This window comes from Ranitomeya imitator, chromosome 2 (assembly GCF_032444005.1).
Source record: "Ranitomeya imitator isolate aRanImi1 chromosome 2, aRanImi1.pri, whole genome shotgun sequence".
NCBI classification, from domain to species: domain Eukaryota; kingdom Metazoa; phylum Chordata; class Amphibia; order Anura; family Dendrobatidae; genus Ranitomeya; species Ranitomeya imitator.
In genome coordinates this window covers 612,598,953-612,671,041 of record NC_091283.1, presented here as the reverse complement: position 1 = coordinate 612,671,041, position 72,089 = coordinate 612,598,953, and the positions used below count along the sequence as shown (strand labels likewise).

The 72,089-nt window shown below is 45.0% G+C and overlaps 1 pseudogene; it reads left to right on the top strand.

The window, feature by feature from the left end:
- Positions 1-15,271: 15,271 nt before the first annotated feature.
- On the top strand, positions 15,272-58,772 carry LOC138665199 (L-xylulose reductase-like; annotated as a pseudogene).
- The last annotated feature ends 13,317 nt before the right edge of the window (positions 58,773-72,089 follow it).

The following is a 72,089-nucleotide window of genomic DNA, read 5'->3' as shown; positions in this document are numbered from 1 at the left end:
CGCCCCCCCACCACATTACCACACATAATCCCGCCCCCACCACATCACCACACATAATCCCACCCCCCACCACATTGCCACTCAATCCCACCCCCACCACATCACCACACATAATCCCGCCCCCCACCACATTACCACACATAATCCCGCCCCCACCACATCACCACACATAATCCCACCCCCACCACGTTACCACACATAATCCCACCCCACCACAACATCACCACACATAATCCCGCTCCCCCACCACATTACAACAGATAATCTTGCCCCCCCACTACATTACCACACATAATCCCGCCCCCCACCACATTACCACACATAATCCCCCCACCACATCAGCACACATAATCCCACCCCCCACCACATTGCCACACATAATCCCACCCCCCCACCACATCACCACACATAATCCCGCCCTCCCACCGCATTGCCACAGATACTCCCGCCCCCCCACCACATTATACTGCATTCTCTAGTAGAGTAACAAGTTGTAAAGGTCTTTCATTTCAAATTGTACCTGGTAAAAGTCAAGGAAAGTTCTTTGAAAATGACGAAAATGACTATAAATGTAATTGTGTTTACAGAGAAATTTTAACTTAATTTATGTTTCGTTATGAAATTTGTTTACATGCAGGAATGAATAAAAAACGCACATCTTACTGAATCCAGTTCGTTTTTGATTTTACACTGTGAATAAAATGTATTATTAGTATTTTTGTTGTCATTATTTTCTTTAGTTTAATCACTGGCAGCATTAATTTGATAGCAATGAGCGTGCCGAGCGTTATCTGGCTGGAAACAGCTAGTAGACAAATAAGCTCACTGTCCATTGCACTTCAGACAGTGATCTTTGTTTCCATCATTCCGATACTGCAATATCGTGTATCGGCCGATATTCGCTGTATCGGAGTTCCGATACTGAGTTCCGATACTTTTACAATATCGAATACCGGAATCGGAAGTTCCCATAATGCAATGAGCCAGTTTTATTCTATTCAGCCAATGAGGATCCTAAGAAGTGTGGGCACATCCTGTTAGGCATGTTAGCCATGTTAACTAATGGCATGGCTGTGATTGGCTGCTCAAATGATGTTATGATGCACTATAATGGAGTGTGGGCGGTGCGTGGGTGGAGACTGCGTGTCTGTGTGTGCGGGCGGGGCCTGTGCGTGACCGTCGGGGGTATGTGCGGGCCTGCCGGGGGTCTGTACTGGCCTCTTGGGGGTCTGTGCGGGCCTCTTGGGGGTCTGTGCGGGCCTGCCGGGGGTCTGTACGGGCCTTTCAGGGGTCTGTGCGGGCCTTTCGGGGGTCTGTGCGGGCCTCTTGGGGGTCTGTGCGGGCCTGCCGGGCTCTTTGTGTCTGTGTGCAGCCATCGTCCGATGGTACTAAAAGTCCCATCTGCTATGCCTGCTACAATGACAGTGATTGACACATTAGCCAATGATGGGACAGTATTAGTCCCATCATCCGGCTAATGTGTGGATTGTAAAAAAAAAACACAAACATACATACTACATACATACATACAACATACTACATACATACTACATACATACAACATACTACATACATACAACAAATCACATACATACAACAACATACTACATACATACAACAAACCACATACATACTACATCCAGCATACTATATACTACAAACATACTACATACATACATACAACATACTACATACATACTACATACAACATACTACATACATACAACATACCACATACATACAACATACATACTAGTTGTGTCAAGGTGAAAAGATATATTTTCATACACTTTTTGTACTTTTATATTCTTATGCTGTGAAACAATAAGTTTTCCCATTTACTTGTTGATGCAAATGTAACTGTATTTAAGATGGCTGCCAGTATTCACCTTTGCCCTAGTTTTGTTTCTGTTGAGAAGCTAGTTTAGTTTCTGAAGCTAAAGTATCATTTCTGCTGAAATGGAAACCTGAGTGACGTGAAGAGAGGAAGATCCACCAGATGACGTCAGAACCAACCAGAAAGACTGAATACTAGATACATATTGCTTAACCCCGCCTAACCCCGCCCATTGCACACCTTCCCCCAATGGACCATATAATGTTGTGTATCAGGAAATAAAGTCAGTTGCTGTGACGTTGCCACTACGTGTGGAAGCACGAGCATGCACTGAGATTGAACCAGCATTTTGTCTGACTCATTCTTATCCGGTACCAATGCTCTTAATCTAATTTGGAATGACTGGTGAAGGAAGGGTATTGTCGTGACGACCCCGACAATTTGGCACCCAACAACGTGGGGCGTGGCCGGCGATCCGAGACCCCCTGGACCCATGTCTGGACGTCTGTGGATGACACCCGTAGTGGCTGACCTCGAGAACTGATCACCCTCTAAACACGGTAAGTGGAGATCACATACTATGTATGTGTCACACTTGCTAGTGTTTCAGCCATTATTGGTTTGTCTGTGGTCTTCTTGGGTCCGAGGGGTGACCGGTCGAGTGGTGAGACCAAGCGCAATCCGGTGCCACGCTTCGAACCAGCAACTGAGAGACGTCGCATTCTGCGCGTCCTCGTGTACACCACACCTCCTCCACCGGTTATCGTACTCCATTCAACCACCCCACCCGTGACTATTGTCTAGTAGCGAAATAGAGTGAAAGATTGAGAAAGTTGTAGATTGGGGTGCGGCTTAGAGAAAGGGATAGGAGACGCAGCCTCTGTGATATTGTGCAAATAGGTAATTAAGACGTCCCAAGAGGGGGACCACCAGAATCTCAGTGGAGGGGCCTCACTAGGAGACCGCCTCCCAATGGTTTAGAATATCGTGACAGGACAGACTGTAATCACTGGTGTTCAGGTTAGGGACAGGATATCGAGCGCGAGGCTCTTTATTCATAGCACGTCGAACGAGAGGTTCCGTGTTTAGGACACAGTGTTGTTGTCGCTGTCAGCGGCCTGCTGCAGAAGGGCGTAGTATTCTGTGAGTCATGTTGCGTCTCTTAAAGCAGAAGAAGTCCGTGCCCCACAAGTTAAGTGAGGATGCTGTGGAAGTCAAGACAATAGTAGAGTCACGGGAGGGCAAGAAGGCAGTCAAGAATGTTGAGAGAACATCACACTTACTTCAGCCTGGGCTCTCTTTGGTCATATTACAGATAGTGATGTCCATATACCATATCATGGTAAAAAATTCCTTTTTATTATCTCAGCTGCAGCTCGTAAAACAGTTCTGCAAAACTGGTTGGCGCCTAAAGTGCCCACATTGCGACTTTTCCTAGAGAAACTTGCTTTTTTGTTTAGAATGGACTGGATAGAGGCTTCCCTCCAGAAAGAGAGAAGGACTCAGACATTCTTTGACACATGGGAACCATTTATAGCGATTCTTCCGGCTCACACTAAGCAAGGAATCAGAGATTGTTTTAAGATGACTACTTGGTTCTTGGAACAAACAATAGCAGGTCGTCCGCCTCTGTGAGGATGATTCGCGGATTGAGACATATAAACCTGAGGATGTAGGAGTGGAAGCCGTGTGCTCTTCCCCCTTCCCCCTTCCTTCATTTCCCTCATGTGTTCTTCTCCCCCTCCCCCCCCCCTTTTTTTTTTTTTTTTTTATTTCTTTGTTATGTTTAGGCAAATTATTTTATTTACTTACTGATTGATACAAGAATGTGCAAATTGTATTCCCCTTTTTTTTTTTTTTTTTTTTTGTGTGTGTTTTATCTAAATTTTATATCTGTATTGTCAAAAAAGTTTAATAAAAGCATTATTGGAAAAAAAAAAGAATGTTGAGAGGTTGTACAAGCATGTAGGATTGCCCTCGTCAGGGAGATTGCAGCTGTCTGCATGGCACAATCTCATAGAGAACAAAAGGGGCATGTTGAAAGATAAAGGATTGTTAGAACAAGCGCAAGCTCATCTGCGAGTTGCGTGAGGTTTAAAGAACGAGGGATGGAAAGAGGTTGATGGAGAGGGAGGATCAGAGGATGCAGAGCCCGTGTTTGGTTATAAAATGCCTCAATCATTGGTTTTTCTAAGGTGTTCTGGCATATGAATTGTGTGAAGGTTTGGTAGAAATTAATTAAGTCTGAGAACTGCTGTATTCCGTTACTGTGTGTAGATTTCCAAGACACCCGATGGGAGGGGGGAGTCAAACAGCTGCGCTATTGTTTTTTTTCTTTCTGTGTTGAGGAATGCTGTGATGTTCTTATCTGTTCCATGTCTCTGGTATGGAGGGGGCGAGTCGCTGTGTTCTCTCGGAATTTTCTATCCTTGTGTAGTATGTGCTGGGAGATCTCTGTTTTGTTTAAAGCAATAGTACAATATTGTATTGAATTAGAAAGAATTATTGTAAGTTTAAAGTAAAAAATGGCACCTTGTTTTAGAAGGAAACTTGTAAGTGATAGTTTGGTTATCAGTGTGATTGAAAGATTGGTAAAAGATTCACCGGCTTCAAGTTGAGTGGTTGATATATAGCAAATTAAGGATTAACAGAGAAAGTGAATTCGGATTTGTTTTTGTTACGTTGAAAAAGGAAAGTTGTCTATTACTATGACAAAAACTGGATGTTTGTGGTGCAAGAAGGAATTGAGAAAGTGATTGAGGGTAATGTGTTAGAAAGACAAATAATTAAAAATAATAATCTGAAACAGGGGGGCTCCCTGTTAGGTAATATGGTCCCTCCCCAGGAAATTAAGTCTCTTCTCCCGACTGTAAGCTCTATGCCCCTTAACCCCAAGGCACCAATATATCCTGGACTGCCGAGAAGTTCTATGGGCGTCTTATGGTAGTGTTTAAAGATCTGGGATTTTCACTGTATAATAAAGCCCATTCACACCTTTTTGCAGTAGCTTTGACGTCCGGCCTTAAATCTGAATTGAAAGAGGCAATAATGTCAGTCAGATCCGATATTGAGACTTCCATTCTGGACGATGCATTAAAAGTAGTACAAAGTTTTCAGAAGAACTTAACCCGCTCTGTATCAGCAGTGAAATTAGAGGTTAAATCAGCAGCCGCAGCGATTCTTACTCGCTCTCTAGCCCCCGCAGCTTCAAGGACACAGCTCCCTTCCTTATCAGTGGCCCAGGCTCCAGCTCCAGCCCCCCTCCCTTACACAAATCCAGTCTCATACTCCAATATCCATTTTAACCCTATGTCTGGAAATCTTCCTCCCAAGCCCTGCCATGTTAATTCTCAGACCAAGAGCTTGTTTTAACTAGAGTAGATGGCAGACCCAATAAACATACTCTCACAAAACCCATCCCTGTGGGACCTTTCCCTGAAGTTACTGCTCAGTTCGTAATCTCTCCCTCATGTCCGGTAAATTTACTGAGGGCAGATTTATTATTACAGTTCTGCTCCAGAATATAATTCCAAGATGATGGTCAGATGGTATTTATGTTATATAACCCCTATGCAGATGAACATAATGAGATGTGTATCTTACACGCCCTTTCCTAATCAGTTTGCAAAAAATATGGGCGAGTGTTTTTAACCCTGGCAGTTGGAATATCCTTATGTCACGCTGCTTCAGTATGTGGATAATCTTTTGTTGTGTGCACAGACAGAGCAGGAAGCCATTGTTGCCACTGTTAGCCTTCTCAAGTATCTGGCAGATCTGAACTGTCGGGTTTCGGCCTCGAAACTTCGGTTCTGCCTTGGTCAAGTGATATTTTTGGGTCACTGTCTCCTTCAGGGTGCCAGACACCTCACAGAAGAAAGACAAATAGCCGTCAGCTCCCTTCCTTTCCCAAAAGATGACACTGAACTCCAGCGTTTTCTTGGACTATGTACTTATTGTTGTCAGTGGATACCGGACGCATCCCGCATAATGCAACCTCTCTACAATGCCCTGAAAGACTGTTCAAGATATGGTGATGATTTTGGCAGATTCCACACCGGATACGCTGTTACTACAGAAGATACTGTATTGCCCAGAGCTGCACTCCCTCCCTCACTGCCAGCACAAGAAGTAGAACTTCAGGCTCTGTCTACTGCATGTGTTCTGGCCAAAGACAGGCGGACTAATATATACACAGACTCACAGTATGCATTTGGTATTGCTCATGATTTCGGAGCCCTATGGGCCAATTGCGGATTTATTACTACCGCCGGAACTCAGTGAAGAATGCTGAAGCTGTTAAAACCCTCATGGACTCAATCGAATTACCTACCCAGTTGGCCATTATCAAAGTTAAGGAGCACGGTCCTAGGAACAGTCCACAGACTGTTGGTAACACCTTTGCGGATATGCAAGCAAAAGCTGCTGTTCTTCTACCCGTTGAACTGGCCATACCAACTATGGTGACCACACGCTCTGAGCGTAAACAGTTACAAGAAACACTGACTCTACAGGAACCTGATGATCTATGCCAGACTGAGGTTTTCTACCGGACCCCGCGAGACCGCTTAATGACGATGCAGAGAATGTCTCCAAAGGAAGAAGTGAAGCAGTGGAAAGCTGATGGAGCATGTATGGACAATGGTATCAGGAAAAAGGACCAACTTGTGTGTCTCCCTAAGCGGATGTACCCTGCTATTGCCACGTGGGCACATGGGCCCACACATCAAGGAAAAAAAACAGGCTCTTGCCCTGGTACAAAAATTCTACTGGGCTCCAGGTATTTCTACAGTCCTGACAGTACTCAACCGTGCATGTAACATCTGTCAGACCTGCAATCCCGGTCAACTTCAACGTGTACCCCCGAAGCATCTTGCTAAGCCCGACTATTCTTTCTAAAAGCTCCAGGTGGACCATATCACGTTGCCTAAGTCTGGAAGGTATGAATATTGTCTGGTGGTTGTCGACATGTTCTCCAGTTGGCCAGAAGTATTCCCCGTTACCAACATGACTGCAAAGACCACAGCGAAGAAACTGGTGATGGAAGTTATATGCAGATATGGTGTTCCAGAAGTTGTTGAAAGTGACCAAGGCCCGGCCTTTTCTTCTCATGTGTATCAGAAGGTTCGGACAATGCTTGGATCCACTGTAGCCCTCCATACTCCGTACCATCCACAATCCAGTGGGAAAGTTGAGAGGCTGAACGGCACACTGAAGGGACAATTGACCAAAATGATGCAGGAGACTACGGCTCCATGGCCAGGGCTCTTACACATTCGTACTACCCCTATTGCAAAACATGGCCTGTCCCCATATGAGATATTGTTTGGTGCTAGGTTCTCAGTTGCAAATTTTCAGTCTCAGTAGTTGTCAGAAGAAACGGACCGTGCTGTTCAATATGTTATTCAACTTAGTAAAAATGTTGCTAACACCCATGTTTTAGTTTCTTCTTCCCTTCCAGATTCAGCCGAGACCGACACTTGTCACAATTTGAAGTCTGGTGGTCTTATGGTCATGAAAAGCTATGTCAGAAAATATGGACTAGAACCCTTGTATGACGGTCCCTACCAAGTCCTCCTCATTACTCCTATGTCAGTAAAGCTGGAAGGAAGGCCGATGTGGATCAACGTATCACACTGCAAGCTGGTCAAACAGACTAGTAGCAAATAAGGAGACATAATGTTTTGGTTTTTCGTATTGCTATATAATAATATTGGTAACCGCATGGGACAGCCTAAATTCTCCAATATCCTTGAATAATAAGTGTGTACAATATCATGAAAGATTAGTAGTACAGATGGGTATAGCCAATAAAATTGTCAGTTATACAAATGTGGGATAAATCGGTTAGGGCCACAGACTATCTAGATTATCAAATTTGAGATATATTGGATATACTTAATACTACTGTCGCTGTCCAAAACCAACTTATCATAGTCACTAATCAATACACTGTAGTACTGGACTACTTAACAGCAGCACAGGGTGGTATGTGTCAGGTTATTGGACCCACTAGAGTATGATGGCACTGATCCAGGGGAGATCCCTAAGTACGTTCCCCTACTCTCAGATGAAACTAAGAGATTTAGTCTAGGGACAGCGGGAGAACTTTATGTGAAGCTAGTGAAGGGTTCAGCTGCCTGGAGGCCTCTCGCAAGGGGAGAGCTTCTGAGGTGTCTGGATGAAGAAATCCACCTCCCCTTTCCCCATCACATGGACAGTCTCGAAGGTTCTTTCTTTTTAAGGGAAAAACTTAGTGTTTAGGAGGGATTGTCAAGGTGAAAAGATATATTTTCATACACTTTTTGTACTTTTATATTCTTATGCTGTGAAACAATAAGTTTCCCCCTTTACTTGTTGATGCAAATGTAACTGTATTTAAGATGGCTGCCAGTATTCACCTTTGCCCTAGTTTTGTTTCTGTTGAGAAGCTAGTTTCGTTTCTGAAGCTAAAGTATCATTTCTGCTGAAATGGAAACCTGAGTGACGTGAAGAGAGGAAGATCCACCAGATGACGTCAGAACCAACCAGAAAGACTGAATACTAGATACATATTGCTTAACCCCGCCTAATCCCGCCCATTGCACACCTTCCCCCAATGGACCATATAATGTTGTGTATCAGGAAATAAAGTCAGTTGCTGTGACGTTGCCACTACGTGTGGAAGCACGAGCATGCACTGAGATTGAACCAGCATTTTGTCTGACTCATTCTTATTCGGTACCAATGCTCTTAATCTAATTTGGAATGACTGGTGAAGGAAGGGTATTGTCGTGACGACCCCGACAGTTGCATACTACATACATACAATACATTCATACATTACATACATATAGACATACAGTACATATAACATAGAGTACATACTCACCATGACTTGTCACTTTGTTCCCCGAAGCCAGTGACATCTGTAAAAAAATATTAAAATAACTAACTATATACTCCCTATCCACAGAAATCCACGAGTGTCCCACGACGATCTCCCGTGGAGAGCAGCAGCATCAGCTGATGAGACCGCTCTCTAGGGGCTCCAGGAATACAATGACGGGAGGAAGGTATCCTTCCGCACTTTATTCCTCCGCCACTGTAAAATATAGTCACTTTTGGCATTGCTGTGAGAAAGTTCCCACGCAGCTTTTGCCATAAAGTGAGACCAGTGAACTACAGTAACCTCTCAGTGATCCACTGCAGGAGCCATTGTCTCCTGTCAGTGTGTCACTGGAGGTCCTCTAGAGCAGTGACATCACCAGATGTCACTGTTCTATGGGGGAGATCATTGTGGGACACTCGTTACTAATTGGACTGCGTCGGACAGGGAGTATACGGTTTATTATTTTACGTTTATGCAGGCGCTGAAGTATGGTTAAATTAATAATAATAAAATACTTTTTTCTCGCTGTGTCTTTATTTTGTTTTTAACTCTTTCACTACTCTAGGATTAATAATGGATAGGCGTCTTATTGACGCCTCGCCATTATTTACCCGACTTAATGTCACCTTACAATAGCAAGGTGACATTAACCCTTTATTACCCCATATGCCACTGCTAAAGGGGAGTGGGAAGAGAGAGGCTAAGTGCCAGAATAGGCACATCTTACAGATGTGCCATTTCTGGGGTGGCTGGGGGCAGATTTTTTAGCCGGGGGGGGGGGGCAATTACCATGGTCCCTCTCTAGGCTATTAATATCTGTCCTCAGTCACTGGCTTTACCACTCTGGCGGAGAAAGTTGCGCGGGAGCCCATGCCAGTTTTTTCCTTGATTCAACCCTTTATTTTAACAGCTAGAGCCCCCAAATTTTGCACACAGACGCCTCTAACATTAGTAGTGAGGGATATGTAAAAAAAGAAGGGATATGATATGGTTTACTGTATGTAATCATGTCTCATATCCTGTTGGGTTTGGGAAGGAAATAGCAAAAGCCGGCAAATGAATTACCGACTTTTCTGCTATCTAGCACTATATGAAATATATATATATGTATATATATATATATAGATATATGTGTGTGTCTCAATTATGTGCACACGGTGCGGATTTGGCCGCGGATCCGCAGCGGATTGGCCGCGGATCCCCAGTGGATTGGCCGCTGCGAATTCATAGCAGTTTTCCATCAGGTTTAGAGTACCATGTAAACCTATGGAAAACCAAATCCTCTGTGCCCATGGTGCGGAAAATACCGTGCGGAAACGCTGCGTTGTATTTTCCGCAGCATGTCAATTTTGCGCGGATTCCGCAGCGTTTTACACCTGTTCCTCAATAGGAATCCGCAGGTGAAATCCGCACCAAAAAACACTGGAAATCCGTTGTAAATCCACAGGTAAAACGCAGTGTCTTTTAGCTGCGGATTTTTCAAAAATCATGCGGAAAAATCTCACACGAATTCGCAATGTGGGCACATAGCCTTAGGGTTAGGGTTGGAATTAGAGTTAGGTTTGGAATTAGGGCAAGGGTTGGAAATAGGGTTAAGATTAGGCTTGTGGTTAGGGTTACGGATATGGTTAGGGGTGTGTTGGGGTTACAGTTGTGGTTAGGGTTGGGATTAGGGTTAGGTTTGGGATTAGGGTTACGGGTGTGTTGGGGTGAGGGTTGTGGTTAGGGGTGTGTTGGGGTTAGGGTTGTGATTAGGGTTACGGCTACAGTTGGGATTAGGGTTAGGGGTGTGTTTAGGTTAGTGTTGGAGTTAGAATTGAGGTGTTTCCACTGTTTAGGCACATCAGGGGTCTCCAAATGCAACATGGCGCCACCATTGATTCCAGCCAATCTTGCGTTCAAAAAGTCAAATGGTGCTCCCTTCCTTCGGAGCCCCGACGTGTGCCCAAACAGTGGTTTACCCTCACATATGGGGTACCAGCGTACTCAGGACAAACTGGGCAACAACTATTGGGGTCCAATTTCTCCTGTTACCCTTGTGAAAATAAAAAATTGCTTGCTAAAACAATTTTTGAGGAAAGAACAATTATTTTTGATTTTCACGGCTCTGCGTTATAAACTTCTGTGAAGCACTTGGGGGTTCAAAGTGCTCACCACACATCTAGATAAGTTCCTTGGGGGGTCTAGTTTCCAAAATGGGGTCACTTGTGGGGGGTTTCTACTGTTTAGGCACATCAGGGGCTCTGCAAATGCAACGTGACGCCCGCAGACCATTCCATCAAAGTCTGCATTTCAAATGTCACTACTTCCCTTCCGAGCCCTGGCGTGCGCCCAAACAGTGGTTTACCTCCACATATGGGGTATCAGCATACTCAGGACAACTTGGCAACAAATATTGGTCCAATTTCTCCTGTTACCCTTGTGAAAATAAAAAATTGCTTGCTAAAACATCATTTTTGAGGAAAGAAAAATAATTTTTTTTTTTCAAGGCTCTGCGTTGTAAACTTCTGTAAAGCACTTGGGGGTTGAACGTGCTCACCACACATCTAGATAAGTTCCTTGGGGGGTCTAGTTTCCAAAATGGGGTCACTTGTGGGGGGTTTCTACTGTTTAGGCACATCAGGGACTCTGCAAATGCAACGTGACGCCCGCAGACCATTCCATCAAAGTCTGCATTTCAAATGTCACTACTTCCCTTCCGAGCCCTGGCGTGCGCCCAAACAGTGGTTTACTTCCACATATGGGGTATCAGCGTACTCAGGACAACTTGGCAACAAATATTGGTCCAATTTCTCCTGTTACCCTTGTGAAAATAAAAAATTGTTTGCTAAAACATCATTTTTGAGGAAAGAAAAATAATTTTTTTTTGTCAAGGCTCTGCGTTGTAAACTTCTGTAAAGCACTTGGGGGTTGAACGTGCTCACCACACATCTAGATAAGTTCCTTGGGGGGTCTAGTTTCCAAAATGGGGTCACTTGTGGGGGAGCTCCAATGTTTAGGCACAAAGGGGCTCTCCAAATGCGACATGGTGTCCGCTAACGATTGGAGCTAATTTTTCATTCAAAAAGTCAAATGGCACTCCTTCCCTTCTGAGCCCTGCCGCGTGCCCAAACAGTGGTTTACCCCCACATGTGAGGTATCAGTGTACTCAGGAGAAATTGCCTAATTAATTTTAGGATCCATTTTATCCTGTTGCCCATGTGGAAATGAACAAATTGAGGCTAAATGAAATTTTTTGTGAAAAAAAAGTAATTTTTCATTTTTTAGGATCAATTTGTGAAGCACCTGGGGGTTCAAATAATTCACTATGCATCTAGATAAGTTCCTTGGGGGGTCTAGTTTCGAAAATGGGGTCACATGTGGGGGAGCTCCAATGTTTAGGCACACAGGGGCTCTCCAAACGCTACTTGGTGTCCGCTAACGATTGGAGCCAATTTTTCATTCAAAAGTCAAATGGCGCTCCTTCCCTTCCGAGCCTTGCCGTGTGCACAAATAGTAGTTTGTGACCACATATGACATATCGGTGTACTCAGGAGAAATTGTCCAACACATTTTAGGATCCATTTTATCCTGTTGCCCATGTGAAAATGAAAAAATTGAGGCTAAAATAATTTTTTTGAGAAAAAAATTACTTTTTCATTCTTACGGATCAATTTGTGAAGCACCGGGGGGTTCAAAGTGCTCACTATGCATCTAGATAAGCTCCTTGGGGGGTCTAGTTTCCAAAATGGGGTCACTTGTGGGGAAGCTCCAATGTTTAGGCACACAGGGGCTCTCCAAACAAGACATGGTGTCCGCTAAAGATTGGAGCCAATTTTTCATTGAAAAAGTCAAATGGCGCTCCTTCCCTTCAGTGCCCTGTCGTGCGCCCAGACAGTGGTTCCCCCCACATATGAGGTATCGGCGTACTCCGTACAAATTGTACAATAACGTTTGGGGTCCAGTTTCTCTTTTTACCCTTGGGAAAATTAAAAAATTGTTGCTAAAACATCATTTTTGTGACTAAAAAGTTAAATGTTCATTTTTTCCTTTCATGTTGCTTCTGCTGCTGTGAAGTACCTGAAGGGTTAACAAACTTCTTGAATGTGGTTTTGAGCACCTTGAGGGGGGCAGTTTTTAGAATGGTGTCACTTTTGGGTATTTTCAGCCATGCAGACCCCTCAAACTGACTTTAAATGTGAGGTGGTCCCTAAAAAAAATGGTTTTGTAAATTTTGTTCTAAAAATGAGAAATCGCTGGTCAAATTTTAACCCTTATAACTTCCTAGCAAAAATAATTTTGTTTCCAAAATTGTGCTGATGTAAAGTAGACATGTGGGAAATGTTATTTATTAACTATTTTGTGTCACATAACTCTCTGGTTTAAAGTGAACCTGTCACCTGAATTTGGCGGGACTGGTTTAGGGTCATATGGGCGGAGTTTTCGGGTGTTTGATTCACCCTTTCCTTACTTGCTGGCTGCATGCTGGCTGCAATATTGGATTGAAGTTCATTCTCTGTCCTCCGTATTACACGCCTGCGCAAGGCAAGATTGCCCTGCGCAGGCGTGTACTACGGAAGACAGAGAATGAACTTCAATCCAATATTGCAGCCAGCATGCAAGGAAAGGGTGAATCAAACACCCGAAAACTCCGCCCATATGACCCAAAACCAGTCCCGCCAAATTCAGGTGACAGGTTCCCTTTAAGAGAATAAAAATTCAAAATTTGAAAATTGCGAAATTTTCAACATTTTCGCCAAATTTCCATTTTTTCCACAAATAAACGAAAAAATTATCGACCTCAATTTACCACTAACATGAAGCCCAATATGTCACGAAAAAACAGTCTCAGAACCGCAATGATCCGTTGAAGCGTTCCTGAGCTATTACCTCATAATAGGGACACTGGTCAGAATTGCAAAACATAACCAGGTTATTAAGGTCAAAATAGGCAGGGTCATGAAGGGGTTAAGGACATTTTACCATGTTTATTTTCACACATGGAAATAAGTGATTTTTCCTTTTCGCTTCTGCACTATACAGAGTTCTGATATTTTATTTCAGATTATGTGCAGAACTTGAACTTGTTTCATTTGACTACTTGTGGTTCAAGGTAAGCTGAATCTGTGAATAATTAGGCCATGTTCACACAGTGCGTTTTTTACCGCGGAAACGCAGCGGTTTTGCCGCTGCGGTTCCGCAGCTGTTTTCCATGCAGGGTACAGTACAATGTACCCTATGGAAAACAGGACCCACTGTGCACATGATCCTGAATTTAAAAAAAAAAAAACGCACTGATTAGCTGCGGTAAAAAAAGAAGTACCATGTCACTTCTTTTTGTAAAACAGCAGCGGTTCTGCACCCATTGACCTCCATTGTGAGGTGAAAGCCGCAGTAAAACCCGCAGATGAAAAAAATATCTGCGGGTTTTACTGCGGTTTGTGGTGCAGAACCGCTGCAGTGTGGCTGCCCCCCCATGCCCCAATCCCACCCCCCCATGCTCCGATGCCACCCCCCCGTGCTCCGACGCCCCCCCCCATCTCCCCCCTCTTATACTTACCCGGTCCCGTTGTCCGTCCGGCCGTCTTCTCCCTGGGCGCCGCCATCTTGCAAAATGGCGGGCGCATGCGCAGTGCGCCCACCGAATCTGCCGGCCGGCAGATTCGTTCCAAAGTGCATTTTGATCACTGAGATATAACCTATCTCAGTGATCAAAATAATAAAAAAAAATAGTAAATGACCCCCCCCCCCTTTGTCACCCCCATAGGTAGGGACAATAAAAAAATAAAGAATTTTTTTTTTTTTCCACGAAGGTTAGAATAGGGTTAGGGTTAGGGGTAGGGTTTAGGGGTAGGGTTAGGGTTAGGGGTAGGGTTAGGGGTAGGGGTAGGGTTAGGGTATTTTCAGCCATTTTAACCCTAAAAAACTTCCTAGAAAACACAGACTCTGGCTAGAAAACTGCATAAAAAAAACGCATCAAAAAACGCATCAAAAAAGCACCAAAAAAAGGACCTGCGTTTTCTGCCAAGAGCTGCGGTTTCAGTCCTGAAAAAAAAGGATGGAAATCAGGAACGTGTGAACATACCCTTAATGTCTTACTGGATGTAGTTGACAACATTCTGGCCATGAAGTACATTTTGATGATTGTCCTAGCAAGTTACTGGTGAAACTCTTCCAAGTTTCCGTTAACATACAAAAATTAGCGATTTACGTGAATAACTTCTGAACTACACATAGAGTTGATATTTTTTTGGCAAATATTATTCAGGACATTGATATGTTCATTTTGAGTACTAGTGGTCCAGGGTACCTCTTTTCAAATTAAACTTATGTACGATTGAGTGCGTTTGATTATGTGCGACATAAGCGATTTATGTGAATAACCCACGACCACAAGTAGTCAAAATAAACATCTCAAAGTGCTGATCAAAATTTTACCCAAACAATATCCACTCTATGTATAATTCACCATGCATGGAAAATCGAATAGCTAACTAATAACTAATAGCTAACTGCCATAGATGAAAATTTAATAACTAACTAATATCTAATAGCTAACTGCAGACTAACTTGAATCCGGTTGTCCTCGGCGCCCGCCGCCTCCTCATTCCCACCAGTATGGACATCAGCTTCACAGGACACCGAGCCCTGGTCACCGGCGCGGGAAAGGGTGAGTACAGGGGCGGAATGCGCTGACAGTGCCGTCACTGCAGAGAATGACTGCGGCTTCTCCCTGCAGGGATTGGACGGGCCGCAGTGAAAGCGCTGAGGGCTGCAGGAGCAGAAGTGATCGCCCTGAGCAGAAGCTTGGAAGACCTGGAGAGCCTGACCAGTGAGGTAATCACTATATTATACTGCCCTCTAGAGGGCCGGAGCGGTAATCTCTGTATTATACTGCCCTCTACAGGTTTTGGGAGGTAATCATAATATACTGCCCTCTAGAGGGCCAGGGCGGTAATCACTGTATTATACAGCCCTCTAAAGGTTTTGAGAGGTAATTATTATAATATACTGCCCTCTAGAGAACCTGGGAGGTAATCGCTATATTACGGTGCCGTCTAGAGGTTTTGGAGGGTAATCACTATATTATACTGCTCCCTAGAGGGTGTGGGAGGTAATCACTATGTTATGCTACCTTCTAGAGGGCCAGGGATGTAATCACTACATTATACTGCCCTCAAGAGGGTGTGGGAGGTAATTACTATATTATACTGCCCTCTAGAGGGCCAGGGAGGTAATCACTATATTATACTGCCCTCTAGAGGGCCAGGGAGGTAATCACTATATTATACTGCCCTCTAGAGGGCCTGAGAGGTAATCACTGCATTAAACAGCCTTCTAGAGGACCTGGATAGAAATCACTATATTATACTGCCCCCCCAGAGCATAGATGTCAAACTAAGTCCCGCGGCCAAATCTGGCCAACAGTGTAAGGCTATGTGCACACGTCAGGATTTTATGCGGATATTTCCTGAGCAAAATCGGAGATTTTCTACATAAAATCCGCACGCATTTTTCTCTGACAATTGCAGCATGCTGCCGAAGCGGCATGAGAAAATAATGGCGTATGTGAGCTGCCCTGGGCCGAGGGCTATAGGATGTTTTATCGCATAGCGCTCGGCCGTCTTATACGGCAGTGTGACTCCGGCCTTAGTGTATTTTGCACTCCCGTATGCAATTTAGTCCATCTTTACACATTTTATGAGGGGACACATCTGAATTCTCACCTACATGTTTTTAACAAACAGCACACTCGTGCAACACAGATGTCCGTTCACTTCACGCACCCTTCATTGACAAGGGATCATACTCGGGCAAGTCTTCTTTTCGTTTTGAGGGCAATCTGCCAAAAACCATGTCCATACGGTATAATGTGCACGTGCATCATCGGCTCTGATGCCATCCATTTGAGTAGGTTGTACTTGGCTTTGGAGACTACTTTAACATTGATGGCTATCCTTAGGATAGGTCAGCAGTGTCTGATCAGTGCGTGAGCGACACCCGTTCCCCTCACCGGTCTGCTGTTCTAGGTGCCGGCAGCGGATGGAACTGCTCAGTTACGGAACTGCTCCATCTACTGCTAGTGGCTGCGGCCAGGTACTGCACATTCGAGATGAGCAAAAGCTGCTCTAGGAATCAGGACCTCTATCTATAGGTGTTTTTCTCATAGTGCCCAGGAGTGGAGACCGTGTGCATGGACCTAACTGGTCAGCGACAGAGGCTGCCCTGACTAGTCTACAAGCGGTGGACCTGCTGGTGAATAATGCAGGGGTTGCTTTGCTGCAGCCCTTTCTGGAAATTACCCCAGAAGCAATTGACAGGTATTTGGGGTACTCTGTATATCCCCACTTATAGACAATGACTCCATGTGGATTTATCTCCCGTCTACACTCTTATTTTCTAGGAGCTTTGACGTGAATGTGAGAGCTGCCATCTTGGTATCACAGGTGAGGCGTGGAATCAGTGTAGCACAGTAGACAGCAGATCACATCTCTATCCTAAATGCCCCCTCTATGTCCCACCAGACTGTTGCCCGTCAGATGATTAAGCGTGGCATGGGGGGCGCTATTGTCAATGTGTCTAGTCAAGCATCACAAGTGGCCTTACAGAACCACTCCGTCTATTGTAAGTATAGCACCGCCCTCTAGGTATAGAAGGGTATTACATGCTCCTGTAATGGATAAATTGTGTAATACTCTTACTGCTGAAATCCTGTCCCCGATCGCCAGCCCAATGTACCGAGTAGTCACCATTGACGTCTAAAGGAACGGCTAATAGGAGCCATTATGTAGGTAGATAAAAAAACAGAATTCAAGACGCTCGACACTATCACAGTCTGATGGGTGCAACTACACTGTGTTCCAAATTATTATGCACAAAGAGTTTAGGAGTGATAAGGTTAGAATTTTTTTGTTTGTCATTTAAACTCATTGATGGGGTTGTGTGTCAGGGCTCTTTATATAATTGAAAGCAATTGCAGATACCTTTGCAAATTAGTTTGGCCGGTGTGTCCAAATAAAGGCAAGACTACTTAAAAAGGATGTTCCACATTATTAAGCAGCCTACATTTTTTGCCAAAATGGGAAAGAAAAAGGACGTGTCGGCTGCTGAGAAGCAACAAATTGTGGAGTATTTAGGTCAAGGCATGACTACAATCAACATTGCCAAGACACTTCATCGTGATCATCGCACAATCAAGAAGTATGTAGCTGATTCCCAGCACACACACACTTGTGCGTGCTGATAAGGAAAAATTGAGGACTCTTTCCAACAGGCAATTGCGTAAGGTTAAAAGAGCAGCTGCAAAAATGCCTTGTCATAGCAGCAGACAAGTTTTTGAAGCTGCTGGTGCCTCCAACGTCCCCAGAACAACAAGATGCAGGGTCCTTCAGAGGTTTGCAGCTGTGCGTAAGCCATCCTGTCGACCACCTCTATCCACTGCACACAAGCAGAAACGGCTCCAGTGGGCCAAACGATACATGAAGACTGACTTCCAAACTGTTTTGTTCACCGATGAGTGCCGTGCAACGCTCGATGGTCCAGATGGATGGACTGCAGGATGGCTGGTTTATGGACACCCCATGAAAACACGGCTAAGGCGCCAACAAGGAGGAGGTGGAGTAATGTTTTGGGCTAGAATCATGAGGAGAGAGATTGTCAGCCCCTTTATGATCCCTGAAGGGGTAAAGATGAACTCCATAATCTATGTTGAGTTTCTAAAACAACACTTCCTGCCATGGTTCAAGAGGAAGAACCGTGCTTTCCGCAGCAAGATCATTTTCATGCATGATAATGCACCGTCTCATGCTGCAAAAAACACATCTGCATCTCTGGCTGCTATGGGCATAAAACTGGACAAACTTATGGGGTTGTCACCATCTTCCCCTGACCCCAACACCATTGAGAACCTCTGGAGCATCATCAAAAGGAGTGTCTATGATGGCGGGAGGCAGTTCACATCTAAGCAACAGCTCTGGGAGGGTATTCTGTCCACATGCAAAACAATTGAAGCAGAAACCATCCAAAAACTGACAAATTCAATGGACGAGAGAGTTCAGAAGCTTCTTTCGAACAAGGGGTCCTATGTACAAATGTAACCATCACCAAGAATAAAGTTTTCACTTGAAAACTGTTTGATTTCATTTTGTAATAAGCTGATAATGCTTATAACTTCACAATTGACCATTTTTTTATTCAAAATTAAATAAAAAAGGTTGAAAACTCTGCTGTGCATAATAATTTGGAACATGCATTTTGAGTGTTTATTTTTTTTTTTAAAGATACTGTTTTCATAGGCAGTTTGTTCCAAAACATTGCAATTATACTAGAATAGTAGATGACTGGAAAATAACAATGACTGCAATTCAGATAGGTAATTTAGAGAAAATATGAGGAAATATTATTTGCATAATAATTTGGAACACAATGTAAAAACTCACAGACCGCCTGCTCCCAGTCTCTGTTATTGTCTGCAGCGCTCACCTCATGTCAACAGCGCTGCAGCCAATTACTGAGCTCAGCAGCTCTGCCCAAGTTGATGGCACAAGCCGCTCAGATCTGTTGACCTCACTGATTGGCTGCAGTGCTGTCGACACAACGTGAGCACTGCAGAAAATAACAGACCCAGGAGCAGCGGCAGAGGACAGGGGTTTTCTGAAACATCAAAGCCCTTCGATGATTCCCTATTTTTTAGAAGTGATAAATCTGCACCCACTCTTTAAGCCCTCTTGGCCAATAAGAAGCCCTGAGATGGTTCATCTATATACATTCCTGTATCTCAAACAAGTCCGAAGCAGGGGCATCCTCATACCAGTCATAGGAGCATGGCCCTTGAGCACTACAAAGATTACAATATTGGCTCATCTCTACCAGGGGATCCTGTAGACGTCTTTACTTAAACCTGGCAGTCCTTTTAAGTCATGTTCCTTTAATATTTATAGACGTTACTCTCCATAAAATGTGATGGTATATCACCAGAAATGTCATCAATGTCTAACCTGTGAGGGTCTCACTGTCCAGCCCCCACAGATCCTCAGAATAAGCTAGATGCAGCAATATCATAGACTTTCAATTGGAAATGAAGCTTTGGGAAATAACGTTTCGCGTTGTGAGTCCTCAGGTGCCACTAAAGGAGCTCTGGACATGTTAACTAAGGTGATGGCTCTTGAACTGGGACCAAAAAAGGTGACTATTAATTTGTAGTATTGAACTAATGTGATGACACATGACATATGCATATTATTGTTATATCCCTCCAGACCTTTGCATGATTACAAGTGATCTCAGGTTTCCATAGGAGATTCCGTATTGTCACCCACGATGGATGTTTTTCAACCACTGACTGCTTAAAGTGGGCACAAAAAAAACATGAAAAATAATGATCTGGCTTTTCTTGGAATGAAAAAAATCCCCGTCACTATTATTTTCTGGCTTGCTCTCTCTCTGTGTCTCTAGACTACATTTCCCAGGAGGCAGTGCATGTTGGGTTCTCTGTCAGAGCTGTATCCACCTCACACACACTCACCCTCCGTGGCCGCTCCACTTTAAAATCACCATCCTGAGACTACTATACAGTCTCAAGACGGATAAGTAACTGTCTACACGGTTATTCTGTCATCGTGCTTCCCCTAGTTGGTGCTATCCTGAGACAGTGCTGTAGGCAGTAATGTTCCTTGACACTGGCTCCACACATGCTCAGTGTGCTGTAGGGGACCAATGAGTCAGATCATGTAGATTATCTAATATATAATTGCCTAGAATACTACTTCCTGCAATTTGTGCCAACTTCCGTGGCTTTGTCCGGAGCTAATGTCCGGAGCTAATGTCCGGAGCTAATGTCCGGAGATAAGTGACGTCAACAGTGTCCAGTGTCTGATTGGTTGCCGCCTGCTGCGAGCGACCAATCAGAAACGTGCCGTACTGTGACACACTCCGCCCGCCATTTTGGTGTGATTTTTGAATTTTTACCTCACAGCAAGTTTCTACTGCGTGGAGGCGGGCCCAGTGACGTTGCTCTTCAAGCTCCTGCCGAATTTCGTCAAAAAAATGATAATACCATTTACCAAAACTATATATATTTAGTTGTGAAGTGGTTCAGTGACATTTTCACACCAATTTTGAACTTTTGTTTGGTGTTTTCTCCATATACTGCCTATTATTTTTGTTCTTTCTTACTATTATTTATTAATTGTATTATTCTTACATTTGAATAAATAAAGTATATATGGATTCTAGACTCCCGATTCTTTAGAATCGGGCTGCCATCTTGTCTAATATATAAAGCTGAATGTGTGTGTGTGTGTGTGTGTGTGTATGTGTGTATGTCCGGGATTGGCATCTGCACCGTCGCAGCTACAGCCACAAAATTTTGCACAGTCACACGTCTGGACCCCGAGAGCGTCATAGGCTATGTTGTGAGGTGAAATTTTAACCCCGTGCTTTCCAATTCACCAAACAATTTTGCCCCTATCTACATAATGGGGAAAAAGTGAAAGGAAAAGTGATGGAGGCGTCGCAGCTACAGCCACAAAACTTTGCACAGTCACACGTCTGGACCCCAAGAGCGTCATAGGCTATGTTGTGAGGTGAAATTTTAACCCCGCGTGTTCCAATTCACCAAACAATTTTGCCCCTATCTACATAATGGGGGAAAAAGTGAAAGGAAAAGTGTTGGAGGCGTCGCAGCTACAGCCACAAAATTTTGCACAGTCACACGTCTGGACCCTGAGAGCGTCATAGGCTATGTTGTGAGGTGAAATTTTAACCCCGTGCTTTCCAATTCACCAAACAATTTTGCCCCTATCTACATAATGGGGAAAAAGTGAAAGGAAAAGTGATGGAGGCGTCGCAGCTACAGCCACAAAACTTTGCACAGTCACACGTCTGGACCCCAAGAGCGTCATAGGCTATGTTGTGAGGTGAAATTTTAACCCCGCGCTTTCCAATTCACCAAACAATTTTGCCCCTATCTACATAATGGGAAAAAATTAAAGGAAAAGTGTAGGAGGCAAATTGACAGCTGCCAGATGTGAACAAGGGGGACTTAAAGAATGAGAGCGATGGCGCCAAAGAGTATATACCGTACAGTTGCTAAGGTGGGGCCCCGACATGGGATACTCACCACACACGGGGATATGAACACACATACAAAATGCGCCACACACTACCACGTGCTTGAACACATATTACCCTCAGCACACATTTCACCACAAATACACCAACCTCGCCACATAAAAGTCGAAACACAAAAGTCGCCGCTCAAAACTCGCCACGCGCAGAACTCGCCACATGCAAAAACTAGGCTCTTGCAAAACTCGCCACAAGTTCAAAACTGACCTCATGGAAAACTCGCCACACGCAAAACTTGCACACGCGGAAAAATTGCCACATGCACAAAAGTTGCAACACATGCAAAAGTTGCCTCACACAAAACTTGCACATACTCAAAAGGCACCACACATAAAACTCGCCACGCGCAAAACTTGCTGCACACAACTTGCTACACTAACCTGTCACATGCAACTCGACACACAAAAAGTTGCTACACGCATGTTGCCACACAAAACTCATCTCACAAAAGTCGCTACATGCATGTCGCCACACGCAACTCAACACACACAACTTGACAAACGAAACTCGCCCTAAAACACACACAAGTCTGGTATTATCCTTCAAAAATAAAAATCTGATTAATAAGCAGACAAACTACAACAAATGTACCATATAGGAAATACGGCAGCTGTCAGTCACATGAACTGTCTATTATGTGTATGTGTGAGCTAATATATACTGCCAGGGGGAGGGCTTCCTGTTGGCTGGGGATTTATCAGGCTGCCAATTTAGCTTACAAATACTGAGGTAAAAATACTGAGCAAATAATGTGTGAACAAGGTCTAATACAGGAGGAGATGACACACAGGTATATACTATATACAGGGGAGATGACACACAGATATATACTATATACAGGAGAGATGACACACAGGTATATACTATATAGAGGAGGAGATGACATACAGGTACATATATATACAGGAGGAGATGACATACAGGTATATACTATATACAGGAGGAGATGACACACAGGTATATACTATATAGAGGAGGAGATGACATACAAGTACATATATATACAGGAGGAGATGACATACAGGTATATACTATATACAGGAGGAGATGACACACAGTTATATACTATATACAGGAGCAGATGACCTACAGGTATATACTATATAGAGGAGGAGATGACATACAGGTATATGCTATATATAGAAGATGACATGCAGGTATATACTATATAAAGGAGGAGATGACACACAGATATATACTATATACAGGGGAGATGACACACAGGTATATACTATATACAGGAGGAGATGACATACAGGTATATACTATATATAGAAGGAGATGACATTCAGGTATATACTATATATAGGGGAGATGACACACAGCAGGTATATACTATATACAGGGGAGATGACATACAGGTATATACTATATACAGGAGATGAAATACAGATGTATACTATATATAAGGGAGATGACAAACATGTATATACTGAGGTGATGAGGTTAAAATGAGAGGTGTGAGGTGAAAATGAAAAGGTGTGAGTGCAAAATGAGAGGAGTGAGGAAAAATAGTGGAGTGATCAGAAAATGACAGATGTGAGGTTGAAGTGACAAGTGTTAGGGGGGAATGAGACGAGTGAGGGAGAAAATGAGAGGTGTGAGGGGGAAAATGAAAGATGTGATTGGGAAAATGAGAGGCGTGATGGGAAAATAAGACAAGTGAGGTGCTATAACTAACCACAGATATTTACTATGCCCAGGCAACGCCGGGCTCTTCAGCTAGTATTATAATATAATCCATACCTTTGAAGACCCAGCACCATCCCCTCTGTAAACTAGTTAATAGCTTTACTAATCTTCTCTGGATAGGTTGTCAACAGCTGTTCCTGTCAATGATGGGAGCCGGTAGCCCAGTGAAATCCACTTCTAGGCCAGGGACACACACACAACGTATAAAAAAAGGTCCGTTTTTCACGGACGAGAATCGCACAAATGTTACCAAAACAATGATCCGTGTGCAGTGCGAGGATGAGATTTTCTCGCAACAAATGATCCGTATGACATCCGTGTGACATCCGTATGGCATCCGTATGGCGAGATTTTCTCACACACTTGCAAAATGAGCAAATAATGGCTGAGCCTTTCCTGTCACCTGCCCAATGCCTGAGAATTTCTCTCAAGTCACACTGATGGTCCGTGTGCTGTGCTATTTTTTCTCACCCCCATAGACTTTCATTGGCGATTCTCGGCCGAGATACGCGGACAATCGCAGCATGCTGCGATTTAACTCGGATCAAGAATATGGCCGAGAAAATATCGGATGATGGGAGCTGCCCCATAGATTAACATTGGGACGAGTGCTGTGCGTTTTTTTATCGCATTGCACTCGTCCGTATTACGGTCTAGTGTGACCCCGGCCATAGTCTCTGAATGGCTCTCACTGGGGATAAAATGAAGGCGGTCAGTCACCGAAACCCCCCGGGTGTGTAAGGTTTTGGTTGTGGTGATCTTAAATATGTATTCACCTGTGGTTAGCTCAATAGGGATCTGTTTGGGATCCATAAGAGCCAGCTCTGTTTGGTAACTGGAGTCAAATGATCCCGAAAACCAAAAAGAGCCGATCTACCCAGCACTAGTCTTAGGGGCCTAAAAAGCCTGAAAAGCCTCCCTGACTTCTGCTCCTCTTGCCTGTACACATCCCCACCTTGCTGTGGTTTACAGGCAGCGTTCCCCCATGGCTGTTCTTTACGGACAGGTTAGGTTCCATTCAAAGAAAAGACCGGACATTTTTGTACTCTGCGACTGCTAGAGGTCACATTACCACATGTAATGGCTGAGGAACGGAATTTTATCGGCAGGTAAATTAGAAAGATTCTTCATGTCACTTAGGCATTACTGTTTTAATAATCTGCCTGGAAATCCTCTGTGCCAAACACTGGAAATGCAAAATGTATTTATTGTGGCGCCTGACACTTTGTATTGAATAATAAAATAGGAACCTTCAGAATTCTATCCTTTTAACCACTTAAAGGGACTCCGTCAGCCCAGAATTACTGTTCAGACCAAGTACTGGTGCTCAGTGCATCATGGCAGGGCCAATCATTTACATGCACCTTCCCGCCTGCTCATTTTCCATCTATTTCCACCTTTCCCTGCCCTGTGAAGCCAGAGCGGTGAATCAAAGAAGAGGGGGTGGGGTGGAGCTGGTGGAATCTGACAGCAATTTTTTGCTAGGTAATCTCACATCGTATAGTGAAAGAAAGATGCTAATCAGTGATGGAGGAGGAGTTGGACTACCCTGCATATGCCAAGTAGTCTTGTAATGATAATCTTTTGTTGATAAAATGCTGATTGTATTGGAAGTACAGCAAGTGACGCGTCACTGGAATCAGTGTGTCTGCCCCTACGTCATGCTGCTCTCAGATTAAATAGTAAATCCTGCTGACAGATTACCTTTAAATGTTTGGCCATGATGCACTGGGCGCCTGTACTTGGTTTGAACAGTCACTCTGTGCTGTTAGACTCTTTTTAAAAGTACGGTAACGTGACAGCTCCAATAACACTATTAGCCTACCGGTATGGGGTTAATCTCCAGGTTAATAGTGTTATGAAGGTGTTTTCAGAAAATCCATCCATTTTCTCATCTCACCCTCCACAGGTCCAACACAGTATTTCTGCCACTGCTCCTGGTGTATATTATTATTTACAGTACTGACATCCAGTGCTGCCGCCAATCAGCGAGCTGAGCGGCTTGTGCCATCTGCATGGGCAGAGCTGCTGCACTCACTGATTGGCTGCAACATTGCAGACAATAACAGACACCAGAACAGTGTTTCTCAACTCCAGTCCTCAAGACCCCACAACAAGGTCATGTTTTCAGGATTTCCTAAGTATTGCATAAGCGATGGAATTAATGCTTGAGCAGGTGATGGAATTATCACCTGTGCAATACTAAGGAAATCCTGAAAACTTGACCTGTTGTGGGGTCTTGAGGACCGGAGTTGAGAAACACTGCACCAGAAGAAGCAGCAAAGACTCAACTTGGGCAGGGTGAGGAAAGCAGAGTTTGTTCTTGTCAAACAATTTGCAACATTTCTTGTTTTGCAGATCCGGGTAAACTGTGTGAACCCCACCGTGATAATGACTGACAGGGGACGCGCTAACTGGAGTGACCCTCAGAAAGCTGCTCCAATGCTGAATCGGATCCCATTAGGTCGCTTTGCTGGTAATGAGGAATCAGATTCCAAAAATTCTACAGAGACCTTGTAAATGAGAGTCAGCATAACATATATATTGCCTACAGGAGGGCATCCCGTGGGTATACTTCTTAGCTTACCATTAGTTGGACATGTATAAGAGCATTTGTGACCCATTTTCTTTAAAGGGGTTTTATAGCCCTTTTTGCTGATGGCTTTGTAAGGAGAGGACATATTACCCACGTTCCCCTTGAAGACACGCGTATTGTTGTAATGTGTATTGTGACGTATGATTAGAGATAGTATGATGTTCTGCCCAACAGTAAAGACAGTTAGGGTTAATGTTTGGGACTAGCCTAGAGTGTGAGGGGCTAAAGTACAGGGACAAAGACAGTTACCTTTCAGGAAGAGAGAGAGAGGGCCTATAAGAGCAACCTGGGCTGTTATGACCTGGTGGTTAGGAGCACCCGGAATGACCTGATAGTTAAACCTCATACAGGACGAGCTCTGGGATGTGGGAGCTCTGCTGACCGCAAGCCCTAATCCTATCACACACACTAGAAATAGCCGTGGAGCGCTCCTGACCAGACCTAGGCGCCTCGTCACAGCCTAAGAACTATCTAGCCCTAGAGATAGAAAATATAGCCTACCTTGCCTCAGAGAAATTCCCCAAAGGTAAAGGAAGCCCCCCACATATATTGACTGTGAGTAAAGATGAAAGCCACAAACACAGAAATGAAACAGGTTTCAGCAAAAGGAGGCCAGACTTACTAAATAGACAGAGGATAGGAAAGGTAACTTTGCGATCAGCACAAAAACCTACAAAAGACCACGCAGAGTGTGCAAAAAAGACCTCCGCACCGACTCACGGTGCGGAGTGGCCACTCTGCATCCCAGAGCTTCCAGCAAGCAAGACAAAATCATGAAAACTAGCTGGACAAGAAAACAGTGAACAAATAATGACTATCAGGAACTTAGCTTCTGCAGGAGAAGGCAGGTCACCAGAGAGATCCAGGAGCGAACTGAACCAATGCAAAAACATTGACAGCTGGCATGGAGTAACGATCTGAGAGGAGTTAAATAGAACAGCCAACCAAAGGATAAACCACGTCACCTGTGTAAGGAACCTCAGAAGCAGCAGCTTCACTCACAGCCATCAGAGGGAGCCCATAGACAGAACTCGCCGAAGTACCATTCACGACCACAGGAGGGAGTTCGACAACAGAATTCACAACAGTACCCCCCCCTTGAGGAGGGGTCACCGAACCCTCACCAGAGCCCCCATGCCGATCAGGATGAGCCAAATGAAAGGCACGAACAAGATCGACAGCATGAACATCAGAGGCAAAAACCCAGGAATTATCTTCCTGACCATAACTGTTATGTAGGCAATCCAGTGACACAGTGTGCCAGTAATCAGAGCACATACAGTGATCTGACAATAACCCAAAAACAACAGAACGAGCTCTGAGACGTGGAATCTCTGTAGACCGCAATACCTGAACCTATCCTAAACACAACTAAAGGCAGCTGTGGATTGCGCCTGACACTACCTATGCAACTCGGCACAGCCTGAGGAACTGACTAGCCTGAAGATAGAAATACAAGCCTGACTTGCCTCAGAGAAATACCCCAAAGGAAAAGGCAGCCCCCCACATATAATGACTGTTAGCAAGATGAAAAGACAAAACGTAGGGATGAAATAGATTCAGCAAAGTGAGGCCCGATATTCTAGATAGAGCGAGGAAAGGGGGCAAAAAGACCCACCGTGCTGAACTAACGGCACGGCGGTACACCCTTTGCGTCCCAGAGCTTCCAGCAAAACGAATAGACAAGCTGGACAGAAAAAATAGCAACAAAAGCAAAGAAGCACTTATCTAAGCAGAGCAGCAGGCCACAGGAGAGATCCAAAGCTCAGATCCAACACTGGAACATTGACAAGGAGCAAGGAAGACAGAATCAGGTGGAGTTAAATAACAAGTCAGCCAACGAGCTCACCAGAACACCTGAGGGAGGAAGCCCAGAAGCCGCAGTACCACTTGTGACCACAGGAGTGAATTCAGCCACAGAATTCACAACAGTACCCCCCCCTTGAGGAGGGGTCACCGAACCCTCACCAGAGCCCCCAGGCCGACCAGGATGAGCCACAAGAAAGGCACGAACAAGATCTGGAGCATGGACATCAGAGGCAAAAACCCAGGAATTATCTTCCTGAGCATAACCCTTCCATTTAACCAGATACTGGAGTTTCCGTCTAGAGACACGAGAATCCAAAATTTTCTCCACAATATACTCCAATTCCCCCTCCACCAAAACAGGGGCAGGAGGCTCAACAGATGGAACCATAGGTGCCACGTATCTCCGCAACAACGACCTATGGAATACATTATGTATGGAAAAGGAGTCCGGGAGGGTCAGACGAAAGGACACAGGATTGAGAATCTCAGAAATCCTATACGGACCAATAAAACGAGGTTTAAATTTAGGAGAGGAAACCTTCATAGGAATATGACGAGAAGATAACCAAACCAGATCCCCAACACGAAGTCGGGGACCCACACGGCGTCTGCGATTAGCGAAAAGTTGAGCCTTCTCCTGGGACAAGGTCAAATTGTCCACTACCTGAGTCCAGATCTGCTGCAACCTGTCCACCACAGAATCCACACCAGGACAGTCCGAAGACTCAACCTGTCCTGAAGAGAAACGAGGATGGAACCCAGAATTGCAGAAAAATGGAGAGACCAAGGTAGCCGAGCTGGCCCGATTATTAAGGGCGAACTCAGCCAACGGCAAAAAGGACACCCAATCATCCTGGTCTGCAGAAACAAAACATCTCAGATATGTTTCCAAGGTCTGATTGGTTCGTTCGGTCTGGCCATTAGTCTGAGGATGGAAAGCCGAGGAAAAAGATAGGTCAATGCCCATCCTACCACAAAAGGCTCGCCAGAACCTTGAAACAAACTGGGAACCTCTGTCAGAAACAATATTCTCAGGAATGCCATGCAAACGAACCACATGCTGGAAGAACAAAGGCACCAAATCAGAGGAGGAAGGCAATTTAACCAAGGGCACCAGATGGACCATTTTAGAAAAGCGATCACAGACCACCCAAATGACTGACATCTTTTGAGAAACGGGAAGGTCAGAAATGAAATCCATCGAAATATGTGTCCAAGGCCTCTTCGGGACCGGCAAGGGCAAAAGCAAACCACTGGCACGTGAACAGCAGGGCTTAGCCCTAGCACAAATCCCACAGGACTGCACAAAAGTACGTACATCCCGTGACAGAGATGGCCACCAGAAGGATCTAGCCACTAACTCTCTGGTACCAAAGATTCCTGGATGACCAGCCAACACCGAACAATGAAGTTCAGAGATAACTTTACTAGTCCACCTATCAGGGACGAACAGTTTCTCGGCCGGACAACGATCAGGTTTATTAGCCTGAAATTTTTGCAACCCTCGCCGCAAATCAGGGGAGATGGCAGACACAATGACTCCTTCCTTGAGGATACTCGCCGGCTCAGATAAACCCGGAGAGTCGGGCACAAAACTCCTAGACAGAGCATCCGCCTTCACATTTTTAGAGCCCGGAAGGTACGAAATCACAAAATCGAAGCGAGCAAAAAATAACGACCAACGGGCCTGTCTAGGATTCAAGCGCTTGGCAGACTCGAGATAAGTAAGGTTCTTATGATCAGTCAATTCCACCACGCGATGCTTAGCTCCTTCAAGCCAATGACGCCACTCCTCGAATGCCCACTTCATGGCCAGCAACTCTCGGTTGCCCACATCATAATTACGCTCAGCAGCAGAAAACTTCCTGGAAAAGAAAGCATATGGTTTCAACACTGAGCAACCAGAACCTCTCTGTGACAAAACCGCCCCTGCTCCAATCTCAGAAGCATCAACCTCGACCTGGAACGGAAGAGAAACATCTGGTTGACACAACACAGGGGCAGAACAAAAACGACGCTTCAAGTCCTGAAAAGCTTCCACGGCAGCAGAAGACCAATTAACCAAATCAGCACCCTTCTTGGTCAAATCGGTCAATGGTTTGGCAATGCTAGAAAAATTACAGATGAAGCGACGATAAAAATTAGCAAAGCCCAGGAACTTTTGCAGACTTTTCAGAGATGTCGGCTGAGTCCAATCCTGGATGGCTTGGACCTTAACCGGATCCATCTCGATAGTAGAAGGGGAAAAGATGAACCCCAAAAATGAAACTTTCTGCACACCGAAGAGACACTTTGATCCCTTCACAAACAAAGAATTAGCACGCAGGACCTGGAAAACCATTCTGACCTGCTTCACATGAGACTCCCAATCATCTGAGAAGATCAAAATGTCATCTAAGTAAACAATCAGGAATTTATCCAGATACTCACGGAAGATGTCATGCATAAAAGACTGAAAAACAGATGGAGCATTGGCAAGTCCGAACGGCATCACAAGATACTCAAAATGACCCTCGGGCGTATTAAATGCCGTTTTCCATTCATCTCCTTGCCTGATTCTCACCAGATTATACGCACCACGAAGATCTATCTTAGTGAACCAACTAGCCCCCTTAATCCGAGCAAACAAGTCAGATAACAATGGCAAGGGATACTGAAATTTAACAGTGATCTTATTAAGAAGGCGGTAATCAATACACGGTCTCAGCGAACCATCCTTCTTGGCTACAAAAAAGAACCCTGCTCCCAGTGGTGATGACGATGGGCGAATATGTCCCTTCTCCAGGGATTCCTTCACATAACTGCGCATAGCGGTGTGTTCAGGCACGGATAAATTAAATAAACGACCTTTAGGGAATTTACTACCAGGAATCAAATTGATAGCACAATCACAATCCCTATGCGGAGGTAGGGCATCGGACTTGGGCTCTTCAAATACATCCTGATAATCAGACAAGAACTCTGGGACCTCAGAAGGAGTGGATGACGAAATAGACAAAAATGGAACATCACCATGTACCCCCTGACAACCCCAGCTGGATACCGACATAGAGTTCCAATCCAATACTGGATTATGGGTTTGTAGCCATGGCAACCCCAACACGACCACATCATGCAGATTATGTAGCACCAGAAAGCGAATAACCTCCTGATGTGCAGGAGCCATGCACATGGTCAGCTGGGCCCAGTACTGAGGTTTATTCTTGGCCAAAGGTGTAGCATCAATTCCTCTCAACGGAATAGGACACCGCAAAGGCTCCAAGAAAAACCCACAACGTTTAGCATAATCCAAATCCATCAGATTCAGGGCAGCGCCTGAATCCACAAACGCCATGACAGAATACGATGACAAAGAACATATCAAGGTAATGGACAGAAGGAATTTGGACTGTACAGTACCAATGACGGCAGACCTATCGAACCGCTTAGTGCGCTTAGGACAATCAGAAATAGCATGAGTGGAATCACCACAGTAGAAACACAGCCCATTCAGACGTCTGTGTTCTTGCCGTTCAACTCTGGTCATAGTCCTATCGCACTGCATAGGCTCAGGTTTAATCTCAGGCAATACCGCCAGATGGTGCACAGATTTACGCTCGCGCAAGCGACGACCGATCTGAATGGCCAAAGACATAGACTCATTCAAACCAGCAGTCATAGGAAAACCCACCATGACATCCTTAAGAGCCTAAGAGAGACCCTTTCTGAACAAAGCTGCCAGCGCAGATTCATTCCACAGAGTGAGTACTGACCCCTTCTTAAATTTCTGACAATATACTTCTATATCATCCTGACCCTGGCACAAAGCCAGCAAATTTTTCTCAGCGTGATCCACTGAATTAGGCTCATCGTACAGCAATCCGAGCGCCAGGAAAAACGCATCGACACCACTCAATGCAGGGTCTCCTGGCGCAAGAGAAAATGCCCAGTCCTGAGGGTCGCCGCGCAAAAAAGAAATAATAATCAAAACCTGTTGAACTGAATTACCAGAAGAATGAGGTTTCAAGGCCAGAAATAGCTTACAATTATTTTTGAAGCTCAGAAACTTAGTTCTATCACCAAAAAACAAATCAGGAATAGGAATTCTTGGTTCTAGCATAGATTTCTGATCAATAGTATCTTGAATCTTTTGTACATTTATAACGAGATTATCCATTGAAGAGCACAGAGCCTGAATATCCATGTCCACAGCTGTGTCCTGAAGCACCCTAATGTCTAGGGGAAAAAAAAGACTGAACACAGAGCTGAGAAAAAAAAATGATATCAGAACTTCTTTTTTCCCTCTATTGACAATCATTAGTTTGGCTCCTTGTACTGTTATGTAGGCAATCCAGTGACACAGTGTGCCAGTAATCAGAGCACATACAGTGATCTGACAATAACCCAAAAACAATAGAACGAGCTCTGAGACGTGGAATCTCTGTAGACCGCAATACCTGAACCTATCCTAAACACAACAAAAGGCAGCTGTGGATTGCGCCTGACACTACCTATGCAACTCGGCACAGCCTGAGGAACTGACTAGCCTGAAGATAGAAATACAAGCCTGACTTGCCTCAGAGAAATACCCCAAAGGAAAAGGCAGCCCCCCACATATAATGACTGTTAGCAAGATGAAAAGACAAAACGTAGGGATGAAATAGATTCAGCAAAGTGAGGCCCGATATTCTAGATAGAGCGAGGATAGCAAAGAGAACTTTGCAGTCTACAAAAAACCCTAAAACAAAAACCACGCAAAGGGGGCAAAAAGACCCACCGTGCTGAACTAACGGCACGGCGGTACACCCTTTGCGTCCCAGAGCTTCCAGCAAAACGAATAGACAAGCTGGACAGAAAAAATAGCAACAAAAGCAAAGAAGCACTTATCTAAGCAGAGCAGCAGGCCACAGGAGAGATCCAAAGCTCAGATCCAACACTGGAACATTGACAAGGAGCAAGGAAGACAGAATCAGGTGGAGTTAAATAACAAGTCAGCCAACGAGCTCACCAGAACACCTGAGGGAGGAAGCCCAGAAGCCGCAGTACCACTTGTGACCACAGGAGTGAATTCAGCCACAGAATTCACAACAGTACCCCCCCCTTGAGGAGGGGTCACCGAACCCTCACCAGAGCCCCCAGGCCGACCAGGATGAGCCACATGAAAGGCACGAACAAGATCTGGAGCATGGACATCAGAGGCAAAAACCCAGGAATTATCTTCCTGAGCATAACCCTTCCATTTAACCAGATACTGGAGTTTCCGTCTAGAGACACGAGAATCCAAAATTTTCTCCACAATATACTCCAATTCCCCCTCCACCAAAACAGGGGCAGGAGGCTCAACAGATGGAACCATAGGTGCCACGTATCTCCGCAACAACGACCTATGGAATACATTATGTATGGAAAAGGAGTCCGGGAGGGTCAGACGAAAGGACACAGGATTGAGAATCTCAGAAATCCTATACGGACCAATAAAACGAGGTTTAAATTTAGGAGAGGAAACCTTCATAGGAATATGACGAGAAGATAACCAAACCAGATCCCCAACACGAAGTCGGGGACCCACACGGCGTCTGCGATTAGCGAAAAGTTGAGCCTTCTCCTGGGACAAGGTCAAATTGTCCACTACCTGAGTCCAGATCTGCTGCAACCTGTCCACCACAGAATCCACACCAGGACAGTCCGAAGACTCAACCTGTCCTGAAGAGAAACGAGGATGGAACCCAGAATTGCAGAAAAATGGAGAGACCAAGGTAGCCGAGCTGGCCCGATTATTAAGGGCGAACTCAGCCAACGGCAAAAAGGACACCCAATCATCCTGGTCTGCAGAAACAAAACATCTCAGATATGTTTCCAAGGTCTGATTGGTTCGTTCGGTCTGGCCATTAGTCTGAGGATGGAAAGCCGAGGAAAAAGATAGGTCAATGCCCATCCTACCACAAAAGGCTCGCCAGAACCTTGAAACAAACTGGGAACCTCTGTCAGAAACAATATTCTCAGGAATGCCATGCAAACGAACCACATGCTGGAAGAACAAAGGCACCAAATCAGAGGAGGAAGGCAATTTAACCAAGGGCACCAGATGGACCATTTTAGAAAAGCGATCACAGACCACCCAAATGACTGACATCTTTTGAGAAACGGGAAGGTCAGAAATGAAATCCATCGAAATATGTGTCCAAGGCCTCTTCGGGACCGGCAAGGGCAAAAGCAAACCACTGGCACGTGAACAGCAGGGCTTAGCCCTAGCACAAATCCCACAGGACTGCACAAAAGTACGTACATCCCGTGACAGAGATGGCCACCAGAAGGATCTAGCCACTAACTCTCTGGTACCAAAGATTCCTGGATGACCAGCCAACACCGAACAATGAAGTTCAGAGATAACTTTACTAGTCCACCTATCAGGGACGAACAGTTTCTCGGCCGGACAACGATCAGGTTTATTAGCCTGAAATTTTTGCAACCCTCGCCGCAAATCAGGGGAGATGGCAGACACAATGACTCCTTCCTTGAGGATACTCGCCGGCTCAGATAAACCCGGAGAGTCGGGCACAAAACTCCTAGACAGAGCATCCGCCTTCACATTTTTAGAGCCCGGAAGGTACGAAATCACAAAATCGAAGCGAGCAAAAAATAACGACCAACGGGCCTGTCTAGGATTCAAGCGCTTGGCAGACTCGAGATAAGTAAGGTTCTTATGATCAGTCAATTCCACCACGCGATGCTTAGCTCCTTCAAGCCAATGACGCCACTCCTCGAATGCCCACTTCATGGCCAGCAACTCTCGGTTGCCCACATCATAATTACGCTCAGCAGCAGAAAACTTCCTGGAAAAGAAAGCATATGGTTTCAACACTGAGCAACCAGAACCTCTCTGTGACAAAACCGCCCCTGCTCCAATCTCAGAAGCATCAACCTCGACCTGGAACGGAAGAGAAACATCTGGTTGACACAACACAGGGGCAGAACAAAAACGACGCTTCAAGTCCTGAAAAGCTTCCACGGCAGCAGAAGACCAATTAACCAAATCAGCACCCTTCTTGGTCAAATCGGTCAATGGTTTGGCAATGCTAGAAAAATTACAGATGAAGCGACGATAAAAATTAGCAAAGCCCAGGAACTTTTGCAGACTTTTCAGAGATGTCGGCTGAGTCCAATCCTGGATGGCTTGGACCTTAACCGGATCCATCTCGATAGTAGAAGGGGAAAAGATGAACCCCAAAAATGAAACTTTCTGCACACCGAAGAGACACTTTGATCCCTTCACAAACAAAGAATTAGCACGCAGGACCTGGAAAACCATTCTGACCTGCTTCACATGAGACTCCCAATCATCTGAGAAGATCAAAATGTCATCTAAGTAAACAATCAGGAATTTATCCAGATACTCACGGAAGATGTCATGCATAAAAGACTGAAAAACAGATGGAGCATTGGCAAGTCCGAACGGCATCACAAGATACTCAAAATGACCCTCGGGCGTATTAAATGCCGTTTTCCATTCATCTCCTTGCCTGATTCTCACCAGATTATACGCACCACGAAGATCTATCTTAGTGAACCAACTAGCCCCCTTAATCCGAGCAAACAAGTCAGATAACAATGGCAAGGGATACTGAAATTTAACAGTGATCTTATTAAGAAGGCGGTAATCAATACACGGTCTCAGCGAACCATCCTTCTTGGCTACAAAAAAGAACCCTGCTCCCAGTGGTGATGACGATGGGCGAATATGTCCCTTCTCCAGGGATTCCTTCACATAACTGCGCATAGCGGTGTGTTCAGGCACGGATAAATTAAATAAACGACCTTTAGGGAATTTACTACCAGGAATCAAATTGATAGCACAATCACAATCCCTATGCGGAGGTAGGGCATCGGACTTGGGCTCTTCAAATACATCCTGATAATCAGACAAGAACTCTGGGACCTCAGAAGGAGTGGATGACGAAATAGACAAAAATGGAACATCACCATGTACCCCCTGACAACCCCAGCTGGATACCGACATAGAGTTCCAATCCAATACTGGATTATGGGTTTGTAGCCATGGCAACCCCAACACGACCACATCATGCAGATTATGTAGCACCAGAAAGCGAATAACCTCCTGATGTGCAGGAGCCATGCACATGGTCAGCTGGGCCCAGTACTGAGGTTTATTCTTGGCCAAAGGTGTAGCATCAATTCCTCTCAACGGAATAGGACACCGCAAAGGCTCCAAGAAAAACCCACAACGTTTAGCATAATCCAAATCCATCAGATTCAGGGCAGCGCCTGAATCCACAAACGCCATGACAGAATACGATGACAAAGAACATATCAAGGTAATGGACAGAAGGAATTTGGACTGTACAGTACCAATGACGGCAGACCTATCGAACCGCTTAGTGCGCTTAGGACAATCAGAAATAGCATGAGTGGAATCACCACAGTAGAAACACAGCCCATTCAGACGTCTGTGTTCTTGCCGTTCAACTCTGGTCATAGTCCTATCGCACTGCATAGGCTCAGGTTTAATCTCAGGCAATACCGCCAGATGGTGCACAGATTTACGCTCGCGCAAGCGACGACCGATCTGAATGGCCAAAGACATAGACTCATTCAAACCAGCAGTCATAGGAAAACCCACCATGACATCCTTAAGAGCCTAAGAGAGACCCTTTCTGAACAAAGCTGCCAGCGCAGATTCATTCCACAGAGTGAGTACTGACCCCTTCTTAAATTTCTGACAATATACTTCTATATCATCCTGACCCTGGCACAAAGCCAGCAAATTTTTCTCAGCGTGATCCACTGAATTAGGCTCATCGTACAGCAATCCGAGCGCCAGGAAAAACGCATCGACACCACTCAATGCAGGGTCTCCTGGCGCAAGAGAAAATGCCCAGTCCTGAGGGTCGCCGCGCAAAAAAGAAATAATAATCAAAACCTGTTGAACTGAATTACCAGAAGAATGAGGTTTCAAGGCCAGAAATAGCTTACAATTATTTTTGAAGCTCAGAAACTTAGTTCTATCACCAAAAAACAAATCAGGAATAGGAATTCTTGGTTCTAGCATAGATTTCTGATCAATAGTATCTTGAATCTTTTGTACATTTATAACGAGATTATCCATTGAAGAGCACAGAGCCTGAATATCCATGTCCACAGCTGTGTCCTGAAGCACCCTAATGTCTAGGGGAAAAAAAAGACTGAACACAGAGCTGAGAAAAAAAAATGATATCAGAACTTCTTTTTTCCCTCTATTGACAATCATTAGTTTGGCTCCTTGTACTGTTATGTAGGCAATCCAGTGACACAGTGTGCCAGTAATCAGAGCACATACAGTGATCTGACAATAACCCAAAAACAATAGAACGAGCTCTGAGACGTGGAATCTCTGTAGACCGCAATACCTGAACCTATCCTAAACACAACAAAAGGCAGCTGTGGATTGCGCCTGACACTACCTATGCAACTCGGCACAGCCTGAGGAACTGACTAGCCTGAAGATAGAAATACAAGCCTGACTTGCCTCAGAGAAATACCCCAAAGGAAAAGGCAGCCCCCCACATATAATGACTGTTAGCAAGATGAAAAGACAAAACGTAGGGATGAAATAGATTCAGCAAAGTGAGGCCCGATATTCTAGATAGAGCGAGGATAGCAAAGAGAACTTTGCAGTCTACAAAAAACCCTAAAACAAAAACCACGCAAAGGGGGCAAAAAGACCCACCGTGCTGAACTAACGGCACGGCGGTACACCCTTTGCGTCCCAGAGCTTCCAGCAAAACGAATAGACAAGCTGGACAGAAAAAATAGCAACAAAAGCAAAGAAGCACTTATCTAAGCAGAGCAGCAGGCCACAGGAGAGATCCAAAGCTCAGATCCAACACTGGAACATTGACAAGGAGCAAGGAAGACAGAATCAGGTGGAGTTAAATAACAAGTCAGCCAACGAGCTCACCAGAACACCTGAGGGAGGAAGCCCAGAAGCCGCAGTACCACTTGTGACCACAGGAGTGAATTCAGCCACAGAATTCACAACAGTACCCCCCCCTTGAGGAGGGGTCACCGAACCCTCACCAGAGCCCCCAGGCCGACCAGGATGAGCCACATGAAAGGCACGAACAAGATCTGGAGCATGGACATCAGAGGCAAAAACCCAGGAATTATCTTCCTGAGCATAACCCTTCCATTTAACCAGATACTGGAGTTTCCGTCTAGAGACACGAGAATCCAAAATTTTCTCCACAATATACTCCAATTCCCCCTCCACCAAAACAGGGGCAGGAGGCTCAACAGATGGAACCATAGGTGCCACGTATCTCCGCAACAACGACCTATGGAATACATTATGTATGGAAAAGGAGTCCGGGAGGGTCAGACGAAAGGACACAGGATTGAGAATCTCAGAAATCCTATACGGACCAATAAAACGAGGTTTAAATTTAGGAGAGGAAACCTTCATAGGAATATGACGAGAAGATAACCAAACCAGATCCCCAACACGAAGTCGGGGACCCACACGGCGTCTGCGATTAGCGAAAAGTTGAGCCTTCTCCTGGGACAAGGTCAAATTGTCCACTACCTGAGTCCAGATCTGCTGCAACCTGTCCACCACAGAATCCACACCAGGACAGTCCGAAGACTCAACCTGTCCTGAAGAGAAACGAGGATGGAACCCAGAATTGCAGAAAAATGGAGAGACCAAGGTAGCCGAGCTGGCCCGATTATTAAGGGCGAACTCAGCCAACGGCAAAAAGGACACCCAATCATCCTGGTCTGCAGAAACAAAACATCTCAGATATGTTTCCAAGGTCTGATTGGTTCGTTCGGTCTGGCCATTAGTCTGAGGATGGAAAGCCGAGGAAAAAGATAGGTCAATGCCCATCCTACCACAAAAGGCTCGCCAGAACCTTGAAACAAACTGGGAACCTCTGTCAGAAACAATATTCTCAGGAATGCCATGCAAACGAACCACATGCTGGAAGAACAAAGGCACCAAATCAGAGGAGGAAGGCAATTTAACCAAGGGCACCAGATGGACCATTTTAGAAAAGCGATCACAGACCACCCAAATGACTGACATCTTTTGAGAAACGGGAAGGTCAGAAATGAAATCCATCGAAATATGTGTCCAAGGCCTCTTCGGGACCGGCAAGGGCAAAAGCAAACCACTGGCACGTGAACAGCAGGGCTTAGCCCTAGCACAAATCCCACAGGACTGCACAAAAGTACGTACATCCCGTGACAGAGATGGCCACCAGAAGGATCTAGCCACTAACTCTCTGGTACCAAAGATTCCTGGATGACCAGCCAACACCGAACAATGAAGTTCAGAGATAACTTTACTAGTCCACCTATCAGGGACGAACAGTTTCTCGGCCGGACAACGATCAGGTTTATTAGCCTGAAATTTTTGCAACCCTCGCCGCAAATCAGGGGAGATGGCAGACACAATGACTCCTTCCTTGAGGATACTCGCCGGCTCAGATAAACCCGGAGAGTCGGGCACAAAACTCCTAGACAGAGCATCCGCCTTCACATTTTTAGAGCCCGGAAGGTACGAAATCACAAAATCGAAGCGAGCAAAAAATAACGACCAACGGGCCTGTCTAGGATTCAAGCGCTTGGCAGACTCGAGATAAGTAAGGTTCTTATGATCAGTCAATTCCACCACGCGATGCTTAGCTCCTTCAAGCCAATGACGCCACTCCTCGAATGCCCACTTCATGGCCAGCAACTCTCGGTTGCCCACATCATAATTACGCTCAGCAGCAGAAAACTTCCTGGAAAAGAAAGCATATGGTTTCAACACTGAGCAACCAGAACCTCTCTGTGACAAAACCGCCCCTGCTCCAATCTCAGAAGCATCAACCTCGACCTGGAACGGAAGAGAAACATCTGGTTGACACAACACAGGGGCAGAACAAAAACGACGCTTCAAGTCCTGAAAAGCTTCCACGGCAGCAGAAGACCAATTAACCAAATCAGCACCCTTCTTGGTCAAATCGGTCAATGGTTTGGCAATGCTAGAAAAATTACAGATGAAGCGACGATAAAAATTAGCAAAGCCCAGGAACTTTTGCAGACTTTTCAGAGATGTCGGCTGAGTCCAATCCTGGATGGCTTGGACCTTAACCGGATCCATCTCGATAGTAGAAGGGGAAAAGATGAACCCCAAAAATGAAACTTTCTGCACACCGAAGAGACACTTTGATCCCTTCACAAACAAAGAATTAGCACGCAGGACCTGGAAAACCATTCTGACCTGCTTCACATGAGACTCCCAATCATCTGAGAAGATCAAAATGTCATCTAAGTAAACAATCAGGAATTTATCCAGATACTCACGGAAGATGTCATGCATAAAAGACTGAAAAACAGATGGAGCATTGGCAAGTCCGAACGGCATCACAAGATACTCAAAATGACCCTCGGGCGTATTAAATGCCGTTTTCCATTCATCTCCTTGCCTGATTCTCACCAGATTATACGCACCACGAAGATCTATCTTAGTGAACCAACTAGCCCCCTTAATCCGAGCAAACAAGTCAGATAACAATGGCAAGGGATACTGAAATTTAACAGTGATCTTATTAAGAAGGCGGTAATCAATACACGGTCTCAGCGAACCATCCTTCTTGGCTACAAAAAAGAACCCTGCTCCCAGTGGTGATGACGATGGGCGAATATGTCCCTTCTCCAGGGATTCCTTCACATAACTGCGCATAGCGGTGTGTTCAGGCACGGATAAATTAAATAAACGACCTTTAGGGAATTTACTACCAGGAATCAAATTGATAGCACAATCACAATCCCTATGCGGAGGTAGGGCATCGGACTTGGGCTCTTCAAATACATCCTGATAATCAGACAAGAACTCTGGGACCTCAGAAGGAGTGGATGACGAAATAGACAAAAATGGAACATCACCATGTACCCCCTGACAACCCCAGCTGGATACCGACATAGAGTTCCAATCCAATACTGGATTATGGGTTTGTAGCCATGGCAACCCCAACACGACCACATCATGCAGATTATGTAGCACCAGAAAGCGAATAACCTCCTGATGTGCAGGAGCCATGCACATGGTCAGCTGGGCCCAGTACTGAGGTTTATTCTTGGCCAAAGGTGTAGCATCAATTCCTCTCAACGGAATAGGACACCGCAAAGGCTCCAAGAAAAACCCACAACGTTTAGCATAATCCAAATCCATCAGATTCAGGGCAGCGCCTGAATCCACAAACGCCATGACAGAATACGATGACAAAGAACATATCAAGGTAATGGACAGAAGGAATTTGGACTGTACAGTACCAATGACGGCAGACCTATCGAACCGCTTAGTGCGCTTAGGACAATCAGAAATAGCATGAGTGGAATCACCACAGTAGAAACACAGCCCATTCAGACGTCTGTGTTCTTGCCGTTCAACTCTGGTCATAGTCCTATCGCACTGCATAGGCTCAGGTTTAATCTCAGGCAATACCGCCAGATGGTGCACAGATTTACGCTCGCGCAAGCGATGACCGATCTGAATGGCCAAAGACATAGACTCATTCAAACCAGCAGTCATAGGAAAACCCACCATGACATCCTTAAGAGCCTAAGAGAGACCCTTTCTGAACAAAGCTGCCAGCGCAGATTCATTCCACAGAGTGAGTACTGACCCCTTCTTAAATTTCTGACAATATACTTCTATATCATCCTGACCCTGGCACAAAGCCAGCAAATTTTTCTCAGCGTGATCCACTGAATTAGGCTCATCGTACAGCAATCCGAGCGCCAGGAAAAACGCATCGACACCACTCAATGCAGGGTCTCCTGGCGCAAGAGAAAATGCCCAGTCCTGAGGGTCGCCGCGCAAAAAAGAAATAATAATCAAAACCTGTTGAACTGAATTACCAGAAGAATGAGGTTTCAAGGCCAGAAATAGCTTACAATTATTTTTGAAGCTCAGAAACTTAGTTCTATCACCAAAAAACAAATCAGGAATAGGAATTCTTGGTTCTAGCATAGATTTCTGATCAATAGTATCTTGAATCTTTTGTACATTTATAACGAGATTATCCATTGAAGAGCACAGAGCCTGAATATCCATGTCCACAGCTGTGTCCTGAAGCACCCTAATGTCTAGGGGAAAAAAAAGACTGAACACAGAGCTGAGAAAAAAAAATGATATCAGAACTTCTTTTTTCCCTCTATTGACAATCATTAGTTTGGCTCCTTGTACTGTTATGTAGGCAATCCAGTGACACAGTGTGCCAGTAATCAGAGCACATACAGTGATCTGACAATAACCCAAAAACAATAGAACGAGCTCTGAGACGTGGAATCTCTGTAGACCGCAATACCTGAACCTATCCTAAACACAACAAAAGGCAGCTGTGGATTGCGCCTGACACTACCTATGCAACTCGGCACAGCCTGAGGAACTGACTAGCCTGAAGATAGAAATACAAGCCTGACTTGCCTCAGAGAAATACCCCAAAGGAAAAGGCAGCCCCCCACATATAATGACTGTTAGCAAGATGAAAAGACAAAACGTAGGGATGAAATAGATTCAGCAAAGTGAGGCCCGATATTCTAGATAGAGCGAGGATAGCAAAGAGAACTTTGCAGTCTACAAAAAACCCTAAAACAAAAACCACGCAAAGGGGGCAAAAAGACCCACCGTGCTGAACTAACGGCACGGCGGTACACCCTTTGCGTCCCAGAGCTTCCAGCAAAACGAATAGACAAGCTGGACAGAAAAAATAGCAACAAAAGCAAAGAAGCACTTATCTAAGCAGAGCAGCAGGCCACAGGAGAGATCCAAAGCTCAGATCCAACACTGGAACATTGACAAGGAGCAAGGAAGACAGAATCAGGTGGAGTTAAATAACAAGTCAGCCAACGAGCTCACCAGAACACCTGAGGGAGGAAGCCCAGAAGCCGCAGTACCACTTGTGACCACAGGAGTGAATTCAGCCACAGAATTCACAACAGTACCCCCCCCTTGAGGAGGGGTCACCGAACCCTCACCAGAGCCCCCAGGCCGACCAGGATGAGCCACATGAAAGGCACGAACAAGATCTGGAGCATGGACATCAGAGGCAAAAACCCAGGAATTATCTTCCTGAGCATAACCCTTCCATTTAACCAGATACTGGAGTTTCCGTCTAGAGACACGAGAATCCAAAATTTTCTCCACAATATACTCCAATTCCCCCTCCACCAAAACAGGGGCAGGAGGCTCAACAGATGGAACCATAGGTGCCACGTATCTCCGCAACAACGACCTATGGAATACATTATGTATGGAAAAGGAGTCCGGGAGGGTCAGACGAAAGGACACAGGATTGAGAATCTCAGAAATCCTATACGGACCAATAAAACGAGGTTTAAATTTAGGAGAGGAAACCTTCATAGGAATATGACGAGAAGATAACCAAACCAGATCCCCAACACGAAGTCGGGGACCCACACGGCGTCTGCGATTAGCGAAAAGTTGAGCCTTCTCCTGGGACAAGGTCAAATTGTCCACTACCTGAGTCCAGATCTGCTGCAACCTGTCCACCACAGAATCCACACCAGGACAGTCCGAAGACTCAACCTGTCCTGAAGAGAAACGAGGATGGAACCCAGAATTGCAGAAAAATGGAGAGACCAAGGTAGCCGAGCTGGCCCGATTATTAAGGGCGAACTCAGCCAACGGCAAAAAGGACACCCAATCATCCTGGTCTGCAGAAACAAAACATCTCAGATATGTTTCCAAGGTCTGATTGGTTCGTTCGGTCTGGCCATTAGTCTGAGGATGGAAAGCCGAGGAAAAAGATAGGTCAATGCCCATCCTACCACAAAAGGCTCGCCAGAACCTTGAAACAAACTGGGAACCTCTGTCAGAAACAATATTCTCAGGAATGCCATGCAAACGAACCACATGCTGGAAGAACAAAGGCACCAAATCAGAGGAGGAAGGCAATTTAACCAAGGGCACCAGATGGACCATTTTAGAAAAGCGATCACAGACCACCCAAATGACTGACATCTTTTGAGAAACGGGAAGGTCAGAAATGAAATCCATCGAAATATGTGTCCAAGGCCTCTTCGGGACCGGCAAGGGCAAAAGCAAACCACTGGCACGTGAACAGCAGGGCTTAGCCCTAGCACAAATCCCACAGGACTGCACAAAAGTACGTACATCCCGTGACAGAGATGGCCACCAGAAGGATCTAGCCACTAACTCTCTGGTACCAAAGATTCCTGGATGACCAGCCAACACCGAACAATGAAGTTCAGAGATAACTTTACTAGTCCACCTATCAGGGACGAACAGTTTCTCGGCCGGACAACGATCAGGTTTATTAGCCTGAAATTTTTGCAACCCTCGCCGCAAATCAGGGGAGATGGCAGACACAATGACTCCTTCCTTGAGGATACTCGCCGGCTCAGATAAACCCAGAGAGTCGGGCACAAAACTCCTAGACAGAGCATCCGCCTTCACATTTTTAGAGCCCGGAAGGTACGAAATCACAAAATCGAAGCGAGCAAAAAATAACGACCAACGGGCCTGTCTAGGATTCAAGCGCTTGGCAGACTCGAGATAAGTAAGGTTCTTATGATCAGTCAATTCCACCACGCGATGCTTAGCTCCTTCAAGCCAATGACGCCACTCCTCGAATGCCCACTTCATGGCCAGCAACTCTCGGTTGCCCACATCATAATTACGCTCAGCAGCAGAAAACTTCCTGGAAAAGAAAGCACATGATTTCAACACTGAGCAACCAGAACCTCTCTGTGACAAAACCGCCCCTGCTCCAATCTCAGAAGCATCAACCTCGACCTGGAACGGAAGAGAAACATCTGGTTGACACAACACAGGGGCAGAACAAAAACGACGCTTCAACTCCTGAAAAGCTTCCACGGCAGCAGAAGACCAATTAACCAAATCAGCACCCTTCTTGGTCAAATCGGTCAATGGTTTGGCAATGTTAGAAAAATTACAGATGAAGCGACGATAAAAATTAGCAAAGCCCAGGAACTTTTGCAGACTTTTCAGAGATGTCGGCTGAGTCCAATCCTGGATGGCTTGGACCTTAACCGGATCCATCTCGATAGTAGAAGGGGAAAAGATGAACCCCAAAAATGAAACTTTCTGCACACCGAAGAGACACTTTGATCCCTTCACAAACAAAGAATTAGCACGCAGGACCTGGAAAACCATTCTGACCTGCTTCACATGAGACTCCCAATCATCTGAGAAGATCAAAATGTCATCTAAGTAAACAATCAGGAATTTATCCAGATACTCACGGAAGATGTCATGCATAAAAGACTGAAAAACAGATGGAGCATTGGCAAGTCCGAACGGCATCACAAGATACTCAAAATGACCCTCGGGCGTATTAAATGCCGTTTTCCATTCATCTCCTTGCCTGATTCTCACCAGATTATACGCACCACGAAGATCTATCTTAGTGAACCAACTAGCCCCCTTAATCCGAGCAAACAAGTCAGATAACAATGGCAAGGGATACTGAAATTTAACAGTGATCTTATTAAGAAGGCGGTAATCAATACACGGTCTCAGCGAACCATCCTTCTTGGCTACAAAAAAGAACCCTGCTCCCAGTGGTGATGACGATGGGCGAATATGTCCCTTCTCCAGGGATTCCTTCACATAACTGCGCATAGCGGTGTGTTCAGGCACGGATAAATTAAATAAACGACCTTTAGGGAATTTACTACCAGGAATCAAATTGATAGCACAATCACAATCCCTATGCGGAGGTAGGGCATCGGACTTGGGCTCTTCAAATACATCCTGATAATCAGACAAGAACTCTGGGACCTCAGAAGGAGTGGATGACGAAATAGACAAAAATGGAACATCACCATGTACCCCCTGACAACCCCAGCTGGATACCGACATAGAGTTCCAATCCAATACTGGATTATGGGTTTGTAGCCATGGCAACCCCAACACGACCACATCATGCAGATTATGTAGCACCAGAAAGCGAATAACCTCCTGATGTGCAGGAGCCATGCACATGGTCAGCTGGGCCCAGTACTGAGGTTTATTCTTGGCCAAAGGTGTAGCATCAATTCCTCTCAACGGAATAGGACACCGCAAAGGCTCCAAGAAAAACCCACAACGTTTAGCATAATCCAAATCCATCAGATTCAGGGCAGCGCCTGAATCCACAAACGCCATGACAGAATACGATGACAAAGAACATATCAAGGTAATGGACAGAAGGAATTTGGACTGTACAGTACCAATGACGGCAGACCTATCGAACCGCTTAGTGCGCTTAGGACAATCAGAAATAGCATGAGTGGAATCACCACAGTAGAAACACAGCCCATTCAGACGTCTGTGTTCTTGCCGTTCAACTCTGGTCATAGTCCTATCGCACTGCATAGGCTCAGGTTTAATCTCAGGCAATACCGCCAGATGGTGCACAGATTTACGCTCGCGCAAGCGACGACCGATCTGAATGGCCAAAGACATAGACTCATTCAAACCAGCAGTCATAGGAAAACCCACCGTGACATCCTTAAGAGCCTAAGAGAGACCCTTTCTGAACAAAGCTGCCAGCGCAGATTCATTCCACAGAGTGAGTACTGACCCCTTCTTAAATTTCTGACAATATACTTCTATATCATCCTGACCCTGGCACAAAGCCAGCAAATTTTTCTCAGCGTGATCCACTGAATTAGGCTCATCGTACAGCAATCCGAGCGCCAGGAAAAACGCATCGACACCACTCAATGCAGGGTCTCCTGGCGCAAGAGAAAATGCCCAGTCCTGAGGGTCGCCGCGCAAAAAAGAAATAATAATCAAAACCTGTTGAACTGAATTACCAGAAGAATGAGGTTTCAAGGCCAGAAATAGCTTACAATTATTTTTGAAGCTCAGAAACTTAGTTCTATCACCAAAAAACAAATCAGGAATAGGAATTCTTGGTTCTAGCATAGATTTCTGATCAATAGTATCTTGAATCTTTTGTACATTTATAACGAGATTATCCATTGAAGAGCACAGAGCCTGAATATCCATGTCCACAGCTGTGTCCTGAAGCACCCTAATGTCTAGGGGAAAAAAAAGACTGAACACAGAGCTGAGAAAAAAAAATGATATCAGAACTTCTTTTTTCCCTCTATTGACAATCATTAGTTTGGCTCCTTGTACTGTTATGTAGGCAATCCAGTGACACAGTGTGCCAGTAATCAGAGCACATACAGTGATCTGACAATAACCCAAAAACAATAGAACGAGCTCTGAGACGTGGAATCTCTGTAGACCGCAATACCTGAACCTATCCTAAACACAACAAAAGGCAGCTGTGGATTGCGCCTGACACTACCTATGCAACTCGGCACAGCCTGAGGAACTGACTAGCCTGAAGATAGAAATACAAGCCTGACTTGCCTCAGAGAAATACCCCAAAGGAAAAGGCAGCCCCCCACATATAATGACTGTTAGCAAGATGAAAAGACAAAACGTAGGGATGAAATAGATTCAGCAAAGTGAGGCCCGATATTCTAGATAGAGCGAGGATAGCAAAGAGAACTTTGCAGTCTACAAAAAACCCTAAAACAAAAACCACGCAAAGGGGGCAAAAAGACCCACCGTGCTGAACTAACGGCACGGCGGTACACCCTTTGCGTCCCAGAGTTTCCAGCAAAACGAATAGACAAGCTGGACAGAAAAAATAGCAACAAAAGCAAAGAAGCACTTATCTAAGCAGAGCAGCAGGCCACAGGAGAGATCCAAAGCTCAGATCCAACACTGGAACATTGACAAGGAGCAAGGAAGACAGAATCAGGTGGAGTTAAATAACAAGTCAGCCAACGAGCTCACCAGAACACCTGAGGGAGGAAGCCCAGAAGCCGCAGTACCACTTGTGACCACAGGAGTGAATTCAGCCACAGAATTCACAACAGTACCCCCCCCTTGAGGAGGGGTCACCGAACCCTCACCAGAGCCCCCAGGCCGACCAGGATGAGCCACATGAAAGGCACGAACAAGATCTGGAGCATGGACATCAGAGGCAAAAACCCAGGAATTATCTTCCTGAGCATAACCCTTCCATTTAACCAGATACTGGAGTTTCCGTCTAGAGACACGAGAATCCAAAATTTTCTCCACAATATACTCCAATTCCCCCTCCACCAAAACAGGGGCAGGAGGCTCAACAGATGGAACCATAGGTGCCACGTATCTCCGCAACAACGACCTATGGAATACATTATGTATGGAAAAGGAGTCCGGGAGGGTCAGACGAAAGGACACAGGATTGAGAATCTCAGAAATCCTATACGGACCAATAAAACGAGGTTTAAATTTAGGAGAGGAAACCTTCATAGGAATATGACGAGAAGATAACCAAACCAGATCCCCAACACGAAGTCGGGGACCCACACGGCGTCTGCGATTAGCGAAAAGTTGAGCCTTCTCCTGGGACAAGGTCAAATTGTCCACTACCTGAGTCCAGATCTGCTGCAACCTGTCCACCACAGAATCCACACCAGGACAGTCCGAAGACTCAACCTGTCCTGAAGAGAAACGAGGATGGAACCCAGAATTGCAGAAAAATGGAGAGACCAAGGTAGCCGAGCTGGCCCGATTATTAAGGGCGAACTCAGCCAACGGCAAAAAGGACACCCAATCATCCTGGTCTGCAGAAACAAAACATCTCAGATATGTTTCCAAGGTCTGATTGGTTCGTTCGGTCTGGCCATTAGTCTGAGGATGGAAAGCCGAGGAAAAAGATAGGTCAATGCCCATCCTACCACAAAAGGCTCGCCAGAACCTTGAAACAAACTGGGAACCTCTGTCAGAAACAATATTCTCAGGAATGCCATGCAAACGAACCACATGCTGGAAGAACAAAGGCACCAAATCAGAGGAGGAAGGCAATTTAACCAAGGGCACCAGATGGACCATTTTAGAAAAGCGATCACAGACCACCCAAATGACTGACATCTTTTGAGAAACGGGAAGGTCAGAAATGAAATCCATCGAAATATGTGTCCAAGGCCTCTTCGGGACCGGCAAGGGCAAAAGCAAACCACTGGCACGTGAACAGCAGGGCTTAGCCCTAGCACAAATCCCACAGGACTGCACAAAAGTACGTACATCCCGTGACAGAGATGGCCACCAGAAGGATCTAGCCACTAACTCTCTGGTACCAAAGATTCCTGGATGACCAGCCAACACCGAACAATGAAGTTCAGAGATAACTTTACTAGTCCACCTATCAGGGACGAACAGTTTCTCGGCCGGACAACGATCAGGTTTATTAGCCTGAAATTTTTGCAACCCTCGCCGCAAATCAGGGGAGATGGCAGACACAATGACTCCTTCCTTGAGGATACTCGCCGGCTCAGATAAACCCGGAGAGTCGGGCACAAAACTCCTAGACAGAGCATCCGCCTTCACATTTTTAGAGCCCGGAAGGTACGAAATCACAAAATCGAAGCGAGCAAAAAATAACGACCAACGGGCCTGTCTAGGATTCAAGCGCTTGGCAGACTCGAGATAAGTAAGGTTCTTATGATCAGTCAATTCCACCACGCGATGCTTAGCTCCTTCAAGCCAATGACGCCACTCCTCGAATGCCCACTTCATGGCCAGCAACTCTCGGTTGCCCACATCATAATTACGCTCAGCAGCAGAAAACTTCCTGGAAAAGAAAGCACATGATTTCAACACTGAGCAACCAGAACCTCTCTGTGACAAAACCGCCCCTGCTCCAATCTCAGAAGCATCAACCTCGACCTGGAACGGAAGAGAAACATCTGGTTGACACAACACAGGGGCAGAACAAAAACGACGCTTCAACTCCTGAAAAGCTTCCACGGCAGCAGAAGACCAATTAACCAAATCAGCACCCTTCTTGGTCAAATCGGTCAATGGTTTGGCAATGTTAGAAAAATTACAGATGAAGCGACGATAAAAATTAGCAAAGCCCAGGAACTTTTGCAGACTTTTCAGAGATGTCGGCTGAGTCCAATCCTGGATGGCTTGGACCTTAACCGGATCCATCTCGATAGTAGAAGGGGAAAAGATGAACCCCAAAAATGAAACTTTCTGCACACCGAAGAGACACTTTGATCCCTTCACAAACAAAGAATTAGCACGCAGGACCTGGAAAACCATTCTGACCTGCTTCACATGAGACTCCCAATCATCTGAGAAGATCAAAATGTCATCTAAGTAAACAATCAGGAATTTATCCAGATACTCACGGAAGATGTCATGCATAAAAGACTGAAAAACAGATGGAGCATTGGCAAGTCCGAACGGCATCACAAGATACTCAAAATGACCCTCGGGCGTATTAAATGCCGTTTTCCATTCATCTCCTTGCCTGATTCTCACCAGATTATACGCACCACGAAGATCTATCTTAGTGAACCAACTAGCCCCCTTAATCCGAGCAAACAAGTCAGATAACAATGGCAAGGGATACTGAAATTTAACAGTGATCTTATTAAGAAGGCGGTAATCAATACACGGTCTCAGCGAACCATCCTTCTTGGCTACAAAAAAGAACCCTGCTCCCAGTGGTGATGACGATGGGCGAATATGTCCCTTCTCCAGGGATTCCTTCACATAACTGCGCATAGCGGTGTGTTCAGGCACGGATAAATTAAATAAACGACCTTTAGGGAATTTACTACCAGGAATCAAATTGATAGCACAATCACAATCCCTATGCGGAGGTAGGGCATCGGACTTGGGCTCTTCAAATACATCCTGATAATCAGACAAGAACTCTGGGACCTCAGAAGGAGTGGATGACGAAATAGACAAAAATGGAACATCACCATGTACCCCCTGACAACCCCAGCTGGATACCGACATAGAGTTCCAATCCAATACTGGATTATGGGTTTGTAGCCATGGCAACCCCAACACGACCACATCATGCAGATTATGTAGCACCAGAAAGCGAATAACCTCCTGATGTGCAGGAGCCATGCACATGGTCAGCTGGGCCCAGTACTGAGGTTTATTCTTGGCCAAAGGTGTAGCATCAATTCCTCTCAACGGAATAGGACACCGCAAAGGCTCCAAGAAAAACCCACAACGTTTAGCATAATCCAAATCCATCAGATTCAGGGCAGCGCCTGAATCCACAAACGCCATGACAGAATACGATGACAAAGAACATATCAAGGTAATGGACAGAAGGAATTTGGACTGTACAGTACCAATGACGGCAGACCTATCGAACCGCTTAGGGTACCGTCACACTATACCATTTCGATCGCTACGACGGTACGATTCGTGACGTTCCAGCGATATCGTTACGATATCGCTGTGTCTGACACGCAGCAGCGATCAGGGATCCTGCTGAGAATCGTACGTCGTAGCAGATCGTTTAGAACTTTCTTTCATCGCTGGATCTCCCGCTGTCATTGCTAGATCGGTGTGTGTGACACCGATCTAGCGATCTAGCGATGCGATCCAGCGATGCGTTCGATTGTAACCAGGGTAAACATCGGGTAACTAAGCGCAGGACCGCGCTTAGTAACCCGATGTTTACCCTGGTTACAAGCGTAAAACTAAAAAAAAAACAAACAGCACATACTTACATTCTGGTGTCCGTCAAGTCCCTTGCCGTCTGCTTCCCGCACTGTGACTGCCGGCCGTAAAGTGAAAGCAGAGCACAGCGGCTGTGCTTTCACTTTCACTTTACGGCCGGCAGTCAGTGAGTGCTGGAAGCAGACGGCAAGGGACCTGACGGACACCAGAATGTAAGTATGTGCTGTTTTTGTTTTTTTAGTTTTACGCTTGTAACCAGGGTAAACATCGGGTTACTAAGCGCGGTCCTGCGCTTAGTTACCCGATGTTTACCCTGGTTACTCAGGGACCTCGGCATCGTTGGTCGCTGGAGAGTTGTCTGTGTGACAGCTCCCCAGCGACCACACTACGATTTACCTACGATCACGGCCAGGTCATATCGCTGGTCGTGATCGTAGGTAAATCGTATAGTGTGACGGTACCCTAAGTGCGCTTAGGACAATCAGAAATAGCATGAGTGGAATCACCACAGTAGAAACACAGCCCATTCAGACGTCTGTGTTCTTGCCGTTCAACTCTGGTCATAGTCCTATCGCACTGCATAGGCTCAGGTTTAATCTCAGGCAATACCGCCAGATGGTGCACAGATTTACGCTCGCGCAAGCGACGACCGATCTGAATGGCCAAAGACATAGACTCATTCAAACCAGCAGTCATAGGAAAACCCACCATGACATCCTTAAGAGCCTCAGAGAGACCCTTTCTGAACAAAGCTGCCAGCGCAGATTCATTCCACAGAGTGAGTACTGACCACTTCCTAAATTTCTGACAATATACTTCTATATCATCCTGACCCTGGCACAAAGCCAGCAAATTTTTCTCAGCGTGATCCACTGAATTAGGCTCATCGTACAGCAATCCGAGCGCCAGGAAAAACGCATCGACACCACTCAATGCAGGGTCTCCTGGCGCAAGAGAAAATGCCCAGTCCTGAGGGTCGCCGCGCAAAAAAGAAATAATAATCAAAACCTGTTGAACTGAATTACCAGAAGAATGAGGTTTCAAGGCCAGAAATAGCTTACAATTATTTTTGAAGCTCAGAAACTTAGTTCTATCACCAAAAAAAAAATCAGGAATAGGAATTCTTGGTTCTAGCATAGATTTCTGATCAATAGTATCTTGAATCTTTTGTACATTTATAACGAGATTATCCATTGAAGAGCACAGAGCCTGAATATCCATGTCCACAGCTGTGTCCTGAAGCACCCTAATGTCTAGGGGAAAAAAAAGACTGAACACAGAGCTGAGAAAAAAAAATGATGTCAGAACTTCTTTTTTCCCTCTATTGAGAATCATTAGTTTGGCTCCTTGTACTGTTATGTAGGCAATCCAGTGACACAGTGTGCCAGTAATCAGAGCACATACAGTGATCTGACAATAACCCAAAAACAATAGAACGAGCTCTGAGACGTGGAATCTCTGTAGACCGCAATACCTGAACCTATCCTAAACACAACTAGAGGCAGCTGTGGATTGCGCCTGACACTACCTATGCAACTCGGCACAGCCTGAGGAACTGACTAGCCTGAAGATAGAAATACAAGCCTGACTTGCCTCAGAGAAATACCCCAAAGGAAAAGGCAGCCCCCCACATATAATGACTGTTAGCAAGATGAAAAGACAAAACGTAGGGATGAAATAGATTCAGCAAAGTGAGGCCCGATATTCTAGATAGAGCGAGGATAGCAAAGAGAACTTTGCAGTCTACAAAAAACCCTAAAACAAAAACCACGCAAAGGGGGCAAAAAGACCCACCGTGCCGAACTAACGGCACGGCGGTACACCCTTTGCGTCCCAGAGCTTCCAGCAAAACGAATAGACAAGCTGGACAGAAAAAATAGCAACAAAAGCAAAGAAGCACTTATCTAAGCAGAGCAGCAGGCCACAGGAGAGATCCAAAGCTCAGATCCAACACTGGAACATTGACAAGGAGCAAGGAAGACAGAATCAGGTGGAGTTAAATAACAAGTCAGCCAACGAGCTCACCAGAACACCTGAGGGAGGAAGCCCAGAAGCCGCAGTACCACTTGTGACCACAGGAGTGAATTCAGCCACAGAATTCACAACACATAACCCTTCCACTTGACCAGATACTGGAGTTTCCGTCTCGAAACACGAGAATCCAAAATCTTCTCCACCACATACTCCAACTCCCCCTCGACCAACACCGGGGCAGGAGGATCAACGGATGGAACCACAGGCGCCACATATCTCTGCAACAATGACCTATGGAATACATTATGGATGGCAAAAGGAGCTGGAAGGGTCAAACGAAACGACACAGGATTGAGAACCTCAGAAATCTTATATGGACCAATGAAACGAGGCTTAAACTTAGGAGAGGAAACCTTCATAGGAACATAACGAGACGACAACCAAACTAAATCCCCAACACGAAGTCGGGGACCAACACAGCGCCGGCGGTTAGCGAAACGTTGAGCCTTCTCCTGGGACAATGTCAAATTGTCCACCACATGAGTCCAAATCTGCTGCAACCTGTCCACCACCGCATCCACACCAGGACAGTCCGAAGGCTCAACCTGCCCTGAAGAGAAACGAGGATGGAAACCAGAATTACAGAAAAAAGGAGAAACTAAAGTAGCCGAGCTGGCCCGATTATTAAGGGCGAACTCAGCCAAAGGCAAGAAAGACACCCAATCATCCTGATCAGCAGAAACAAAGCATCTCAGATATGTCTCCAAAGTCTGATTAGTTCGTTCGGTTTGGCCATTAGTCTGAGGATGGAAAGCCGAAGAAAACGACAAATCAATGCCCATCTTAGCACAAAAGGACCGCCAAAACCTCAAAACAAACTGGGAACCTCTGTCCGAGACGATGTTCTGTGGAATGCCATGCAAACGAACCACATGCTGGAAAAACAATGGCACCAAATCAGAGGAGGAAGGCAGTTTAGATAAGGGTACCAAATGGACCATCTTAGAGAAGCGATCACAAACCACCCAAATGACCGACATCTTTTGAGAAACAGGGAGATCAGAAATAAAATCCATGGAAATATGCGTCCAGGGCCTCTTCGGGATTGGCAAGGGCAAAAGCAACCCACTGGCACGAGAACAGCAGGGCTTAGCCCGACCACAAATCCCAAAAGACTGCACAAAACAACGCACATCCCGTGACAAAGAAGGCCACCAAAAGGATCTAGCCACCAAATTTCTGGTACCAAAGATTCCAGGATGACCAGCCAATACTGAACAATGAATCTCCGAGATAATTCTACTAGTCCATCTATCAGGGACAAACAGTTTCTCCGTAGGACAACGGTCATGTCTATCAGCCGGAAACTTTTGCAGCACACGCCGCAAATCAGGGGAAATGGCAGACAAAATTACCCCTTCTTTAAGAATACCCGCTGGCTCCGGAACACCCGGAGAGTCAGACAAAAAACTCCTTGACAGGGCGTCAGCCTTCACATTCTTAGATCCCGGAAGGTATGAAACCACAAAATCAAAACGGTAGAAAAGAGCGACCATCGAGCCTGTCTAGGATTCAACCGTTTGGCAGACTCGAGATAAGTCAAATTCTTGTGATCCGTCAAGACCACCACGCGATGTTTAGCTCCTTCAAGCCAATGTCGCCACTCCTCGAATGCCCACTTCATGGCCAACAACTCCCGATTGCCCACATCATAATTACGCTCAGCAGGCGAGAATTTTCTAGAAAAGAAGGCACAGGGTTTCATCACCGAGCCATCAGAACTTCTTTGCGACAAAACAGCCCCTGCTCCAATCTTGGAAGCATCAACCTCAACCTGAAACGGGAGCGAAACATCTGGCTGGCACAACACAGGGGCAGAAGAAAAACGACGCTTCAACTCCTGAAAAGCTTCCACAGCCGCAGAAGACCAATTGACCACATCAGCACCCTTCTTTCTTGGTCAAATCAGTCAACGGCTTAGCAACACTGGAAAAGTTAGCGATGAAGCGACGATAAAAATTAGCAAAGCCCAGGAACTTCTGCAAGCTCTTCACAGATGTCGGCTGAGTCCAATTGTAAATGGCCTGAACTTTAACAGGGTCCATCTCGATAGTAGAAGGGGAAAAAATGAAACCCAAAAATGAAACCTTCTGAACTCCAAAGAGACACTTTGACCCCTTCACAAACAAGGAATTCGCACGAAGGACCTGGAACACCATTCTGACCTGCTTCACATGAGATTCCCAATCATCTGAAAAGACCAAAATGTCATCCAAATATACAATCATGAATCTATCCAGGTACTCTCGGAAGATGTCATGCATAAAGGACTGAAACACAGATGGAGCATTAGAAAGCCCGAATGGCATAACCAGGTACTCAAAATGGCCCTCGGGCGTATTAAAATGCCGTCTTCCATTCATCACCCTGTTTAATTCGCACAAGATTATACGCACCACGAAGATCTATCTTGGTGAACCAACTAGCCCCCTTAATCCGAGCAAATAAATCAGACAGCAGCGGCAAAGGATACTGAAATTTGACTGTGATCTTATTAAGAAGGCGGTAATCAATACAGGGTCTCAAAGAACCATCCTTCTTGGCCACAAAAAAGAACCTTGCTCCCAATGGTGACGACGACGGACGAATATGACCCTTCTCCAAGGATTCCTTTATATAACTCCGCATAGCGGCGTGCTCTGGCACAGATAAATTAAACAGACGGCCCTTAGGAAACTTACTACCAGGAATCAAATTAATAGCACAGTCGCAATCCCTATGAGAAGGTAGGGCACCAGATTTGGGCTCTTCAAATACATCCCGGTAATCTGATAAAAACTCAGGGACTTCAGAAGGAGTGGAAGGTGAAATTGAGAGCAATGGAACATCACCATGTACCCCCTGACAACCCCAGCTGGACACAGACATAGATTTCCAATCCAACACTGGATTATGGACATGTAGCCATGGCAACCCCAAAACGACCACATCATGCAGATTATGCAACACCAAAAAGCGAATATCCTCCTGATGTGCAGGAGCCATGCACATGGTCAATTGAGTCCAGTACTGAGGCTCACGCATGCGCCAATCGATCTGAATGGCCAAAGACATAGACTCATTCAGACCAGCAGGCGTGGGAAATCCCACCATGACACCCTTAAGGGCTTCAGAAAGACCCTTTCTGAAAATTGCCGCCAGGGCGCATTCATTCCACTGAGTAAGCACAGACCACTTTCTAAACTTCTGACAGTACACCTCCGCTTCATCCTGACCCTGACACAAAGCCAGCAAGATTTTCTCTGCCTGATCCACTGAATTTGGTTCATCATAAAGCAATCCAAGTGCCAGAAAAAACGCATCAACATCACGCAATGCCGGATCTCCTGGCGCAAGGGAAAATGCCCAGTCTTGAGGGTCACCACACAACAAAGAAATAATGATTTTTACCTGTTGAACGGGGTCACCAGAGGAGCGGGGTTTCAAAGCTAGAAACAGTTTACAATTATTTTTGAAATTCAAGAACCTAGATCTATCCCCAGAAAACAAGTCAGGAATAGGAATTTTAGGCTCAAACATAGGATTCTGAACCACAAAATCTTGAATGTTTTGTACCCTTGCAGAGAGATGATCCATACAAGAGGACAGATCTTGAGTGTCCATATCTACACCTGTGTCCTGAACCACCCAAAGGTCTAGGGGAAAAGAAAGACAAAACACAGTGCAAAGAAAAAAAAATGGTCTCAGAAGTTCTCTTATCCCTCTATTGAGATGCATTAATACTTTGGGCCAGCTGTACTGTTATGACCTGGTGGTTAGGAGCACCCGGAATGACCTGATAGTTAAACCTCATACAGGACGAGCTCTGGGATGTGGGAGCTCTGCTGACCGCAAGCCCTAATCCTATCACACACATTAGAAATAGCCGTGGAGCGCTCCTGACCAGACCTAGGCGCCTCGTCACAGCCTAAGAACTATCTAGCCCTAGAGATAGAAAATAAAGCCTGCCTTGCCTCAGAGAAATTCCCCAAAGGTAAAGGAAGCCCCCCACATATATTGACTGTGAGTAAAGATGAAAGTCACAAACGCAGAAATGAAACAGGTTTCAGCAAAGGGAGGCCAGACTTACTAAATAGACAGAGGATAGGAAAGGTAACTTTGCGATCAGCACAAAAACCTACAAAAGACCACGCAGAGTGTGCAAAAAAGACTTCGGCACCGACTCACGGTGCGGAGGGGCCACTCTGCATCCCAGAGCTTCCAGCTAGCAAGACAAAATCATGAAAACCAGCTGGACAAGAAAACAGTGAACAAATAATGACTATCAGGAACTTAGCTTCTGCAGGAGAAGGCAGGTCACCAGAGAGATCCAGGAGCGAACTGAACGAATGCAAAAACATTGACAGCTGGCATGGAGTAACGATCTGAGAGGAGTTAAATAGAACAGCCAACCAAAGGATAAACCACGTCACCTGTGTAAGGAACCTCAGAAGCAGCAGCTTCACTCACAGCCATCAGAGGGAGCCCATAGACAGAACTCGCCGAAGTACCATTCATGACCACAGGAGGGAGTTCGACAACAGAATTCACAACACTGGGCTTCCATAACACCTCAGCAGTGCCACAGGCTGATCGCCTCCATGCCACGCCGCTTTGATGCAGTAATTGATGCAAAAGGAGCCGCAACCAAGTATTGAGTGCATTTCCTGAACATACATTTCAGTAGGCCAACATTTCGGATTTTCAAGCTTGTGTTATAAAGTATTCTAATTTACTGAGATGAATTTAGTGTTTTCATTGGCTATAAGCCATAATCATCAACATTAACAGAAATAAACACTTGAAATAGATCACTCTGTAATTACTATATATATGAGTTTCACTTTTTGTATTGAAGAACTGAAATATATTAACGTTTTGATGATATTCTAATTTAGTGAGAAGCACTTGTAGGTCCTCCGGATTGGTGGCAACTTCCACCTGTATGTGCAGCTTATCTTCTGTTCTTTGCTGTCTTTCAGAGGTGGATGAGGTGGTTCACAGCATTCTCTTCCTGCTCAGTGATAAAAGCACCATGATCACCGGCTCCTGCCTTCCCGTGGATGGGGGATACCTGGTAACTTGACCGACAGAAAACTGAATCCTCAGGATGGCAGACACACTGCAAAACAAACCTGGAAGCTTGCGGCTAAAAGTTAGGCAGCTCTTATTACTGGATACACTTGTTTGTTCCTTAGGCTTTCCTGGCAGGAGGAAATGTGACTATAGCTAGGATGCGCCGGTATAATGAAAACATATATCTGGAGCATCAGCGAGCGGATTACTGCCTGCCTTACAAGCTAATCAATAAACCATTACTGGAAACACACTGGGTCTGGGTAATTGTGTATATTTCCACGGGCTGAGGGAGGAATAGTGATGAAAGTGGACCAACATGGTTAGATTTACAGTTGTGCTCAAAAGTTTACATACCTTGGCAGAATTTTTGCTTTCTTAGTCTTTTTTTCAGTGAATATGAATGATAACACCAAAACGTTTTCTCCACTCATGGTTAGTGGTTGGGTGAAGCCATTTATTGTCAAACTACTGTGTTTTCTCTTTTTAAATCATAATGACAACCTAAAACATCCAAATGACCCCGATTATAAATTCACATACCCTGGTGATTTTGGCCTGATAACATGCACAGAAGTGGACACAAATGGGTTTGAATGGCTATTAAAGGTAACATCCTCATCTGTGACCTGTTTGCTTGTAATCAGTGTGTGCGCATAAAAGCTGAGTTTCTGGGATCCAGACAGACTCTTACATCTTTCATCCAGCCACTGACGTTTCTGAATTGTGAGTCATGGGGAAAGCAAAAGAATTGTCAATGGATCTACGGGAAAAGGTAGTTGAACTGTATAAAACAGAAAAGGGATACAAAAAGATATCCAAGGAATTGATAATGCCAGTCACCAGTGTTCAAACTGTGATTTACAAATGGAAAATCAGGGGCTCTGTAAAAACAAAACCATAGTCAGGTAGACCAACATAAATGTCGTCCACAACTGCCAGGAAAATTGTTCGGGATGCAAAGAAAAACCCACAAATGAAAACTAGCAGTGTGGCTGTTTCAAGATGCACAATAAGGAAGCACTTGAAGAAAAATGGGCTGCATGGTCGAGTCGCCAGGAAAAAAGCCATTACTGCGCAAATGCCACAAAGTATCTCGCCTACACTACCCAAAACAGCATAGAGACAAGCCTCAAAACTTCTGGAACAAGGTAATTTGGAGTGATCAGACAAAAATTAAACTTTTGGGCCACGTCCATAAACGTTACATTTGGAGAGAGGTCAGTGAGGCCTATGACGAAAGGAACACCATTACTACTATAAAGCACGGAGGTGGATCGCTGATGTCTTGGGGATGTGTGAGCTACAAAGGCACAGGAAACTTGGTCAAAGTTGAAGGAAAGATGAATGCAGCATGTTATCAGCAAATACTGGAGGCAAATTTGCACTTATGAGCCCGGAAGCTGCGCATGGGATCTACTTGGACGTTCCAGCATGGCCTTGTGTTTTGGATCATTGTCAAGTCGACCGGTCATTGGCTACAGCAGAATAAAGTGAAGGTTCTGGAGTGGCCATCTCAGTCTCCTTACCTCAATATCATTGAGCCACTCTGGGGAGATCTCAAGCGTGCAGTTCATGCTAGACAGCCCAGGTATTTACAGGAACTGGAGGATCTTTGCCAAGAGTGGGCAGCTTTACCATCTGAGAAAATAAAGAACCTCATCCACAACTACCACAAAAGACTTGAAGCTGTCATTGATGTTAGAGGGGGCAATACACGGTGTTAAGAAATGGGGTATGTAAACTTTTGATCAAGGTCATTTGGATGTTTTGGGTTGTCATTATGATTTAAAAAGAGAAAACACAGTACTTTGACAATAAATAGCTTCACCCAACCACTAACCATGAGTGGAGAAAAAGTTTTGGTGCCATCATAAATATTCTCTGAAAAAAGGCGAAGAAAGCAAAAATTTTGCTGGGGTATGTAAACTTTTGAGCACAACTGTATTTTTTTATTTGTTTTATACAGTTTTATGAAGTCTCCAGTCACATCATAACATGTACTGTAAAGAACATGAATATGACATACGGTACTTGCACATGGCCAATGTTGTTTTCACAGACCATCAATCCATCCATCCATTTGGCATAGGAATAAAAAGGAAATAGATGATTCTTGAATGATTTGTCCGATGTTCCTTCTTCTGGAGCTCACTCTTCCCCTGCCTCCCAGCTTCCTGGGGTACTGTATGCTCCTAATGATGGACAGTTTGGGTGAGTGTCATGGTTGCCCTGTTGGCTTGACCGTGCACTCTTCAGAACAGCATAATAGGAGCAACCAATTCAGACAGCTTAGCAGTACTTATATGCTCAATAGCTATGAGTTTACAAGTGCTGCAATCCTTGCCTACGAGAATGGCCGCCTCTGATAAGCCACAAGCAGTAAGCAATAAAGTTAAAAAATCCCTCATTTTTTGAGTACGGAGAAGATTTTCAATAAGAAGAAAATTACAAAGTTGCCTGCTTTTACAAGTTCCTTGCAATTGTATCCAATTAAGAAGTTGAGACAACTCCTTAAAAGTCCCTTTACACAATAATGGGCTAAGAACACTTTCCGCAACCTAAAAAGTAACTGTTGTCGCGAGCACATTTCCTCTCATAAGCAGGGAATCTGCTGCCAACAAACTACAAATTGTATGGGGAACGAACAATAGTATTAATGATCGTCGGTCCCCATACAGTTTGCATCGACCACAGATTGACTTTTTTGTCGATCAGTGCTCCTTATGGACAGACATACAAATGTGCCTTAACCCCTTCCCGACCTTTGACGCCACGTAGGCGTCATGAAAGTCGGTGCCAATCCGACCTATGACACCTATGTGGCGTCATGGAAAGATCGCATCCCTGCAGATCGGGTGAAAGGGTTAACTCCCATTTCACCCGATCTGCAGGGACAGGGGGAGTGGTAGTTTAGCCCGGGGGGGGGGGGGGGGTGGCTTCACCCCCCTGTGGCTACGATCGCTCTGATTGGCTGTTGCAAGTGAAACTGCCAATCAGAGCGATTTGTAATATTTCACCTATTAAAACTGGTGAAATATTACAATCCAGCCATGGCCGATGCTGAAATATCATCGGCCATGGCTGAAAACACTAATGTGCCCCCACCCCACCCCACCGATCGCCCCCCAAGCCACCAATCTGTCCGGTACACTGCTCCGGCTCCCCTCCGTCCTATGCTCCGCTCCCCCCGTGCTCTTGTTCGCTCCCCCCGTGCTCCAATCACCCCCCCGTGCTCTGATCCAAACCCCCTGCGCTCCGATCCACCCCCCCGTGCTCCGATCCACCCCCCCGTGCTGCGATCCACCCCCCCGCGCTCCAATCCACCCCTGCGCTCGGATCCACCCCGCCATGCTCCAATCCACCCCCTCCCCGTGCTCCCCTCCCACCCCATCATACTTACCGATCCTCCCGGGGTGCGTCCGTCTGCTCCCTGGGCGCCGCCATCTTCCAAAATGGCGGGCGCATGCGCAGTGCGCCCGCCGAATCTGCCGGCCGGCAGATTCGTTCCAAAGTGCGTTTTGATCACTGAGATATAACCTATCACAGTGATCAAAATAAAAAAAAAATAGTAAATGACCCCCCCCCCCTCCCTTTGTCACCCCCATAGGTAGGGACAATAAAAAAATAAAGAATTTTTTTTTTTTTCCCACTAAGGTTAGAATAGGGTTAGGGTTTCGATATGTGCACACGTATTCTGGTCCTCTGCGGATTTTTCCACTGCGGATTTCATAAATCCGCAGTGCTAAACCGCTGCGGATTTATGGTGGATTTACAGCGGTTTTTCTGCACATTTCACTGCAGTTTTACAACTGCGATTTTCTATTGGAGCAGTTGTAAAACTTCTGCGGAATCCGCACAAAGTGACATGCTGCGGAATGTAAACCGCTGCGTTTCCGTGCAGTTTTTCTGCAGCATGTGTACAGCGATTTTTGTTTCCCATAGGTTTACATTGAACTGTAAACTCATGGGAAACTGCTGCGGATCACATACCTTTAGAATTAGGCTATGTGCACACGGTGCGGATTTGGCTGCGGATCCGCAGCGGATTGGCCGCTGCGGATTCGAAGCAGTGTTCCATCAGGTTTACAGTACCATGTAAACCTATGGAAAACCAAATCCGCTGTGCCCATGGTGCGGAAAATAGCGCGGAAACGCTGCGTTGTATTTTCCGCAGCATGTCAATTCTTTGTGCGGATTCCGCAGCATTTTACACCTGTTCCTCAATAGGAATCTGCAGGTGAAATCCGCACAAAAAACACTGGAAATCCGCAGGTAAAACGCAGTGCCTTTTACCCGCGGATTTTTCAAAAATGATGCTGAAAAATCTCACACGAATCCGCAATGTGGGCACATAGCCTTAGGGTTAGGGTTGGAATTAGGGTTGTGATTAGGGTTGTGATAAGGGTTATGGCTAGAGTTGGGATTAGGGTTAGTGGTGTGTTGGGGTTAGTGTTGGAGTTAGATTTGAGGGGTTTCCACTGTTTAGGCACATCAGGGGTCTCCAAACTCGGCATGGCGCCACCATTGATTCCAGCCAATCTTGTATTCAAAAAGTCAAATGGTGCTCCCTCACTTCCGAGCCCCGACGTGTGCCCAACCAGTGGTTTACCCCCACATATGGGGTACCAGCATACTCAGGACAAACTGCGCAAAAATTATTGGGGTCCAATTTCTCCTGTTACCCTTGTGAAAATAAAAAATTGCTTGCTAAAACATCATTTTTGAGGAAAGAAAAATGATTTTTTATTTTCACGGCTCTGCGTTGTAAACGTCTGTGAAGCACTTGGGGGTTCAAAGTGCTCACCACATATCTAGATAAGTTCCTTGGGGGGTCTAGTTTCCAAAATGGGGTCACTTGTGGGGGGTTTCTACTGTTTAGGCACACCAGGGGCTCTGCAAACGCAACGTGACGCCCGCAGACCATTCCATCAAAGTCTGCATTTCAAAAGTCACTACTTCCCTTCTGAGCCCCGACGTGTGCCCAAACAGTGGTTTACCCCCACACATGGGGTATCACCGTACTCAGGAGAAACTGGACAACAAATATTGGGGTCAAATTTCTCCTGTTACCCTTGGGAAAATTAAAAAATTGTGGGCTAAATAATTATTTTTGAGGAAAGAAAACGTATTTATTAATTTTCCATTCAAAAAGTCAAATGGCGCGCCTTCCCTTCCGAGCCCTGCCGTGTGCCCAAACAGTGGTTTACCCCCACATATGAGGTATCGGCGTACTCGGGAGAAATTGCCCAACAAATTGTAGGATCCATTTTATCCTATTGCCCATGTGAAAATTAAAAAATTGAGGTGAAAATAATTTTTTTGTGAAAAAAAAGTACTTTTTCATTTTTACAGATCAATTTGTGAAGCAGCTGAGGGTTTAAAGTGCTCACTAGGCATCTAGATAAGTTCCTTTGGGGGTCTAGTTTCCAAAATGGGGTCACTTGTGGGGGAGCTCCAATGTTTAGGCACACAGGGGCTCTCCAAACGCGACATGGTGTCCACTAACGATGGAGATAATTTTTCATTCAAAAAGTCAAATGGCGCTCCTTCCCTTCTGAGCCTTACCATGTGCCCAAACAGTGGTTAACCCCCACATGTGAGGTATCGGTGTACTCAGGAGAAATTGCCCAACAAATTTTAGGATCCATTTTATCCTGTTGCCCATGTGAAAATGAAAAAATTGAGGCTAAAAGAATTTTTTTGTGAAAAAAAAGTACTTTTTCATTTTTACGGATCAATTTGTGAAGCACCTGGGGGTTCAAAGTGCTCACTATGCATCTAGATAAGTTCCATGGGGCGTCTAGTTTCCAAAATGGGGTCACTTGTGGGGGAGCTCCAATTTTTAGGCACACGGGGGCTCTCCAAACGTGACATGGTGTCCGCTAAAGAGTGGAGCCAATTTTTCATTCAAAAAGTAAAATGGCGCTCCTTCCCTTCCAAGCCCTGCCGTACGCCCAAACAGTGGTTTACCCCCACATGTGAGGTATTGGTGTACTCAGGACAAATTGGACAACAACTTTCGTGGTTCAGTTTCTCCTTTTACCATTGGGAAAATAAAAAAATTGTTGCTAAAAGATAATTTTTGTGACAAAAAAGTTAAATGTTCAATTTTTCCTTCCATGTTGCTTCTGCTGCTGTGAAGCACCTGAAGGGTTAATAAACTTCTTGAATGTGGTTTTGAGCACCTTGAGGGGTGCATTTTTTATAATGGTGTCACTTTGGGGTATTTTCAGCCATATAGACCCCTCAAACTGACTTCAAATGTGAGGTGGTCCCAAAAAAAAATTGTTTTGTAAATTTCGTTGTAAAAATGAGAAATCGCTGGTCAAATTTTAACCCTTATAACTTCCTAGCAAAAAAAAAATTTGTTTCCAAAATTGTGCTGATGTAAAGTATACATGTGGGAAATGTTATTTATTAACTATTTTGTGTCACATAACTCTCTCGTTTAACAGAATAAAAATTCAAAATGTGAAAATTGCGAAATTCTCAAAATTTTCGCCAAATTTCTGTTTTTATCACAAATAAATGCAGAATTTATTGACCTAAATTTACCACTAACATGAAGCCCAATATGTCACGAAAAAACATTCTCAGAACTGCTAGTATCCGTTGAAGCGTTCCTGAGTTATTACCTCATAAAGGGACACTGGTCAGAATTGCAAAAAACGGCCAGGTCATTAAGGTCAAAATAGGCTGGGTCATGAAGGGGTTAAATATGAAATGGTGGCTCAAAAGGTATGATGGCTATCAATTGTCCTTTTGATTACACATGACCATGGAGTCATCTCTTCAGATAAGAATATCTCATTACTAACCCAGCACCTTTGTCTTTTTAGAAAAAAACTTTCATCAAGAACTTTAGAACTGTCCAGCCTCAGCCAAGATCCCTGTTCACATTATGGCTTTATTCACGCCTCTGTTCTGTTTTTCTGTTCAGTTTCATAGAAGCTGAATAAGTGATCTGTTGCACCAGTTATGCCAACAGAAGCAGATCATCTATGTGAACCATGAACTTTTCACCAAGCGTTGCCGAATTAGTTAACTATTTTTGTCTGTGCATGTCGGCGGTCTATAAATGAACAACCAGGGTCGCTCAAGGTGCATTCATTGGTGTATGATAAAGATGCTCTCTGATAAATATGAAATGTGTAGCAAATGTCTGGCTTCTTCATGAACAAACCCCAGTAGTCGGAATCCCCTTACTCAAATAGCTCTTAAAGGGAATTGGTCACTAGGTTTTTGCTCTGAAATCTGAAAGCACCATAACGTAGAAGCAGATACCCCAATTACAGTGATGTCACTTACTGGGCTGTGTTTTGCTGTTTAAATACAATCAGCATTTAATCTGCAGGAGATTATCATTACAGGACAACATGGCACATGCAGGGCAGTCCAACCACACCCCTAGCACTGATTAGCAGCTCTCAACCACTTTGTACACAAAGCTGCCAATCAGTGGTGTGGGCGGAGTTATTCAACAATCATCTGCCTCTAACAGCTTTGTGTAGCTTGTGGCTGTTAACCTGTTACATGCAGCATTTACAACCCACTGGTAGAGAGGCACACTATTGGCTTTCCCGTGACATGATCATGGGGCGCTAATGGCTTCTGTGGCAGCCAGGAGTCTGCTGAAGACCACCGTGCCTATCAGGACGGTATTAATGTAAAAGCCAACCTGTGGCTGGCTTTCTTAAAAGACTGTGATTTTTGTTATATACAGCAAAGAGAAAAAAAATCTAAATGCCAGAAATGTGTTTTTCCATTCGCCACGACAGCACCCACGAGAGAGAGAGAGGGGATCCGCCCCTAGGAACAGGAAACCTACAGAGAGATAAAAGGGGCGGCCCCCCCTCGCTACTCAGTTGGTTTCCTGTTCCTAGAAGGGAACCCACAGAGAAGACTCTTGGGGTAAGAAGAGGAGAACTCGCCTGGATGCCGCCTGTCCATCTCTGTTGAGCGACAGGGTCTCCAGAGCGAGTAGACAGAGTCGGGGGTTCCTGCTGGCTCCCCCCTCATCTGCGGTGGCCTGCTGAGAGGCCTGAAGATTAGCAACAATCTCCCTGATGGGACACCGTTGTAATGGACGACCGACAAGGCGGCATATACCTGGACCAACCCGGACCTCGGTCGGGTAGCGGTGGCCTCCGGGTGATGTGGAGCTTCCCCAGTCCCTCAGGTATGATGGCGGTATGGTGGGTGTAGCGCTTCTGCCGGCAGACTGCGGGAATGCCGGCGCATGCACGGTACAGGCGGTTCCCGGATGTTGTTTTTTGAACCTCTAAGGTCGGCGTTCCATTTCCGGGGGACCGCCATATTGGTACAGGCAGTTCTGGATTTTCCTGACGCTAAGGCTGTGCAGGTAAAACATAAAAAAAATAGCAGGAAGGGGTGTGTGTGTGTCTTCCAGCATTATAAATCACATCTCTGCTGTGCAGAGGGTGCGTCACCATGTCATCCCATGAGGAGGTCTGTGAGCGCCCTGTGGAGGAGGTGGTTGCACCAAGTGGCAACGTCAGAAAGAGAGGCAGTGGATTAGCCAAAGTGAGCGACTCCACTGACAAATCAGGGAGGAGGTCGTCCCATAGCACACCCCAGGCCGAGCAAAGGAGCCGAGACCCGGTATACAAGTATACTTCAGGGTGAGTGTTTTATTTAGCTTCATGGAAGCTTATGTGGTCTCCCCTCCTTATGTCTTAATAGGAAAAGAGGACTGGGAAGACTAAGCACAAACAATGTGCAATATGTACTGAGCCCTTACCTGACTCGTATAGTAAGAAACTATGTCAGGCTTGTATAGAGAACACCCTGTGGCAGGAAGAGTTGATGCAGCTGTAGCATCTACCGCTCGCCGCTCCTCTTTGCCGGTAGAGGATGCGGGTTCCTTGTCCGACCCAATGGACAGAAAGTCTGATGCGCTTCTCAAAAAATCATGGGAAGCTTGTGTTACAGCATTTAAACCTGCAATTTCAGCTACATGTACTAGTAGATCCATGTTGGTCTGGCTGGAACAACTAGATCAAGATATCATACAACACAGAAAAAATGGAGTTCCATACATGTAATATTAATTTAAAAATTCATGTACTTTATTAAAGATATCAAAAGATTACATACAATTAATACAAAAATAACCAAAAAAAGACAAAAAACCCTAGTTTGGAAACCGTTACATCCCCGGCACAATAAATATATTTGAGTATACACACAACATGGTGATAGTCTACCACATCATGACTGATCCAAAATGATTTTAGTATAAATTTAGCCTACCATAAAATATGAGGCAGTGACCAATCACTTGTAGAATGGTGCAAGCCCCAGGAGTTGTCATAGTGACAAAAAATCCATATGGGGAAACAAAGAGTACAAAGTGGCAGAGTTAAATATATGATTCCTTACCCATGTTGGAAAACAATCAGGTGCCGGGGTGCCAGTATAGACCCTCCTGACGCGCGTTTCGCGTAGGCTTTATCACAAGAAGGGAGTGTATTGAGCAGACCATATACTGGCCCTTTTATAGTGGAAATTCACTATGCAGCCCGCCTATAGTGCACGTGCGCACCGCCGCCACCGCCGGAAACAGCGTCCCAGCACACCGGCATTCATCGGGAGCGCACGTCTAGGGGAAATCCCCTTGTGACTTCAATAGACATGCGCACCCGAGTACATGAAGCCGGAGAGCCGGGACTCCCCCAGTGGTCACAGCGCGCACGCGCGAGACAACGGCCGCCATATTGAATGAAGCCTACATGAAGCCTACGCGAAACGCGCGTCAGGAGGGTCTATACTGGCACCCCGGCACCTGATTGTTTTCCAGCATGGGTAAGGAATCATATATTTAACTCTGCCACTTTGTACTCTTTTGTTTCCCCATATGGATTTTTTGTCACTATGACAACTCCTGGGGCTTGCACCATTCTACAAGTGATTGGTCACTGCCTCATATTTTATGGTAGGCTAAATTTATACTAAAATCATTTTGGATCAGTCATGATGTGGTAGACTATCACCATGTTGTGTGTATACTCAAATACATTTATTGTGCCGGGGATGTAACGGTTTCCAAACTAGGGTTTTTTGTCTTTTTTTGGTTATTTTTGTATTAATTGTATGTAATTTTTTGATATCTTTAATAAAGTACATGAATTTTTAAATTAATATTACATGTATGGAACTCCATTTTTTCTGTGTTGTATGTGTATTGGGAGTATACATTGACTGTCCAGTTATTTAATGGGTATGTACAACAGGCCAATTAGGCATTACCCTTCAACATATGGGATCCATTTTTTTCTTGTGAGTTTGAGTTCACTAGATCAAGATATCAGGAGTGGTGTTTCCAGAGAGAAGTTGCAAGCCTCTATTCCATTGATTAAGGGGGCTGTGGCATTTATATCTGATGCCTCAATAGACTCTCTCCGCCTGGCGGCTAGATCAGCTAACCTCTCGAATACGGCTCGTCGAGCATTATGGCTAAAGAACTGGAAGGGAGACGCCCAGTCCAGGGCTAAGTTGTGTGCCATACCCTGCCAGGGTGAGTACCTCTTTGGAGCTGTCCTGGATGACATACTCACTAAGGCGGGCGAAAGGAAAAAGGGGTTTCCTAATCCCTTTATTCCTTCCTACAGAAGGGCGTTCAGGAAGCCACCATTTGGAAAGAAAGGAGGCTTTAAAGACCGCTGGAGTAACAGGGAATTCAGGCAGAAGGGCAATTTGTTCAATAAGAACCCCTTCAGACCAGCGGATAAGTTCCGTGAACCCTATTCCACCGGTGGGCGGTAGACAACTACAATTTGTTGAACAGTGGAAAAAGATAACAGCCAATACATGGGCCTTAGATTTAATTTCGTCGGGTCTCACCTTAGACCTTATCCAGACGCCTCCGGATTCTTTTCTTCTCACATCCCTAAAATCAAAGCTACAGCAAGAAGCACTGGAAACTGAAATCAAGTCTCTTTTGTCCAAACGAGTATTAATAAAAGTTCCATCACCTGAAATAGGAAAGGGCTTTTTTTCTCCCTTATTTCTAATAACTAAGCCTGATGGGTCCTTCAGGACTATATTTAATTTGAGAAAGTTGAACACCTTCATAAGACCTAAAGCCTTTAAAATGGAGTCCATTCGGTCAGCCATTAAAAATTTATTTCCCAATTGTTACATGGTGGTACTGGATCTTAAGGATGCTTACTACCATCTGCCTATACACCGGTTACACCAGCAGTTTCTTAGAGTGGCAGTTGTAATAGATGGTCAGGTTTGTCATCTGCAATACAGGGCAATGCCCTTTTGCCTATCATTGGCTCCAAGGGTGTTCACTAAATTGTTGTTGGAAGTAATGTCATTTTTGCGGTTAAAGGACACACTAGTCATCCCGTATCTAGATGATCTACTAATAGTGGGAAAAGACTCCCTACAGTGTGAACAGAGATTAGAGGAGGTAGTTTTTTCCTTACAATCGCTTGGCTGGATTATTAATTGGGAGAAATCCAGACTCCGGCCTGTTACATGTCAGAAGTTCCTTGGTCTCCTTTTGGATTCGGTTGATCAAGTATCTTGGCTGCCAGATAAAAAAACCTCCATAATTGATAAAGTGAACTTAGCAATCAATAGGCGTAGTATGTCTTTGAAAAGTGCCATGTCATTGCTGGGATCTTTAACTTCTTGTATTCCTGCAGTTGAGTGGGCACAATTTCATTCCAGGGAGCTGCAAAAATTTGTATTACAAGAGAGTATTAAAAATCAGGGACGTTTAGATCAGACAGTTCTTCTACCGTCTGAAGTGGTACACTCCCTTACATGGTGGTTGGATTGGGGAAATCTGTCAAAAGGAGTTCTATGGGTAATCTCTCCTTCAAATATAATCACTACGGATGCTAGTCCTGAAGGTTGGGGAGCACATTTTCGAGATCTGATGGTTCAGGGTCTCTGGTCCAGATCAGAATATAGTGATTCTTCTAATGTTAAAGAGTTAAGAGCTATATATTATTCCCTGCTCCACTTTCTTCCTCAGCTGCGAGGCTCTCACACAAGGGTCCTCTCCGACAACACCTTTGCAGTGGCCTATCTAAACCGTCAAGGAGGTACACGGTCAGACACTCTTATGGAGGTGGCATCAGACATCATAATGTTAGCCGAAGGTCATCTGTTGTCCTTGTCAGCGGTACACATAAGAGGGATAGACAACTTTCAGGCCGATTTCCTCAATCGTCATACTCTTCATCAAGGAGAATGGATGCTCAACAGGAAGATTTTCAAAATGATAACAACTCGATGGGGCATGCCTCAAATAGACTTGTTCTCAACAAGATCCAATCGTCAGGTCAAAATGTTTGCCTCCCTATGCAGGCTAGACAATCCAGACATATTAGATGCCCTTCAGGTACCATGGACATTCGACCTGGCATACGCATTTCCCCCATGGAATCTATTGCCCATGGTGATAAGAAAGATAAGAGAGGAAGGGGCAAGAGTTCTGTTAATAGCCCCCTTTTGGCCCAAGAGGCCATGGTTTTCATGGCTCAGAGCCATGTCAGTTACAGACCCGTGGATTCTGCCTCTGACCAACAACATGCTGTCTCAAGGTCCGTTTTTCCATCCTCAGGTGAAGGGCATGAACTTAACTGCCTGGAATTTGAGAGGCAATTACTAAGTAGGAGAGGGTTTTCTAGTGGGTTGATAGATACCCTTACGAAGAGTAGAAAGCCTTCTACCACCAAAATTTATGTTAAGGTCTGGAAAAAATTTCTTCAGTTTCACACTACACAAATTTCTTCAGAGGTACCTATATTTTCAATACTAGAGTTTTTGCAAAAAGGTCTAGAATTAGGACTTTCGGTTAAAGAAGTTGTCCACTACTATAAATCTTGCAATTATGTGCCACTGAAAACATCTACTGTGTTTATTTTAGCAATATTACCTGTTATCATGCTGTAGCAGCACATCTTCAGTGCTGGATTCAGCTCTCATGGGGTTAATCGACAACTTCCTTTCTCCAGAGTCATTGTGCTCTAATACTACAAGTTCCATGATGCTTTGCACTGCCACCAAGCCCGAACCTAGCACACCCACTCCAAAACACACCCAAACCCCTCCCTCCTCTCCCTCCTCTCTCTTCAAAAAGATTTGTGGTGTCATTTCTGTCCAAGATAGATAGATAGATAGATAGATAGATAGATAGATAGATAGATATTAGATAGATAGATATTAGATAGATATTAGATAGATAGATATTAGATAGATATTAGATAGATATAAGATAGATATAAGATAGATAGATATTAGATAGATAGATATTAGATAGATATTAGATAGATATTAGATAGATATTAATTAGATAGATAGATATTAGATAGATAGATATTAGATAGATAGATATTAGATAGATATTAGATAGATAGATATTAGATAGATAGATATTAGATAGATAGATAGATATTAGATAGATAGATAGATACTAGATAGATAAATAGATAGATAGATACTAGATAGATAGATAATAGATAGATAAATAGATAGATAGATAATAGATAGATAAATAGATAGATAGATATGGGATAGATGGATC